Source organism: Vigna unguiculata, chromosome 7, assembly GCF_004118075.2.
Source record: "Vigna unguiculata cultivar IT97K-499-35 chromosome 7, ASM411807v1, whole genome shotgun sequence".
Taxonomy (NCBI): domain Eukaryota; kingdom Viridiplantae; phylum Streptophyta; class Magnoliopsida; order Fabales; family Fabaceae; genus Vigna; species Vigna unguiculata.
The window spans coordinates 19677670-19749758 of record NC_040285.1 but is presented as its reverse complement, the minus strand read 5'-3'; the positions used below and the strand labels follow the sequence as shown (position 1 = coordinate 19749758).

At 33.5% G+C, this 72089-nt stretch overlaps 5 protein-coding genes across 14 annotated transcripts; 2 read left to right on the top strand and 3 right to left on the bottom strand.

The window, feature by feature from the left end:
• The first annotated feature begins 8530 nt into the window (after positions 1-8530).
• LOC114192741 (serine/threonine-protein kinase Nek2-like) lies at positions 8531-14689 on the top strand. The gene is made up of 15 exons (XM_028082539.1): positions 8531-8629; positions 8748-8863; positions 8957-9023; positions 9289-9354; positions 9974-10020; positions 10131-10176; positions 10291-10371; positions 10477-10519; positions 10647-10696; positions 10771-10852; positions 10966-11015; positions 11471-11544; positions 12434-12485; positions 13063-13527; positions 13628-14689. Exons 2-15 carry the CDS (start codon positions 8778-8780, stop codon positions 14255-14257), a joined length of 1839 nt encoding a protein of 612 aa, XP_027938340.1. The 5' UTR covers positions 8531-8629; positions 8748-8777; the 3' UTR covers positions 14258-14689.
• Positions 14690-26727: 12038 nt separating this feature from the next.
• On the bottom strand, positions 26728-27273 carry LOC114191270. Its single transcript, XM_028080442.1, has one exon. The coding sequence runs from the start codon at positions 27271-27273 to the stop codon at positions 26728-26730; it is 546 nt and encodes a 181-aa protein (XP_027936243.1).
• A 741-nt stretch (positions 27274-28014) lies between these two features.
• Positions 28015-36564, top strand: LOC114192564 (VAN3-binding protein-like). Of its 5 annotated transcripts, none has more exons than XM_028082319.1 (7): positions 28015-28387; positions 33555-33680; positions 34936-35362; positions 35617-35847; positions 35946-35995; positions 36078-36135; positions 36227-36564. In XM_028082319.1, the coding sequence occupies exons 1-7, from the start codon at positions 28154-28156 to the stop codon at positions 36433-36435; spliced, it is 1335 nt and encodes a 444-aa protein (XP_027938120.1). In that variant the 5' UTR covers positions 28015-28153; the 3' UTR covers positions 36436-36564. The 5 variants fall into 5 exon arrangements, with proteins under 5 accessions (XP_027938120.1, XP_027938121.1, XP_027938122.1 ...); XM_028082318.1 differs by lacking the exon at positions 28015-28387 and adding an exon at positions 32732-33443; XM_028082320.1 differs by lacking the exons at positions 33555-33680; positions 34936-35362; positions 35617-35847; ... (1 more) ...; positions 36078-36135; positions 36227-36564 and adding an exon at positions 28541-29809 and having other exon boundaries at positions 28044-28387.
• Positions 36565-51198: 14634 nt separating this feature from the next.
• LOC114192501 (protein LIFEGUARD 2-like) lies at positions 51199-53310 on the bottom strand. Its single transcript, XM_028082242.1, has 4 exons — positions 52935-53310; positions 52724-52837; positions 51678-51835; positions 51199-51596 (listed from the first exon to the last, which is right to left on the bottom strand). The coding sequence occupies exons 1-4, from the start codon at positions 53182-53184 to the stop codon at positions 51390-51392; spliced, it is 729 nt and encodes a 242-aa protein (XP_027938043.1). The 5' UTR covers positions 53185-53310; the 3' UTR covers positions 51199-51389.
• A 2427-nt stretch (positions 53311-55737) lies between these two features.
• On the bottom strand, positions 55738-62571 carry LOC114191012 (probable prefoldin subunit 2). Of its 6 annotated transcripts, XM_028080140.1 has the most exons (5): positions 62372-62547; positions 59770-59847; positions 59339-59672; positions 58473-58577; positions 55738-56380 (listed from the first exon to the last, which is right to left on the bottom strand). In XM_028080140.1, exon 5 carries the CDS (start codon positions 56355-56357, stop codon positions 55917-55919), a length of 441 nt encoding a protein of 146 aa, XP_027935941.1. In that variant the 5' UTR covers positions 56358-56380; positions 58473-58577; positions 59339-59672; positions 59770-59847; positions 62372-62547; the 3' UTR covers positions 55738-55916. The 6 variants fall into 6 exon arrangements, with proteins under 6 accessions (XP_027935941.1, XP_027935942.1, XP_027935939.1 ...); XM_028080141.1 differs by having other exon boundaries at positions 55738-56366; positions 59339-59847; positions 62372-62548; XM_028080138.1 differs by lacking the exons at positions 59339-59672; positions 59770-59847 and having other exon boundaries at positions 55738-56383; positions 62372-62571.
• Between the last annotated feature and the right edge of the window lie 9518 nt (positions 62572-72089).

Sequence of the window (72089 nt, the reverse complement as noted above, 5' to 3'; positions counted from 1 at the left end):
ACCCAACCTGAAGCTTGAAGGATCCTTTATGTCCCACCAACCAATTTGTATCTGATATACTGACTCACTTTCCATATGCTCTCTATTACATCTTGTAGGTTTTTTTTTTTACCAAGATCTCATATAAACTCAAGTCTCGAACTAAAACATGTTAGTTGTCAATTCACATCACCTTATTCCATCCTTGAAGTTCAATCGACTTAATCACATGCGATACTTGGCCTACTGCCATACATCAATACCCTTGGTCACCTTTATTCATAGCTATCCACATACATAAGTTTGTTAACTTGTTACGAAAGAATCCGCTTCGAATTGATTTGGTTCACCCATTAACATTGAAAATAGTATCAAATCAAAATTATTGAGAAACAATATGATAATAAACCGAATCTTGATTGTATTTTAATGATTAATAATAGTTTGTCAAATTGAACATATTCTAAAAGACTTTGTATTAAACATGTTTCATGAGAAATTAGCATCCAATTAGAGACGACAAATAAACCTATCTCGTGAATATTGTTCGAACTCGTTCCCGTTTTGATGGAGAATCCCGCATTGATTGGATATGGGTATGGAGAATCCCCAACTTTTTTTAATTGAGTATGAGAATATACATATCCCCACAATAATATCCGTCCCCGCCACATCTCCTTCTCCATTTAAATTATTAAAATATTCACAATTAATTAAGTAACCCTATATATATATATATATATATATATATATATATATATATATATATATATATATATATATATATATATACTTTCTATTTTTTATTTTTTCTAATTATTTGGTTTGTCATGAAATTCATTCACATATCCAATATATTTTTCATCTTATTATAATCTTTATGTAATTATGTTAAAATGATTTATGTCAATTAAAAAAATTTTATGTCTCACATTTGAATATTTCTAGTATTTTTTAAAATTTTTATTTATTATATATTTTTCTTTCACATGAGAATGTTTAATACTCTCAATTTAAGTGTTTAATAGCATAAACCTTTCATTTACTAGTAATATAAAAAAAAATATTATTTACTTATTATTATTCATTTTTGTTTCATTTGAAGAATTCTTTTGTTTCGCTAAAAATATTTTCGTTATTTCTCAACCATTGAGTATATATGTTGATATTTGAAAAATTTTCTTAGATCTCTAAGTTATTTTTTATCTTATCATACCCTTAATTATACATTTGTTTTTCTTTGTGCGATTTCTCTTAATAGTCTCTCAAATTATTTATAAGACACACATTTGTTAATTTTTTTATATTTTTATTTGTTGTTTATTTTAATCTTGTAGAATACTATTTCGATATATTTTATCTAACTTCTTTTTTATTTTCTAACTCATGATCAATCATACTGTAATTTTTTCACTATAATTGTGTAAATAAATTTTATTTACTACAATATAAAAATTTAATGTAATTGTTATGAATATTTTTTTATCACCATCCAATTGGAGTTCAAAAGATACAAGATCTATGTCAAAATTTTATTATTATGTTTATTATTTATTCTTTGCGTCACTTTGATTAAGTAATGTATTATAACTTTTATTAGTGTATAAAAAAGAGATTTATTAGAATTTAAAAAATTGAAGTAAACAAACATTTAAAATATATTTTAATTTGAATATTTGTTTTCCTTTTATATTTTTTAAAAAGGTTTTTAAATTTTATCAATCAGGTTTCATTAATGTTTGCAAATTTAATAAATGTTTTGGTTTTCATAAAATTTATTTGGTATTCTAATCTAAAATGTAAACAATTATAATTTATTTCAAAGTATTTGATATTGAAGAAACAATCATCCTCCTAATATTGAATATTTGATAATATTATGTTTTCTTTACATAATTTTTATTATTTTATAAAAATTAATTAAAATTAATATTGAATTATAAGAAAATAGGTACGAGTATGGGTACGAGATTATACTTGTTACCTGATGAGGATGAGGATGAAACAAAAGTATGATACCCATTGGATTTGGGTATAAGGATGATGATGTACGGGAATGAATATGAGATAGCACAACCCGTCTTGCTTGCCCGCAGTGTTGTCATCCCTACATCTAACCTAATAAATGCATATATTGAAATCTTCTTAAACTTCCTATATGTTGGGATGGTTTCTTGCACTTACTTTGTAATGGTCTAGTATACATAACCTCTTTTGTCTTCTCATTATTTGATGTATTAATATGTGTGATTAGACCTTCACTCAAACATTTGATATCTCATTTTCTTATTAATTTCATATTTAATACTATGCTTCTTCATACCATAGTACAACTCCAAGTATGTCTCATCTCCAACAAGTTTCAACACTGTTTGTTCAACACATAGGTGGCCACATTGTCATGTGAGCGATATATCTTATGGTCGTTGGTCTCACGTATTAAAACTTCATGCATCAACATCACACATTAACACTTGGACAACCTTCATTGTTTTTTAGCATAATCACATAAAGGAGAGAAAATTGTCTCATTATCTCCACTCTCAAGCCTCTATCTTATCCCTCTGCCATCGCCTCCTCAGGTATACATAGTATGCTTATAAAAGATTATTTCAATTTTGTAAGTATAGAAAATGAAGTTCTAAATAGATATAATTTCTAATAAAATGAACTTTTCAATTTTTACAAATGTTTTTTTTTTCATTCTTTATCTATTTTAAAATTCATATTTTTAATAAAATTTCATATCTTACATGCAATTAAATATTTATTCAAATAATATAATATTGTTGTTTATTAATTTTGTTATAAATTTCAGCATAAAATTCATTTCAATAAATATTTTTCTTTTGTTTCTTTTATCTCTCTAACATTAAAATACATTTTTTACTCTTAATATTTGTGACAATAGTTAGATACTTATTCGTTGAAAAAAAAATCAAGCTATAATTTTGAGTGACACCTATTAGCATTGTGGTATAACATTAACATGGAAGATCTAAAAAAACTCCTCATATAAATGAATATTATTTGTTTTTTTTTTCAAATAAGCATTAAAGACTAAAAGTTATGTTTTAAAACTTTGAACGGGTAAAAATTGAAGAAAATAAATTAATAAGAATTAAAATCAAAATTTACTATAAGGATTAAGAACCATCTTTTGTAGGGTGAAAAACAAACAATCTTTTTAGAAATATACCAAAAACTCAACAATTGTACTGAACAAAAAACATATTTATATAAAAAATAAAAAAAATTAATTAACTATCCCAAAAATTATTAAAATACTATGAAAAAAAAAACTTATGCAAAACAAAAGTTATTTTTATGCGATCAAATCATTCTCTATTATAAGCTCTTTTAGACACCAGGTAGCGTTCAATTTTGTTTTATGTTTAAGTAGATCGTTCAATTTTGTTTTATGTTAAGTAGATTTATATAAGAATTTCCAGTTTTTTTTTTTTTTGCAAAAAAAAAAGCTATGTTATATATAAAATAATATAATATAAACATGTATTAGATTAATTCATTTTGAAGCAAAACATCCACTCCTAAATGAATTATCATAGACTTTTTTATTTTAAATGAATTATTTTAGAAACTATTTCCTTTATTGATGAATCACATGACGTATGTAGTGTTCAAATAACTATTTAATTCAAATTTTACGAATATACATACTCAAATTTAATTTTGATTCAAATTTGAAATTTAGGTAAGGTAAATAATATTTTATCGAGTCTTCTATTTTCCAACATTAAGTTAGATTTAAATTTATTATTTTAATATGATGAGAGTGTTGGAAAAATATCCGACAATCATTTTATTAATAAATAAAAAAATAAAATAAATACATAAACAATTCTCTTGGTCCTTTAACGAGTACTTACATTCTCAAAAATAATAAATTAACTCAAACCTCACAATCTTATAACAAGAGTATAAGAAATGAGAAAAATTAAATAGAAGTCCGGAGTGTCTTTCACTCGAGACAAAAAACATTATAAACTTAAAATCCATCGTATAGTCATTAACACCCACCTTCTTTATTGTCTTAAGCGATGTGAGACCTTTTAAGATATATTATTTTCATCCTCCAGCAAAAATAATAATTTAAAGTTTTTATAGTTGATATTTCATCTTATCGTATTACCACGTGGGATGTTTTTTAATGAATGTGATATCTTTTATATGATAAAATATGTTGAAGGTAATCCACATTAGAGTTGATTTAGTAAAAATAAAACAGGTTGAAATTTATTTTTTAATGACTTAAAAAAATATTGAAAATTCGGAATTATATTAAACAATAATAATCTATGAAGAAAAATTCTATAAGCCAACATTATTTATTAAAATAGATGATAAATACATTCAAGAAAAGTTTCTACACGTTAACATTATTTGTTAAAATAGGCATGTTTATTGTTCATATTTGATATTGAAATGATGTCACTAGTATTAGAAATTTGGATTGTTTTTTTTTTCAATTCTCTATTTTCTTTTTCATCGATTTTTGGGAGAAAAAGTAAAAGACGTTATCATAATTGTGTTCCTCGGGAACTAAACTTTGAGTGAGTTTTCAGTATTGGCCTTGGGCAACACCATTCACAATTAAGAATTTAGATTCTCATGTACTAAATTTCTAGTGGATTTTTAGTATCCAACGATATTGTTAGGTTTAACTAGTTTACTTAGTGTGTGAATTTGGTATTTATTTTTAAAATAGTGTCAATCGATATTAATTTTAATAAAAGTGTTTTAATTAATTTTTTTTAAAAATAATTATTAATAAATTAATTTTATTTCAAATTTTTTATTATTAAATTTTAATATAAATATTAATACTTAATTTTATAAATTATTTTAAATATTAATATCATTAATTATATTAACAACTTTTTTTCTAAAATAAATTTAATTATCTTTTTTTAAATTAGAACTCAATTAATTTTTTTTTTAAATTTAATATTAAATTATTATTATCAAAAAATAAATATTATTCGACTAATTAAATCATGTTTTATCTTAAAAATTTCACTTTTTTATACCAAAATTTTAGCGTGTTTTCTGACACTAGTGATACTGTTTCACAGTGCGAATTCAGGTTTTCAAAAATCAAATTCTAACATCAGTAATGAACATGTTTATTCCGATAAATAACATTGACACGTGTTGATTAAAAGGATAGATCGGAGTGAAGAAACTTGAGAATCATAAACTGAAAACAAATATATATATATATATATATATATATATATATATATATATAAACGTAAGAAACAAGTTTACTCATGTATTAAAATTATCAATAGTATGTGTTTAGTTTATTGTTAACTACATTATGATGTTATTTACAAATGATAATTAATAGAGTAATAAATGTATAAAAATTTTAGTAAAACTAAAAATCAATTCTCCCAACTTGAAACAGTCACATATTTATATTTAACTTTTATCTGTATCTACTTTTGGTAGCAGCCAAGTCTTGTCTAGTTATGATTTTACTGCTACTTACATAAACACCACATTTTCTATTTTACACTTAATCAACATTAATAACACAAATAATTTTATTTTAAAATATAAATTAAATAAAGAGAAATCAAGTAAAAAAGTTAAAATATTAATATTTTGTTACATATCAAAGATACATAAAAAAAATTAAAAAGTGTATATTATATCGATACGAGAGTAGGGATGGCAACGGGGCGGGGCGGGGACGGGTTTCGCTATCCCATACTCATCCCCGCATAAAAAATTCATCCCCATCCCCATACCCAAACCCAACGGGTATCAAACTTTTTTCCCATCCCCATCCCCACCGGGTAACGGGTATAATCTCGTACCCATACCCGTACCTGTGTTCTAACTACTTCAATATTAATTTTTATAAAAGAAAAAAAATTACGGTAAAGAAAACATAATATTATGAAATATTCAATATTAGGAGGATTTTCTTCGATGCCAAATACCTTAAAATAAATTATAATTGTTTACATTTTATATTAGAATACCAAATAAAATTTCATGTGAACCAAACATTTATTAAATTTGCAAACTACAACATTGATGAACTTAGTTGATAAAATTAAAAAATATTTCAAAAAAAATATAAAAGGAAAACAAATATTCAAATTAAAATATATTTTAAATGTTTGTTTACTTCAATTTTTTAAATTCTAATGAATCTCTTTTTTATACACTAATAAAAGTTATAATATATCACTTGATCAAAATGACACAAAGAACAAATAATAAACATAATAATAAAAGGAAAACAAATATTCAAATTAAAATATATTTTAAATATTTTTTTACTTCAATTATTTTAAATTATAATAAATATCTTTTTTATATACTAATAAAAGTAATAATACATCACTTGATCAAAATGACACAAAAAACAAATAATAAACATAATAATAAAATTTTGACATAGATTTTGTATATTTTGAACTTCAATATATGTTGGATAGTGACAAAAAAATATTCATAGCAATTACATTAAATTTTTATATTGTAGTAAATAAAAGTTATTTATACAATTAAAGTGAAAAAAATTACAGTATGATTAATAGTGAGTTATAAAATAACAAATAATTAGATAGAATATATCGAAATATTATTCTACATGATGAAAATAAACAATAAATAAAAATATTAAAAAACTAACAAATGTGTGTTTTAGAAATAATTTGAGAGACTATCGAAAGAAATCGCACAAAGGAAATCAATTGTATAATTAAGGTATGATAAAATGAAAAATACCTTAGAGAACTAATTATTAAATTACGTTTGAAGTGGTTAAAATTAAATAGAAATATCATTAGTGACCAAAAAATTTGTCATTAAATTACAAATAAATTAGTAATTAAATTGACCACTAAATCAAGTATCGATTCGATCATTGAATCAATCACTAATTTAGTCATTGATTCAGACAATAAATCAACTACTACCACCAATGACGAAAAATAGTGACTGATATAGGTTACTGACTAAATCAGTCACCATTTCATATTTTTCTTGTAGTGAATTATCATATACTATTCCTAAATATCATTATATATATATATATATATATATATATATATATATATATATATATATAATTTTAACCACTTCAAACAGAATTTAAAGTGAAAAAATTACATTATGATTAATAATGAGTTATAAAATAAAAAATAATTAGATAGAATTTATCGAAATATTATTCTACATGATAAAAATAAAAATAATAAATAAAAATATTAAAAAATTAATAAATGTGTGTTTTAGAAATAATTTGAGAGACTATCGAAAAAAATCACACAAAGGAAATCAAATGTATAACTAAGGTATGATAAGACGAAAAATATCTTAGAGAACTAAAAAAACTTTCAAATATCAACATATATACTTAATGGTTGAAAAATAATGAAAATTATTTTAATGAAACAAAAGAGTTCTTCAAATTAAATAAAAATTAATAATAATAATAATAAGTAAAGAATTTTTTTTATATTACCTTAAATTGAGAGTATAAACATTCTCATGTGAAAGGAAAATTTATAATAAATAAAAATATTAAAAAATAATATAAATATTCAAATGTGAGGCATAATATTTTTTTATTAACATACATCATTTTAACATAATTACATAAAGGTTATGATAAGATAAAAAATATATTGGAGATGAGAATGAGTTTCATGACAAATGAAATAATTAAAAGAAAAAAAAAATAGAAAAAAAAATATATATATATATAGGAGTTACTTGATTAATTGTGAATATTTTAATAATTTAAACGAGAATGGAGATATGGCGAGGACGGGTATTATGGCGGGTATATGTACATCCCCATACCCATACCCATACCCAACTGAAAAAGTCGGGGATTCCCCATACTCATACCCATACCCAGTCAATGCGGGGATTCCCCGTCAAAACGGAGACGGGTTCGGACAATACCTACGGGGACGGATTTATTTGCCATCTCTATACGAGAGCCATCCTCTTTAACCTCTGTAATTAATTCGAGGTAGTTTCGGTGTCCGTGTATTAAACAACATATTTGGTAATTAAAAATTTTGAAACAAAAATTGCTGATTCGTGAATGAATGAACATGAATACCCAGTTAAAGTTTTATTTTAATTCATGCTACAAATAGAAACCAGCAAAGGGCCTTTATAGTCCCAAACACCTTGCTTATCTGATTATATGTGGCATTAATTAAGCAAAAAACCTTTTGGGAAAGATAATTGTTTTCTGAAAAGAAAAACAGTCAAAGGTCCAAATAGAATGACAGGTACTACTGAATAGTTAATGAAACAAACAATGCTGGTACGGTGTTGCGTTGCGTTTGGTTTGGTTTGGATTTTGTAAGAGTAATGGCAAACTCTGATTCCTGACCCACCAACCCGAGTAAATATTATTCTATGCTTTTATTTAAAAAAAAAAATGGTTATGGGAGAGCGGCAAAAGAAAAGAAAAGAATTTGAAGTAAGAGAAACTGAAAAGGAAAGCTGAAAAGAAAATTAATTCAAACAGAAAAAAGAAGATGAAGAAGAAGATGAATTGGGTCAAAGTCTAAAAGCCTATTCTGGGAAAATGACTCAACAGGAAACATATGAGTAAAATAAATAAAATAAGAGCACGGGTAAGGTAAGGTTCCTTCCACGGTGGAATAACGCTCTCTTCACACTACACCACGCTTATATTCACTTTCTCTTTACTACTCTTACCATTTCTTCTTCTTCTTCTCTTTCTCTGTTTTCTATAGTCTCTATCTATGTGAAGTGAAGCTCTGAAAATGGAGCAGTATGAGGTTCTAGAACAGATTGGAAGAGGCTCCTTCGCTTCTGCTCTACTTGTCAGACACAGGCACGAAAACAAAAGGTGACCCTTTTGCTTATATTCACTCTCATGAATAACATCATTTTATTTTATATATATTTGTTTTTTATTTTTTAATTTTCTCTGTAAAATTAGGTATGTTCTTAAGAAGATCCGGCTTGCCCGCCAGACGGATAGAGTACGCAGATCCGCTCACCAGGAGGTTGTACTAACACCACCATTTTTAAAAGAAAATGTTTTTTTTTCCGGAGCTTCTGAAGTTGATGTTTGTCTAGGGTTTATGGTTTCTATTATTTACTGTTGCATTTGTTTTTTTTTTTTTATGGAATATGTAGTGTGTTTTTCTTTCTATTTGGTGATTTTTTTGTTTTTATAATGTGTAGCGGGATGCTTATTTTGTCTTGTTTTTTCTATGGCTGGAGATTCTTAGATGCTCTGCTTATTATTTCTTGTTTTTCAATTGGCAGATGGAGCTTATCTCTAAAGTTCGAAACCCATTTATCGTGGAGTATAAAGATTCCTGGGTAGAAAAGGTTAGCTTTAAAGGAAAAAAAAAACATAAAAAAATGAAAACTTTTTTAATGTTCTTGTCTTTTCTTATTCTGTAGTGTTTCTGCTTACTTGACTAAGAGTTCCAAGAGAATAAATGTGGTTTACGTTTAACAGACATGACTAATTTTGGACTCCAAATGTTTAATGATGATTATTCATTTATTTCTTCATAAATGCTGGATTTTTAACGTAGTATTGATGATCTTGAGGGTGGAACCTCCTTTTTGTAACACAAATTATGGGTTTTAATTCTTTGTCAATTTTGTAACGGAGAACTTGACTTAGTTCTACTTGTCACAAATTTATGTTTTTCTGTCCGAGGCACTTTGTTTTGCATTCAACATACAACCAAATGACTTACCTTTTTATTTTCCATTGCTATTCACTTCGCGCTTGTCAAAATTAACTTTTTTTTTTTGTTTAATGTCTCCCTTTACTTAAAAAGTGAATTCGGAAGCTAAAACATAAATTCAGGGTTGTTTGGAAACATAGCTTGCTCGAGAACAAACAAGACTTTTAAGTTTCCGGTTGGAAAAGTAAGATAAATTTAAATCAGTGGGTTAGCTGTGAACTAATTGAAATTGGTGCCTGCACTTTCAGGGTTGTTTTGTATGTATCGTCATTGGCTATTGTGAAGGAGGAGATATGTAAGTCATGATTTGCATTCAGTTTACGTATATGTGCAACTCAGAACATATATGAGCACATTTTATCTTTTAGCTGTGAAGTAAGTTGCCCTACTATAATTTCTTTGCAGGACTGAAGCTATTAAAAAGGCCAATGGCGTACATTTTCCTGAAGAGGTTGGTTGCCCTAACAATAAGCCCTTTTACTTTTTAGCCTGGGAATAATTTCAATTCCTTTGTGAAAGTGTATGGAATTAACTAGTTAATATCTATAAATCTTTTTTCGTACAGAAACTCTGTAAGTGGCTGGTTCAGCTGCTGATGGCACTTGATTACTTGCATGCAAATCATATTCTTCATCGTGATGTCAAGGTGAATGATTTCTCTTAGTTCATGTGTCGAAGATGTTATGTTGCCGAGTATCTGAAATCTTTGAGGATCCACTTTGTGTTGACCTTTTATCATTGTTGTTTTCAGTGTTCAAATATATTCTTGACAAAAGATCAAGATATTCGTCTAGGTAATGGCTTTCTTCATTTGGTTCTCAAACTGCACTTTCACTTCATGAATGTGTTTGAGCTGTGAACATTTCTAATTTGTGCTTTGTTTTAGTATCATATGTGCTTATTTTGAGTATGTGGATGCAGGTGACTTCGGCCTAGCTAAAATGTTGACATGCGATGATCTTGCATCCTCGGTTAGTTTTACAGCCAACATATTCTGTCGATTACTCTCATCCGATATCTTAGTGTGTTCTTGGTCTTTACTTAGGTTGTTGGCACTCCAAGTTATATGTGCCCTGAACTTCTTGCTGATATACCCTATGGCTCTAAATCAGATATCTGGTCTTTGGGTGAGATAGATTTATCTTTTACTCCTGAGATCACCTAGGATTAATTACTCTTTCTCATCTTCAAGTGTATTTTCATTTGCAATTGACGTTTGTTGCATTTTAAATAATTGTAGGATGCTGTGTGTATGAAATGGCTGCTCACAAACCAGCTTTCAAAGCTCTTGTAAGTTTCTCTCTTTGGCTGGCTGTTTTTCTTTCAAGAATACGTAACTGGCAAAACTTGTTATGTTAATGCCCTATTTCGTAGAGAGAAGAGAAGTAGGATGGCTGAAAATAAGTTGATAGAGTGGGGATAGGTGAGAAATAAAGTGAGAATTAAAGGTGTTTGGTTGAAGAGAAATAAAAAAAGTATAAAGAGAAAGATAGAGAGATAAGTATAAATATGTGAAAAGTAGACCCACCATATTTTTAAACTAATTTTCTTCACTTCATCCCCTACCAAACACCCCACCTCAATTCCATTTCATCGATCCTTTAAACCAAACAATACCTAAGGGAAATTTGACGAGAATACAAATATTATATTGCATCATCAGTGTTCACGGTGATGTATGAACTAGTACATTTTGGAAGACAACGTGAAATCATTTCTTTCGTTTCTTTCTTCTATTTGAGCAGGATATGCAAGCACTGATTAACAAAATAAACAAGTCATTAGTGGCTCCACTACCTACAGTGTATTCTGGTTCTTTGTAAGTCTTCTATTTCCTAGTATATTTCCTTAGTCTCTCTAACTGTTTACAGGGAAACAATAGCTAGTGTATTGACTGTTATATGAATAATGAAATATTAAGTATCATTCCCTTTAGGATTAGATCCAATCCAAGTGCCAACCCACAAGTTATCTCTATTTGAATTGATAGTCGAGAAAAAAGGAGAAAAGAGGATAGGAATACCAAAAACAGAACATAGAACATGGCAGGTCTCAGAGGTCATAATTCATGATCAATTTAACAACATTGATTACCATTGACGAGGGTTAGATTCCTCTCTATTCTTCTTTCAAGCAATTTGACTTGGCTCTCAATGTAAGTGATTATGATCTATCTATTGAAGATAAAATTCACTACTCTAGGCCAAATTCAATTCCTTGGCATTTACCCATTGTGCCCGCCGAGAACCTTAGTTCGTTAGATGTTCCTAACCCAAACAAACATGTAACATGTTTATGATATCACAATTATTAAGCCTTATTCCTGTTTTCTCAACCACCATGGTGAAATTCCTAAAGATCAAATGCAATAACCAATTTTCCATTTGAGGGGTTGAGTTTAATTTCAATTCCTAACCAGTCCAAGAATAGCATTAAGAACTGAAAAGAATAAACTCAATTGAATGATAAAATCACGAATTAAGATGTAGCAAAGCAAACCATGTAATAATGGTAGAGATTTCTCTTTCCTCAACCCAGGATTTAGTGAAAAATATTAAAAGATGTAAAGCATAGAGATTAGATAAAATGATCTCAATTAGCAGTTTGATTAGATTGACCCTTGATGCTCATTTTATTGGCCCCATGACCCCATTCAATAATGTGATCAATGTTACTTATTGTGATAATACGTTTGTTTCTTCTTTCAGTCGGGGTCTCGTTAAGAGTATGCTGCGGAAGAATCCAGAGCTTCGGCCCAGTGTATGCCTTTTGTACCTTATTTCTTTCTCTTTTGTCAAGATGAGTTTGCAAAATAATGGTGTGCCTACATAATTTACTCTACATGTAATTTTCCTTGAATTGTAAATACAAGCCAGATGTCATCACAGCTAAAAGTTCATACTAGATGTGGATTCTCTGGTCTCAATTTTTTAGTTTTTATTTTTTCAATTTTTTAGTTATGATTTTGATTTTAGCTTTTAACTTGTATTGTGTAACTGGAATAGATTCTTCCTGATTGATCTCTCAGTGGTTATCTCCTAGGCTCTGTACTTGTATCATAGTCCTTTTCAAGTATGTGTTGTGAACCATTTTTTAGTGAAGTTAGTTACCTGAGGATTAGCTTCTGGAAAATGTAAAAAAAATGCATGGCTTTCAGTTATGTTTATTTACACTTCTGCATAACATGTGTGCTAGAGGTTTCTTATAGAACCATTTCTTTGGTTTCCATTTTGAGCATAATTTTGGATGCAGTAATTATAGTTAGTTTATTTGTGTCCAATTAACGTCATTTTGGTGGGGATTTATTTAACACTAATTAAGTGCAATTTTTTGGCAGGCGGCAGAGTTACTAAATCATCCGCATCTTCAACCTTACATTCTTAAAATTCACTTGAAATTAAATAACCCTAGAAGAAGTACTTATCCATTCCAATGGTCTGATTCAAACTATGTAAGGAGGACTCGATTTGTCGAGACAGATTCTGTTTCTACTCTTTCTGGAAGAGGTAAAAGATTGTCATTCAGCAATGACAGGGCGTTGAATCCTAGTATCTCTGGAACTGAACTAGGTTCTGTGTGTTCTACTCAAAGAGGTCAAGGATTCTCTACGTGTTCAAAAGAGAAACACTGTGAGTTGTCTGTTGGTTGTGTCCGTGAAGAATGCAATTCGAACAAGTCAAGAGACACCAAGTCCTCCACTGTTGATAGGGTGCCAAGATTGAGAACAACTAAGGAATATGCCACTCCTCGAAAGCAGACAATACCATCAAAGACATCCCTTACAGGTTTCAAGCGTGAGCTAGTAAGTTCAAGTTCTTCCCTTTTCAACCTGAATTAGCATTTGAATCATGTCATATAATTTAGCCCGTGTCAATTTATTTGTTTGCTTGTTATGATTTCAGCTTCCAGCATCTTCTACTCCTGGTGTTAAATTTACCCCACCATCTCGCAGAGCTTCCCTTCCACTCCCTACCAAAACCATGTGCATGACCACCCCATATAGAGCTAATGTTGGTCTTCTTCGGGGCATGGACTCTCCTGATGTTTCTGTCAATGCACCACGAATTGACAAGATTGCTGAATTCCCTCTAGCCTCTTGTCAGGATTCTCTCTTTCCTGTTCATGGAACTTCATCAACCTCGGCTCAGTGTTCTTCTGGTTCCCCAAAGAGTGCTGAATGCTTAATCACCAAAGACAAGTGCACAATCCAAGTTGTGGACAAAGTGAGTGTCCCATCAAGTGTACAATCTCCAAAGAGTGCTGCTGCTCCAGTTTCACATGGCAATGAATGTTCTGAGCATGCTGTTTCAAGCCACTTCTCTGCCGAGTGTTGCCAACGCAGGTTTGACCCCTCGTCTTACCAGCAACGTGCAGAGGCATTGGAGGGTTTGCTTGAGTTCTCTGCTCGGCTCCTACAGCAACAGAGGTTTGAAGAACTTGGGGTGTTGTTAAAGCCATTCGGTCCTGAGAAGGTTTCCCCAAGAGAGACAGCTATCTGGTTGGCTAAGAGCTTCAAAGAAACTGTTGCCTGAGGTTTCCTGGTGCACTGTTAGATAGTTAACAATAGTGTAAATTTGATCAGTAGCTCAGCTTCTAATCTTATTGTTGTAGTTGACATCATCACCATTTTCTGATATGCTGCACTCTGCAGCACTGGCACAACTAGTTCGAAGTTAATTTTATCACTAGTAGATCAAAAGGAGTGTCAAAAGTTCAGTGCACTGCTCCTACAACAGCAGAGGTTTGAAGAGCCCTAGGTTGTTGTTGAAGCCATTCGGGCCTGAGATTTCTCCAAGGGAAACAGCTTGTTGACCAAGGTTTAAGGATACTGTAGTGGTTCAAGGATTTCTGACTCACTTTATGATCATTAACATTAGTATAATTTCATGTAGAACTATATGTTGTTATAAATTAAAGAGTAGCTTACTAGCTTAGCTTCTATATAATCGGACATTGTTCTTATTCTTATTGCTCTTCACGGCACCATTGGCATTCTGAGAAGTCTCCGAACCAAAACACTTCCTCATCCTACGTCAAAGCAAGATGTTCACCGGTTTCTTTGAAACAGTGTTTTAGAATTGTTTATAAAAAATAGGGACAAATAATCTTTTATTGTAAATGGTTTTCTAGAATTCAACATTCTCATTCGATGGTGCATATTCACCTCAATAACTTAAACATGCCTGAGAATATTATTCATATAAAAACTTATAATAGGAATAAACATATCTCTTAAAAGTCTGATTATTAGAAAAATAACAATTTATTTACCTTAAATATTCTTTGTTATTTGAATTGACTTCAAGATGAAAACAACCAAATAGTATACTCTTCTTTTCTTTTCGAGTTATAGGTAGCTGTAAATCCTCCTTTTTGTCATGTTTGCCATATCTTTCACAACCAAATAATACATAGTCTTCTTTCACACTTAAATGCTACCTCACGTACTCATTCAAGTAGGTCATCCAACGTACCTAACATATACTCAAATATATTACAACTTAATAACGACGGTCACATTCCAATTTTTAAGTAAAAGTAAGACTTAAGTATTATTTTTTGTCTCCATTTTGTTTAAAAGGTTTTAAGTAGGTTTCCACTTTTTTTTTTTTTTTCAATCAAGTCTTAATTTTTTAACAATTAATTCAATAAGTCCTTCTTGTTAATACCTTACAAAAAGGTAGAGACATGTTACGTGTCAATTCATATTTTTTTTTTTATTTTATTTTTGTTTTGCAAAATTTTTTTATGTCCACGTGTCAGATCTTATAGATGTGGCAAGCAGTTTCGCGTATTAGTGTTAAGTGTCATTGTCTTATATTCAATTTAGGTTTCTATATAAGTCGTTTCAATTCGGTTCCAACTTTTTCTTTTAAATGAAACAATGTTGTTCCTCTCTAAATTAAGACAAAATTTATAATTTTTATAAATATTATATTAATGTTTATATTAAATTTAACTTTTTAAAATATTGAATTAAAATAATTAAATTAATTGTTATAGCAATAATAATAATAATTTAATTTATAGATATTAACTAATATATTTTTATTTTTTTAATAATATAATAAAAAAAATGATTTCTTTAATTGTTTTCATTTTAAATTTTAATATTTTAAAGTCAGACAAATATTTATTCTATGTTTTATTTTATTTTAAGTCAAAAAATACTTTGTTATTTCTTATATAAATATTATTATATTTATTAAGTAAATTTAAGTTTCATTTATAAAAAGAGTAGTTTTTTAAAACTACTATATTATTAAACCATTTTTTAATAAGTTTAAAAGATATTAAATTAAATGGAATCCAATAATATTGTTAGAGTTGGTTTAAAAATAATTTCAAAAATATTTAATAAAAAAATATATTTTAATATAACTATCCATATAACATTTAACAAATAATAAATTTGGTTATAATGTGGAGATGGACAACATTGCTCCATTTGTAAAAAATATAGTGAATTGAATAAAACAAACTTATATAGGGTTTGAATTGAAAACAAGATATTTGACATTGACATGCAACATTGTCTTATCATGTGACATTGGCAGTGCCATATATCACACCATGATATCTGACACATGGGCAATACAAAATTTGCAAAAGAAAAATTAAAATTAAAATAATAATAATAATAAAAAGCTATGAACTAGCACGTAACATGTCTTTAACGTCGTTTGTAAGATACTAATGAAAAGGACATGACCGAGTCAACTTTTAAAAAATTGAGACTTGATTAAAACAAAAATAAAAGTGGGGATTTACTTGGAACTTTTCAATCAAAATGGGAACAAAATGAGTAATTAAGCTTAAAATAATGAAAAATTTTATTTACCTCATCCATTTTGAAAAATTTTATTTACCTCATCTAACATTTTAATCCAAAATTGATTATCCATTTTTGTCAAAGATGGTTAACATGCAAATTTCTAAATTATAATCATTGTACGAAAATAAATATTCTATCTTCCTTCCAAAACATATAATTTAGAAGTTAAAGAACATAACAATGAAACTTCTAGATTGATCAATTTGGAAGAAAAATAAATTTTAGATTGATCAATATGGAAGTATGTTACAATTTTTAAATCTATAAGTTAAAATTTGAACATGAAAGATTTTCAAATAGCGAAATCTAGAAACAACTTGAAAAATAGTGAAACATATTGATAATGTTAATTTTTACCATTATCCAAGCTATATTTCATTAGCAAAATCATCTCTTCCAAAGTTTTTAACCTACTTAATCCTCAATTTTACCTTACTTTTGTAAATAAATACATTGTGGGTTACATTGATCTAAATATACCACTAATCCCCATTTTTTGTGTCCTTTTTGTAGATTGGAAGCTTTGCTCCAAAAATTCAGACTAATGAGTGACCCCGAATAACAAGGAGAAGAAGAAAAATGTCAACAGGAAGCACCTGGCGACACGAAGCAAGCGCCAAGCGGAACAGACTGCCAGTCAAGCGCCAACAAAGCGCCAGCCAGGCGCCCCTGTTACGAACCGCCTGGCGGTAACTGGACATCACCGGGCGGTAGCTGATGGTTTTGCCCCCTGTTTGTTCGCTACCGCCTGGCGGTGAGACCCTTCCGCTAGGCGCCAGTATTCGCTGATGTGGCAAGTTGGCTCTTTTTCTTCTATTTTCGCGAGGGGAAAAGGATCTTGGACATTTTGGAGCTCGAGCAACGCGATTTGGAGAGCTTGGAGGAGTGCTAGGGCTTGTGGGAACAACTCCATCTTCCTCTTTGTATCTCTTTCTCTTCCATTTTCCATTTTGTAAGCTTGAACTCTCCATGACAATGGAGAGCTAAACCCATTTTTGTTGGGGTTAGATGTAGCCACTGAACTTTCATGTATTTTCGAATGGTTTGAATATATATATGCTTCTTCCATTGATTTCTAGTATCTTTGCTTATGCATTTAAAGCTTGCTTTGTTTTACCCATTCATTGCATGATATTTGGGTCATTAGGTATTGAAAAATATCTCTTAAAACCTTGAATTGGAACAAGATACCTAATGGAACTTGTATCTAGGAATGGAACTTGACCCATTAGTTGTCTTAAACCCTAATTTGTAAAGCAGGTTTGTTTATTTAGGGATTCAAGGAATTGACTCTAAATAAGGAAACCTAGGCTCATTCAACTTAAGGGATTAGAGTTTGAGTAAACTTGTGGGTTGACATTAGTAATTAATGGAGAAGAGTCTTATTGCTTAATATACATGAGAGTGAAGTAGGTGAAGTCTAACTCCAACAATATCAATCCATTGCATTTCTAGTCTTTACTATTTCCTAGAGTCTTCAAATATCCAAGTTCAATTTTAATTATTTAGGCAAAATTGAATTTCATACAAAAAACCAAATTATGAATTTATTCATTAGTTTAAATTAGTCACTAATTACGCAAATATTTAGTATACACGAGTCTCTTGGGAAACGATATCCCGGTCTTACCGGTTACTACTTGCGCGACTTGGTACACTTGCCAAAGTCTTAACACATATACTATTGCTTGAATCCATTGAAAGTAAAAGAATACAAAATGCTTACTTAAAGGAGATAGTTAACTTTAAACCATTCAAAACCTCGACCTTTTCAAATACAATATCCAAAGAAATATAAGACATAATGGAGTGTAGCAAAACAACGAAGCTTTTGAGAGGTTGATATGACCTAAAAGGAACGAACACTACTAATTTGGGCATATGGTGGATCATGGGAAAATGATGGGTTGAATAATGGATTAACATTTTACTCAAAGAAGCTTATTAACTTGGTGAACTCATCATTAGTAGGCGAAAATTCAAATATTGTGATTAGTGTTAAATGCTATAGATATGATGAAGAGAGAGTATTGGAGAGAAAACTTCACATTTATTAAGATGAATGAGAATGACTTATATAATCCTACATAAAGTAACTGAATGTGTTGTCGTGGTTTAATAATCCCACGTAGCAAGGTAATTGACATCGAAAATAAAGGATCCAACAAAGAAAAGAAATTGGTTCTAGATACCAGGACTTTATTCAACTACTGAAACGACTAAATATCAGGCAACATTCCCTCCTTTAAGCTAGATGTATGTGCAACTAGCTTATTTCAATAACATTTATTACTCCAAGCATGTCACGATGCTTTTCAAATCTCTCAAGTTTTAGTGGTTTTGTCATGATGTTTGCAACTTGGTCTTCAAATCTCCAACGACTTAGTGTCACAACTTCATCTTTCACCAAATATCTAAGAAAGTGGAATCTTACTACAATATGTTTGCTTCTCCCATAAGAGATTGGATTCTTGGATAATTGGATGGTAGAGTCATTGTCACACAATATTACTGTGTTGATGGCTTCCTTCTCTTCTTATCCAAGCTGATATAGAATTCTTCTAACCCAAATACATTGGCAAGCACAAAATGTTGCAACAATATAGTCTGCTTCAGTGGTAGATAAGCTTATAATAGGTTTTTCTTGGAGGCCCATGACACAGCTCCAAATCCAATTTTCAGCTGGGGCATAAATACTTTTGTGATCATCCACGTTCCCTGCATAGTTGTTGTCAGTATAGGCTATAAGGCTTTTGTTTCTATCTTTTGTTTTGTAAAGAATCTCATGCTATATTGTTCCCTTTATGTATCGTAGAAGCCTTTCTGCTTCCAAATGTGATTCTTTTGGATTTGCCATGAACTTTCTAATCAGACTTACTCTAAACATTAAGTCTGGGCGAGTGACATTTAGGTACATAACATAACTTCATAGTGTATACTCTTGTGCCCTCTTCATCCTTACACAGATTGGTTCCTAGGACAATTGGGTTTGTTATTGGATTGGATTGGATTACACCATGTCATGTTGAATTGTGCCAATATTTCTTGAGCATATATGCACTAACAAATGAAGTTCCTAGTACTATTTTGAATTACTTCTATGCTGAGGAAATATCTCATCCTTCCCAAGTCTGACATATCAAACTTCAACATCATTGAACCTTTAAATTGTTCACACATTCTTTTATAATTTCTAGTGAAGATTAAATCATCCACGTAAACACTGACTATTAAAATGCTACCTCCATTTTTCATGGTAAATAGAGTGTGTTCACTAGGACATTTCTCAATATTCTCTTTGGAAAAGTACGCCTCAATTCTGTTGTACCAAGCTCTTGGAGCTTGTTTAAGCCCATATAATGCCTTCCTCAATCTGTAGACTTTGTCTTCTTGGCCTTTATTAACAAACCCTTTAGGTTATTGTATGTACACTTCTTCTTTGAGCTCACCATGAAGAAAGACACTTTTTACGTCTAGTTGGAATACTTCCCATCTATGGTGAGTTGCTAAGGCTAATAGTATTTGCATTGTGTCAAGCCTAGCCACATGGACGAAGACTTCGGTATAATTTACTATATATTGTTATGCGTACCCTTATGCCACCAAACGAGCCTTGTGTTTCTCAATATTTCCATGTTCATTGTGGTTGGTTTTAAAGACCCACTTAACCCCAATAGGTGTGATTCCTTTTGGAGCATCAGTGAGTTCCAATGTTTTGTTCTTCCCAGTCTAACATGTCAGTTTTGTGATTTTTCTGTTCCTTGCCAATCCCAACTCTTCTCTTCTTCAAAGATGACATCAAGACTTATGATGACTATCTTTGGTATAGAATCAAACAACTTGTAAGCTTTGAATTCATCATTGACTCACAAAAATACACAACACTTGCTTTTATCATTGAGTTTTCCTCTCTTTTGGTTTGGTACATGAGTATAAGCTACACATCTGAAAACTCGAAAATAATCTACTCTTGGCTTTTCACCATGCCAAGCTTCCTTGGGATTTTTTTGTTCTACAACTGAAGTTAGACTTTGGTTCTGTACATGTACACACCATCTAGTTGCTTCATGATAGAAAGCTTTAGGAACTTGTCTTCCATTCACATTGCTTATATTATGTTCATGAGTATTTTGTTCTTCCATTCAACGACTCCATTTTGTTGAGGCATTAGTTGTCTAGAAATTCCATGAGTTCTACAGAAATATGCGAACTCTAGTGAGGTAAATTCACCTCATCGATCGGTCCTTGCAAAAAATAGATCAAGGTTTTATGAGAAAAATCATCAATAAAATTTAATATGTACCTCTTGTTGCTGTTTGATGATGGTGTGATGAGACCACAAATGTCAGCATGAATTAGTTGAAGCTGTTTTGGGGCCTTCCATAGACATTTCTTCGGTATTGGCTCTTTATTGTTTACCAATGAGATATGTTCCACAAATTTTGTGTTGGAATTTCAGTGGTGGAAGTCTAGTGACCATCTCCTTAAATGCGAGCGTGTTGAGGCCTTTGTAGTTAAGATGGTCGAAATGACAATGCCATATATGTGTTTCTTGGCTAAGGTGGTATTCACTTGCATGCACATTGTTTTTTTTTTTGTTTTTGTAGAGGCCGTCGCATAAAATATCCTATTACCTTTCATAATAGTGTGCATAATTAGGCCTTTCTTTGGATGGAATATCTTGTAGCTTTCGTGTTGAATTAAGATGGACATGCCCTATTCTTGGAGTTGGCCTAAGCTTAGTAAATTGTTCTTAAGCTCGGGAACAAAATAAACATCTGATATCACTTGAGTGAAGCCATTAACTTTTACTCGAATGCTTCCTTTGCCAACAATTGTCATTATGGTATTATGTCCAAGTTTCACAGTTTTTCACAGGTCCTCCTCAAATTCAAAAAACCACTCCTTGTTCCTTGTCATGTGATTGATGCAACCAAAATGTAAGAACCACACTTCTTCAAGTGTGGTGTGCTGCAGTTCTTCGTACGCCACTAATAGTAGCTCATCGTCATCCTCTTCAAGCTTTGCATAATGAGTCTATTTTTCCAAATCTAGACACTCATACTGAAAGTGACCCATCTTGTGACACTTAAAACACTTTATGATTGGTTTATTGAATGATTGTATACCCCTTCCACGTCCAACTTTGGTGTTGATGTTGCATCCTCCACTAAATGCACCTTTGCCTCCCTTACACCTAGTAGGTCTATCATCAATTGTTATCTTCAAAACTTGTTCTTCTGTTTGGAAACTTGCATGTGTTGCTCATGCACTAGAAGGTTGGCGTGTAGTTCATCAATGGTTAAGGTACCTAGATCATTTGACTCTTCTATCAAACACACAAGATAGTTGAATTTCAATATTAAAGTATTTAGTATTTTGCTAACAACCATACTTTCCTCAATTACTTCACCATTGGATTTCATTATGGAAAGCAAATGGAGAAGTCTACTCAGGTAGTTGTCAACTGTTTCCTCTTCCTTCATATTAAGAAACTCAAATTCTCTTTCGAGTGCTTGGAGTTGTGCTCTTTTTACTCTTGTGGACCCTCGATACTTTCTCTGCATGGAGCTCCATATCTCTTTTGAGGTCCCTTTATTAAGAATAGTTTCAATAATTTCTCTATCAATGGCTTGAAACAAGAAATTCTTGACTTTCAAGTCTTTGAGCTTGGCCTCTTTTATGATCTTCCATGTGCTTGTGTCAATGTGTTTCCAAGGGCAGAGGTTGTTATGTTGTCTTCTATAAGGTGCCACATTTCCTTACTCCTTAAGAAATTCGCCATTGTCGTTGACTAAAAATCGTAATGGCCATCAACCTTGGGAATGATTGGTTGAACAAAATTTTTCGATGACATATTGATCTTTTGGTTCTCATTCTCACCTACTTGCAAAGTGTTTCACTCCTCACTCTGTATTAGACCCCTCACGAGGTTGTGATACCAATTGTTAAATGTTATTGATATGATGAAGAGATAGTATTGGAGAGAAAACTTCACGTTTATTAAGATGAACGAGAGTGGCTTATATAAGCATTCATAAAATAACCAAATGTGTTGTTGTGGTTTAATAATCCCACGTAGTAAGGTAATTGACACCGAAATAAAGGACCCAACAAAGAAAAAAAACTAGTTCTAGAAACCAAGACTTTATTCAACTACTGAAATGAATAAATATCATGCAACAATTAGAAGATGAAATCACTTCTAACAATGATTTCCCTATGTTCATCACAATAGTAACACACAATCGTTTTCTCTTGGACTTTGCAAATTAATGGGGTAAGCTTACGAATTAGAGAGTTGGTGAGTATAGGCAACACCCCTTTGCATTTGTGGGTATGGGTAATAGTCCTATAATTCTTGACGTAGTAGAAGACTTGACTTTGAAGGGAGATGTGGTTATTGTAGTAACATAATTGAATTTATGTTTTGCAGCAAAAAATGCAACTTTGCAAGGTTGATGGCCTTAAAAAGTGAATTTGGTCAGAAAGGAATAACTTCATGTTGGATCTTTGGCTTGAGACCATATGAATATGATTGGTCATGTTCTTGAACTGAACTTTATATTCTGAAACTACATTTGTTTGGCTTAATTTGAAGAATGTGCCTTGAGGATCGTCAATTTGGATGGGTAAATTGTAATTCCATTGACTTGAGAAATGTATAACATAATATGAGTGGAGTATAATTGTGCATCCACCGGAGTTTTCTTCCCGCACCCCTAATTTTTCTTCCCGCACCTTTAACTTTTTCAAATTTCCCATATTAACATTACCTTTGACTGAAAGTTGACTAGGGTTAAAAGATAAAAAACCCTACATCTTTCTTACCTTCTTCCTTCTCCTCCTAGCAGCCGTCACACCCCTCTCTCATTTTCCTTTTTTTTTACTTTTCATTTCTTTGTTTTTGTTTCGCACCAGTCCTTTATTACTTCAGCCATTGGTAGTTCCATTTTAAATGGTAAGTTTTTTTAATGCTTTGTAGTATTATTATAAGTTTTGGATGTGTTGAGAAATGTTTAGAAATTGTTGCTGATGCATATTTTGTAATTTGAAATTGAAAATTGTTTTCACCGGCTTATAGGCAACGAAACCACCAATTTTTCGCAAATTTTTTTCCTCCCGGGTTTTATGAACCGGTGGTTCCGGGTTCTAGGAACCGATGGTGCCGACTTGTAGGAACCAGTTATTTTGGCTTTTAGGAACCACTTGTTATGGCTTTCGTAACCCGATGTGAATTTAGGGTGCATCATTACTGGCTTTCGTAAGTCGGTGTGATATTACAGTGCATCGTTACCGTCTTTCGTATGCCAGTACCTTGAATTCCGCTTTCTATAAGCCGGTTTTGTGCCAATGGGTTTTGAAATTGGTATGACCAGTTTCAAAACACGGTTTGGTTTTGGAAATTTCGAAAAAGATTTATTTATTTATTTTTATTTATCTTTTTTTGGTATATTTGAATTGATAATTTCTTTTAGATGGCAAGGACTCGTGGTGCTCACTTAGTTGGAGGAGAAAGCTCTCAACAAGGCTAGAGAATAAGACCTATTGCATGTTATGATAGTTGCAAGGTGTACTGAGACGAGTTGTAGCCATTTTACAGAGGATGGTTGATTGTAGGGAAGTTAGTGAGGGCACGATCGCGTGGAATAACACTCAAGAGGCCTTGCAAGTTACTCGTGAGGCATTTAAAGAACGTGTCGAGACGACCCGAGAAGACTGAAATGTTTGACATTGAAGTTTATTTTATTACACTATGTTATTTATGATATTATACTATGTTATTTGTGGACTTTATTTTATTAGACAATATTATTCATGGTATTAGTCACAATGCAGGTTTACATAACAAATATAATATATCAGTCACAATGTAGGTCTACATAACTACAACTAACACCAATCAATTCCACGAATTTTTGCATCCTACTAACATAAAAGGATGACCATTCTCTAACCTCGGGATAACAATAATGAGACCAAATCATGTCTACCATTGGTATAGGACAACCATCTTGTAGTTTAACCTGAAAATTATTAAGTGTAATAAACATAACCATATGTTACTATTAGCTAGAGAAAATGTAATAAATATGAGGCGTAAACATGAAATTATCGACCATACCTACACAAAATGTGAACCATTAACATGTCCTATACTGATCATTTGATGTTGCCTTATATTAACGGGTGGTGTAGAACGTAGTGGAAGTATTGTCATATTTTGAACCAATGACAAACACACTAATATGACATTGTATTTATTAGCAATAACATATTCCATGTCAAGTATAGTCATCCATTTTTCCATGTTACCCTGAATGTAATAAGATGTCAATGTTATAAAAATTACTAATAAAAATAAGATGTTAATTTCAATTCAAAGTTAAGTAAAAGAAAATACCCCAAAAGTTGAATCTACTAGCAAAGACTTTCTTAGTTCTTCGACTCGGTCATATCTACCTAAAAATTTCGCATAATCGTCACGATACTGGCTCAATTCTTTAAATAAATCATGTCGGATAAGTGGCCAAGAGTCTTCACCCATACCCAATAAAGCAACAATGCATCTGTATCCACAATGCCATCAACAATGACATCAACGACATCAAAAATATAAGGGTGACAAATGACATGAAATTGATCTATCATAAGTATTCATTTTTGTTGCATAGATTCATAAGTACCCTTTGCCCTTGCCTTTGCCTTAGATTGAGAATCTTTCTTTCCCAAATGACTGTCATGGAAGGCGTCCACGTGCTCAAAATACGAGGGGTCACGCTTAGTAGATCTTTCAAATCTATAAGCTCGAGTCTTTTGTGCACCCTTAGTTTTAACTTTATGCATCAGTGCAATCATTAATGTTTGTTCCGGACAAACAATTTCTCGCAACTTGTGCTTGATTGTGACTTTTCCTGTAATGTCAACTTCTTTGTATCGATTAATCAAGATATTAATTTTTTGTTGAATGCCCAACTATGGTATTGATTCATATGATAAAAGATCAGAGAAACTCAATCTACTCCACATAATGAGTAATTCACTTAGAGGTATCACACCAGGGTCATATCTAGCTAATACACATGCACAAGGTAAACCATATGTTTGCCTCAACACACAACCACAAAGTTCACTATCAAATCCAATGTTTTTAACCCGATCAACCTCATTAGCAATGAGTACCAGAGCAAATCTTGATACAACACCCACTAGTTTCTTGTACCTAATAATATTGAAATCATGAGTCTTGACATGTAGGCTTCTTTCAAATGACGCCCTGATTTCGTTATGTTGCAATATTATAACATTGTGTATTGCATCCCAACATAAACACAAGTCACCCATACTGTTTCCCAATCTTTAAACTCCAGTGGGCTGACTCAACCCTAAAATACATGAAATCAAGAAGAATAACATGTTAAACAAGAAAGTACAAAATAAAATTAAAATTTATTAATCATACCTATTTGTCATTGTTTGTCTCAAATGCATTACTTTGTCTGTCCATGCCTTCACAAATCTTTCTCTGTAAGGAATTATCCATGTGTCGTTAACATATTCAAAAAACAAAGGCCAAGCATTACAAACATAGTGAAATCGCACGACGTAATCCGCAAAAGTAGATATATCTCAACAATCCATCGCATTTTCCCATGCATCCAAGATAACGTCCCATGAGTCCATAAAATTAACTAACATTTTACACTTGGCTCTAACATTCTTCTGAATGTGGAAACGACAAAGAAGATGATAAGATTCAGGGAACACAATGCTTATGGAATTCATTAAAGCAAGGTCTCTATAAGTTACAACGACTTTAGGAAAACCATCACATGTGATAAACAACTCTTTTAGCCTTTGGAGACCCCAAATGAAGTTATTTTGTCGTTCACTTGATAAAAACACAAAGGCAGCAGAGAAAGCCAGGCCTGTCGATGTGACACCAACTATCTCAAGAAGAGGCAACCTATATCTGTTGGTTTTATAGGTGCTATCCATCAATAAAACAATATTAAATGCATTCAAAAATTTAATTGCATTAGGATGTGTCCAAAAAAGCTCATTGATCTCATCAGAATCCTCGACACATCTACTCCAATGAATGTATTTATCGTGTTTTAATAACATCATCAACTGCTGTAATTCAGTTTTGCACCCTCTTAAAGATCACTTATAAGTATATCTAGCATTATACAACTGTTTTATTGTTGTGACATTATCTTCATTATTTTCCTTAAGGGTAAGCAGAATGTTTGCAGGCTTAACTTGACTCTTAGTCATGCCGATAAACAATGATTGTTCATCTGACTTTAATTTACCAGCATAGGGATGACCAACTAAAGTTTTAGAGAGATCATGATTATGACACCCAAATATCACTTTCAATACCCAACCATCTCCATTAGATATTGGTTTACCTCTCAATTTAAAAGGACACTCACATTTCCTTGTCCGGGTTATACTAGGTTGAAGGTCAGATTTATATTTTCTATACTTCCCACCTCTTTCACATCCTAGCAACACATATGTCTTTTTACCAGGTTGATCATTAGCTGTATCAGATCTTATAATAACAATAACAAAACCAAGTTGAAAAGCAACACCTCGTACCCACTCAAGTAAATCATCACGTGTAGAAAATACTTCTTCAATAGTAAAATTTACAGTGTAATCACCATCTATCTCAGGAATAAAGATTGAAGAATCTTCCATATTTAAGCTATGGTTCACTCCTCGGAAGTTAGTCAATTCTTTAAAATAAACTCTTCCATCTCCAAATTAACCAATTATAACAGCCCAAGAAACACAATAACAAATAAGTTATGCAAAATACATATACAATTAATTAAAAATACAAACACCGAATTGCAGAAGCCGGTAACACCGATTTTCAGAAGCCGGTTCTTTCTCACCGCTTTCAAAAAGTTGCTTGTTATGTCTTTCACAAACTGGTTTTTACGGGTTTCATAAGCCAGTATATCCCAACGACTTTTACAATACGTAATTTTCAGCTTTCAAAAGCCGGTTTTCATTTAGTAAATTCTGGTCACCCTTATACTAGAGAAAGAAAAAGCGTGTTTTAATCAAATGAAAATGTTAACAAAACTTTTCGAATGGAATGAATCTTATCTGGATGAAGTTGAATAATGTGGAGGAAGAGCAAAACTAAAAGATGGCAAGATTCTTGGCTGGAAGAACGAAAGAGAAGGAAAATACTTCAGAAACAACTCCAACATTAAAAAAGAGCAACCATTCGTCGAGTGGTGGTGCACTGAGAGTACGAGTGAGGGAAAAATTGTTTTAGGAGTGCATATTTAAAAAAGATGAAGTTATTGAAGAGTAAATAAAGTTGGTAAGCAGTAATTACCACTTAACTATTCATATAATAATTTTTATTTATTTTTTCTAGGGACATTATGGTCTCTGCACATAAATTGGGGGTGCAGGAAGAAAAGTTGGGGTGTAGGAAGAAAACCCCGAGTTGAAATGGCTAAAACCCAAAACAAATTTACATCAGAGCCCAAGCCCATATTATCACTGTCGTCCTTGCAAACGTTCAAACTCTCTTGCTCTGTCTCTGCAACTGCAAGAGATGGAGATGGTGGAAGCTGAGACGATAGGTCTGTACGAGCTTGAATACTCAGACTTATGTGCGCCTTCAAATTCATCCACAGTGGATTCCATAATGGAAGCCCTAGGGCCTAGTGGGCCAGGCCTCCTCGCCATCAACGGCGTCCCCAACGCATCCAAACTCCGCTCACACCTTCTCCCCCTCGCTCGGACCCTCGCACTTCTTCCTCAAGACACCCGAAAACTCGTTCTCAAGGTAATTCTTCCTCTTGTCTACATTTGATTCTCACTGGAATGTTCTGATTTTGATTCATTCTTGCGCATAAACATCAACCTAGGGTTTAGGTTTAAAATCAATTCAGTTTTGTAGGGATGCTCATTGTGCTTGCATTGCGTGCTTTCTTCCTAGGAGCATAACTTAGGTGGTGACGTTCCTCTGAGAAATCCTGATAGGAGTGTGTCCTCCTTTGCCATGCAACTTAAGTATACCAAATCTCCACTTGTTGTAAAAACAGTTAGCGAGTGCCGTGGTAATGAATTCGAGAATCTTGGAAGTTGTTTCCAAGAGCTAGGGTTTTGCATGATGGAGCTTGGTCTTTGCCTTGCTCGAATATGTGACAAGGCTATTGGTGGCAATGATTTAGAGATGAGTTTGTTGGATTCATGTGGAGCTAAAGGTAGACTCATTCATTATCATTCACATCTAGATGCTCTTCTCCTTAAACAACATGAAAGGAGCAGAGCAACAAGCAAGAAACGTGCTGGTAATGTGAAACCATTGGAAGGGTCAGAGTTGAATTCAATTGCCTGTGATGTAAATCCAGGTGGAATTCATTCAAATTTGTGGCAGCAATGGCATTATGATTATGGTATATTCACTGTTCTAACGACTCCATTCTTTATTCTACCATCTTATTCAGAGGAAAGCAAAACGGAGAATCCATTTCCCTCATGTTGTTTTGATGAATGTCAATCGCCAACTGGGCATACATGCTTGCAGATATATGATCCTAATAGGAAAAGGGCCATCATGGTGAAGGCCCCTCCCGAAAGTTTTATCATTCAAGTTGGGGAAGCTGCTGATATAATCTCAAAGGGGAAGCTTCGTGCGACCCTGCACTCTGTTCATAGACCTTCCGAGTTTGAAAATTTGAGCAGAGAAACTTTTGTTGTATTTCTGCAGCCTGCTTGGACTAAAACATTCTCTATCTCGGATAGAGAATGTTTAGTGGAGCCACGGCAGTCTGAACAAGATAACGATAATTTAAGTCAAGAAATTAACAAAATAGTTCCCCCTCTTTCGTCACGGTTGAAGGAAGGGATGACTTTTGCAGAGTTCTCACGTGAAACAACCAAGCAGTATTATGGTGGTAGTGGTTTGCAATCAAATAATAGGTGACCAGACTCTGGTTAATCTTGTTTCAAATTATATCCCTGCGTCAAAGATTGAGATTGATATGCTAAACATCCACTGGTTATGTATTAAAGTACCTTCTCTTTAGAAAAATCATATATTTGCCAAAAGGATAGACTGTGTAGGACTACATTTCATTTGGTAGAAGGGTAATATGTTTGGGTAGCTGCTTAACAGTGAAGAACTGGCCTAGTAGTCTTGAGAAAATGTCTTTTTGTTTTTCATTTCTTATTTTTAATTTTATAAATTATAATTAGTTACTTCTATTTGTTTTATAAGATTTAAACAGGAAATGCTTTTACTGATTTCTAAACTGATATGCTAAAACTGAGAATAAAGCAGTGAAGATAGAAAAAATAAAGAGACTTAAAAGAAACAAATACTTCTGTACATTATTCTACCTTTTTGTCTATTTCTCTCCCCTTGTCCCTTTCATACTTAGATTATGTTGATTCAAGTGGTTACCTGCATGTGCCATGCTCAATTTTGTACCTAATCCTGGCTGGACTCAATATAGGAATTGTAAAAGAAAAAGAAAAGAAAACGGCCGAAAAAGATGACCTGATCATGCAACTGAAAGACTGCTTTATCTTGCAGCTGCTAGCCGATAAAGAATGGGCATGCATTTAATAAGCCTTCACTCTTTCGGCCTTATCACATTATGTCAGGAAATATCTGCCAGGGAAGGTTCTCTTCTCCGTCTTTAGCTTTCATTTATTCAATAACTTTGGCTTAAACCAAAAACCTGCACACATTCACTAGATTAACGTTACACGCACATATAATGATGATATATGGATGTATAATTGGCCTGGAAACAGATGAGTATGTGGCTATTGTACACATCAAGAGGTCCTCTTGTAAAGAAAAGAAAAAAAAAAAAAATCACACTTGTGATTTTCGTTTAAGACGAGGCGGAAAGAAAAAAAGAAAAGAAAAAGGGAGCCTATCTGTGCATCCGTTAGTACAACGAAGTAGCCACTTACGTAGGTCTTGCTTTTTCATTCGTAGTGGTGCTTAAGGGTACCCAAAGTTGACTTAAAAAAGCAAACGTGAATAGGAATAATTTTCTGAAAATAACCTGAAAACACATTTGAATGTAATTGGAATCAAGGGGGAACAATCGTGAATGAGAATTGGAGGCAAAAGGAACAATATTTCCAACTTTTGTCAGTTATGAAACAAAATTGCTACGAAACCAAAAAGCTAAGGCTGTTTCTCGGAGCCTTTTTCTTTTCTTCTTTGTTCAGAGAATTATGAGAGGGGGATTGAGATCGTGTTCATGCCCGTGTCCGAAAAGTAAAGAAAACAGCAGCTTATGAGTGATGACGTCTCTATGCACGCGCAATTTAACACAGGTCCTCTTCTAGAACACAGCTTTTGTGTCCAACTCAACGCTGCTAAAACTTGTTTGCACTTCTTGACCTGTCGGCCATGGACGTTACCAAATCCTACGACAGCAAGGAACAACATTATCCACTGTATATCCCCGACATTCCCCTCTCAAAATGGTCCTGTAATAAACATATCAGTTTAGCTAGTAAAGTGCATATTTGGTGCTTTAATACATAAACACGTATAATCTTATTTATACTTTTCGTACTAGAGTTGGAGATTTTTAATTTTGGGGGAACTGGATCTGGCTCCACTTATCTTCCCTATATTACTGAAATATAAAATTGATTTCACTGACCATATGAAATGTATGCATATCAATTCATGTGTACAGTACTGATTTGGGAATTCTCTTTGTTCTGGTCTTGCTAATAATTTTTTAATGCTGCAACAGTTCTTATTCTCTTAAGTGATACGATTTGTACGTAAACAAGATTACAAATTTAATTAATGCTATTAGCTTACCAGAACTTGCCCCTATTCGCGTTCTTTTTCTTTTTGTCTTGTTCATAATTAAGTTCCTTCTAGGCTCTAGCCCATTAGCCAATATTTTCATGTTTACTCTATCTATCCTTTGGGAAAAGGGATACATGCAGCATTCGACTGGATTCCTTGTCCTTAGTTTGTAATGATGTATTCATAATTTAATTTTATAAGCCTGGTCCACTACTATTGTCACGTGAATTGTTATACTTGAATCATGAATGATGGTGAACATTGTATGTAATTATTGCTTGGTAATGATAGGTGAATGAGTCACTAATTATAGCTCAACACTGGATGTTTAAAATTAAATGTTCTTCAATAGCTACTATTCGTGATATCAATTTAATAATGTTAGGATCTGCGAGAGGAGCTATAATGATCGTGTTTAAATGACAATTGTCACCCAATTCTCCCTACGCCATAGTCTCTGATATCGAACACAGAGCAGAAAACAGTACTTTATATTTCCAGTATGAATTTCACAGTAAACTACTTCACATGGTGTTTGACCAATCCTCACTGCCCTTAACCCAACTTTATCACCTGCATTGCCTCAGGACATTAGCATTTTCATCGTAAAATGTCTGAGTTGAGAAAATTTTTAATTTGAACTGAAGAAAAATAATGCTTAATTCTAAAATCAACGTTTTTTTGTCATTTTCTCTTCACGAAATAAACAAATATAGCTGATATTCTCTTCCACTTTGTTTCCTTGCAAAAAGAAGATAAATAAATAGAGATAGGGACACGAATTAGGAGGATAAAATGAGTCTATTTGCTACATGAAATAGAATGAAAAGAAATAGAAAAATAACAAGTCCTATCAGATTTATTTCTACTAAAAAATTACAAGAAATGAACAATACGTACTTTATGGGTTTTGTATGATTGCATAATTGTGTTATTAGATGACACTCATTTACATCTTGTTTTTGTAGGATTAACTTACAATTGGTGCATCTCTTATTTTTATCTAATATTTAATGCTTCATAAAAACACATCTACTCATTCACCTTATTAATTAACTATTTATATGAGATTCCCTCATCTCTATTTCTTTTTATTTATCTTAAATTAAATACCCCTAAACTTATCCTATATCTTATTTATTTTATTCACATGTTTTCCCTCTTTATCTTTTCCACTTAATAGAAAGATGATATTTTTTTCAATGTTAACAAACCATTAGAGCTATTGCAATAAAAAAAAAAATGCTCAAGTGGTTCGTAGAGGTAAAAACGAATTCTTCAATTTAAAATACCATTAGAGTGGGGTTGATTGAGAAACAATCGCATAAAAATGACTCTTGTACCAGGATGTGGACGGGTGAAATTATTTATTGTTGCTTTTAATATAAGGTGAATAGATGAATGTAGATACGTGAACCTCAACCAAACAGGGTACTGAAATAATATTACCTTTCTACCACAAAGTGTAAACATATACTTTTAAGTTCTTAAGCGATTTTACCATTAAAGCGTTACTGATTTTAAAATCTGCTGCGTATATTAAGCCCCACTGAAAATGACTTCAGCACAAAAAGAAAATGTACCATTGGACATGTTCTTACACACTCCTGCTTCTTCAAAGATTCCACTGTATATATAAATACCACCCCATAAGGAAACGAACCCACCTCTCTAAGCTTCAAACTTGTTAGACATGGAACCCAAGTTCACAGTGAATTGTGACCGAAACGAGTCGCTCAAAACCAGAACTGGTACTCATTTGCCAGAGAGCCCAAGAGTACCAATGGAGTTTCTGTCAAGATCATGGAGTGCCTCTGCTCTTGAGGTCTCCAAAGCCCTTGCACCACCACCACCACCTCCTTCTTATTACATACCTTCCAAGCCTCCCATTATACCCTCTTCTATCACCAACTCCATTTCCGAAGAAACTTCTTCTGCTAAGTCAGAGGAGTTCTCAGCCACCATGTGCGCCAACCAGTTCTCTTTTGCTTCCTCCGCCACTTCACAGCTCGTCCTTGACCGCATTATGTCACAGTCAACTAGAGAGGTGTTCCTTCACCATCTCACATTGTTTTTCTTTCATACAAAAGTTCTATAGTTTTGTTTTTTTCACCTCGTTTTGGTTTGGACATGACTGAATGTGTAATGTTTGAGACAGGAAGTGTCTCCATTAACGTCAGGGAGATTGTCCCACAGCAGTGAACCTTTGAACGGTGGTGCTTCTTTAACTGGAACGGACAGTCCACCAATCTCTCCTTCTGACGAGTTTGACGATGTTGTCAAGGTATCTCTCTGTTCCTTTCCTCTTTCTTTTCCACCTAGGTGGGACCCTCACAAGTACAATAATATTTTTGTAACTATTCTCTCACTTTTCTTCTTCTTTGTTCCTCTTCCCAATCTCACTTTTCAATGCTGCTGTATCTTTCTTGCTTCCTAAAACTATGCTAAGTGTGTAATAATAGTATATTTCAGCAGTTATTTTTGAAATGCTGGATGTGCTTTAAATTAGCCTTAAACATGTTTAACTGATTTCGATAATATCCATGTGGGGGCGTTGCTATTACTGTGTTGATTTATTATGGAAAAGATTGTTTGCTAGTGTCTGTACTTACAAAAAGCTTTGATTTTTTTCTTTTTTTATCTGTCTTTAGGTGTCAGATTACTGTTTTTTTAACTTTCTTTTTCTTGCTTATAAATAATTGTAGAAAAGACTTTCTTCATAAAACTTGAATTACATTAGGATTTTAGGAGGGTTACTATCATGTTCACCTGCACCCTAAAGAAAAAAACTGTAAAAATAATTTACTAAAGAAAGGAACTTGAGGGCCCCAACTGATTTTAGTTTCCATGGCTGCATGGAAGAAATATCTGTGTTCATGGCTATTCAACATTTTTCATGAGTTAGTAAAATCACCTCTACTTTATTTGACCCACTATCACACCTAAAGAAGGTGGTAGAGCCTAAAGTTGTGGAGGGGTTATGACTTTTCATTGAAAAGATGAAAATTTTGAAGTTTGAATGGGACCTGGTGAGTGTTGAACTGTTGAAGTGGGTAATGACGCACGCTGCTATTGTTACTGATACGGTTTCCAGTTAAGTTATCTTACCTGCCAGGTGATTGCCTCACAACAGGACAAAGGTTTTGACTGTTCAGTGTACCTTATCTTCGCATTCACGCAAACAAAACAATCTTCTTATTTTGGAAATTTTGCTAGCAGATACAAAAAGTTCAATTTGTCCTTTTTACTAGAAAGGAACCGAAGCTAGAGTTGGCACAGGAAAAGACTAGTAGGATTTTCTCTGCAAGTCCAAAATCTGTTTAATGTTCTTACCCATATCACAGGAACTATTAAATGAAAGATTGGTCGAATTAGATTCTTCTAAATCATGCTGAAATAGCAATTATGTTTCTTTTTAATCTGAATTTAAACAATTTTAGATATTTTTACACTTAAAGGAAATTTTATGTTAAAGCTTTAAAAATCAGTTTAGCCAACGATGGAGAACAATTTGATAATGTTGTATGAATCTACTGCAGTTTTTTCGGGCAAACAACTCCATTCATCCCTTATTCAATGGTGGACGAGCCATGAGTGGTGGTACAGGGAATGCCACTCCTTGTTCCGGACCTAAAACAGTAGGAAGATGGTTGAAAGAAAGAAGAGAAAAGAAGAAAGAAGAAAACAGAAGCCATAATGCTCAACTTCATGCTGCAGTTTCTGTTGCCGCCGTAGCAGCTGCAGTTGCAGCTGTCACTGCCGCAACGGCAGCCACTTCTGCAGCTAGCAAGGATGAGAAGATGGCCATGTCCGTTGCTTCTGCGGCCACTTTAGTCGCTGCTCAGTGTGTAGAGGCTGCTGAAGCCATGGGAGCTGAGAGAGATCACCTTGCTTCTGTCGTTAGCTCTGCCGTCAATGTCCGTTCTCATGATGATATTTCAACACTTACAGCTGCAGCTGCCACAGGTAAACTTTACCACTCTTATCATTACGAGTTCAATGATCCTGAACTAACACCTTTCAGAAACTCTTCTTAAGTGACTTGAATAAAGGTTTTGTTAGATTGAATTAGACAAAGTTCACTTTTTAACATGGTATAAGAGTTATTTAAAGCTTATCCTAATTAAGTTGCATTAACGGTAAAGAACCAAGTAGGATCTGTAGTTTCATTGTTGATTGATCCCTTAAGAAGGAGGTGAATGTGATCCTTGAATGTGCAGCTCTACGTGGGGCAGCAACCTTGAAAGCAAGAGCATTGAAGGAGGTGTGGAATATTAACGCAGTGACTCCATTAGAGAAAGGAGCAGGTATTGGAAAATGTGGTAAAAGCAAAAACAGTAATTCTAGCACCAGTGACAGTGGGGAGATTATGAATGGTGAAAATTTGTTGGGTGCATGCAACCAAGAGTTCCTTGCTAGGGGCACTGCATTACTCAAACGGACACGCAAAGGTAATTTCAGTGACTGACAAACACAGCTATAGATCAGCAAAATGGAATTTTTCTCTTATTTACAGAATTATTCAACTCAATTTTGGTGATTGCTGTAGGTGATCTTCACTGGAAAATAGTTTCGGTTTATATACATCGAACAGGCCAGGTATTTTTATTCTTCAAATATTGATATCAGATGGAATTGAATATGTGTCCATTATTCATCACAATGCAAGCAACAATTTCAGGTAATGCTGAAAATGAAGAGCAGACACGTTGCAGGAACTATCACGAAAAAGAAAAAGAGTAATCAATCACCTAATACTAGCCCAACAGCATATCCTTGGAAGCCATAAAAGCAGTTGATCATAACTTTTGGTTTAAATTGTATTTGCAGATGTGGTGTTGGATGTGTGCACAAATTTAGCAGCATGGCCAGGACGGGACCTGGTTGATGAAGGTGAAGAAAGAAGGTACTTTGGATTGAAAACAGAAGCAAGGGGAGTTGTGGAGTTTGAATGCAGAAATCAAAGAGAATATGATATTTGGACTCAAGGGGTTTCTAGACTTCTTTCCATAGTTGCACGCAGACAAAACCTAACCTAACACTGTTTCTACTGCTTCATTGTTCAATCTATATGTATGTATTTTGCTGTATCTTACTTTCTTTAACACAAACTCATGGATTTTGTAACTAAACAATGAACAAATTGCTTATTTTCAGTGTTATGCATTCATGGATAGTGTTTCATTTTCTCTAAATTGTTGTCTTTTTGGAGAGGACCCTGTCATGTTAACTGATAAGGATTATAGACTCTGTTGTGTTAGTCTGAGTGAAGAGTGCACTAATTTTGCAGAACAATAGAGCGAGCAGCAAGAGTGTGAAACACACAATTGTGAGGATGGAACGTGATAGCTTCGTTTAAATATATTTAATTGCTCTAAAATTAATTTTGCAGACTGTTTTTTTTTTCACTTTCACCCTTACAAAGTTTAAAATTGCCTTTTAGCTTTTATGAAATATTTAAATTTGGTTTTAGTATATGTAAAATATTTTCCTTTAATTTGTCTCTCTCTAAAATTTTAAATTTTAATATTCAATTTAAAATAAATCATTTATTGTACGAAACTTTGTTAATATATACACGTACGTATTCCTTGAACAAATCATTTGACATTAAAAGAATTAAATAATATCACATCATATCAAATTAAATGGTAAGACTAAATTTGGAATGAAATGAAAAAATTTTATATTGATTAAAATCAACACGCATTCACTCTTTAGAGAATTATTTTAGTCGTGAGGAATAAAGGATGGTCAAAAGAATAAATTTAAAATAGCTACAATGTGTAAAGTTCCAATAATTATAGTTATAAATTTGATAAAAACATACAACTATATATTATTTCTCAGTTACATATTTGATATATTTTGTATTACATTATATATATATATATATATATATATATATAATATTGATCGACAATTTATAATCTCTAACATAGATCATATCTGTGAGAACCCATTTTCTTTTTCCTTATACTCTCTTCTCTCTACTACCCACACCACAGAACAACACATTACCTCACCTTGTGTGAAAACCCACTATCCCTCCCCACTATACTCTCTCTTCTCTCTCTCCTACCCATATCACTGAACCACACTCCACCATCATTGTTTTTCCCTCCCACTGAATCAACTGCACTGCCTTCTTTCTAATAGAAGCTCAAAATTCCCCTTTCTAATCAATCCTCCCTTCTGTTACAGCAATTGGACCTGGAACCAGAAGAAGAATTCCTCCTCCAGCTGAGTCATCTTCTCCTCCAGTAAGTCAAATTCGGTTTCCTCAATTTTCTTCAATTTTGGAATTTCTGGAGTTCAATGCTTACCAAAACCGAATTAGGGTCGTGTACTCACTCTGAGTTTATGAATTTCAGCCCCTTAGGTTGTGGAATTGAGGTGCCCTCGTGGTTAGAGTTCTGCTTGTGGTGGTTTTAAAAAGGTAAGGGAAGCTAATTGTAATTTCTTCTTATTTAAACCCGTGAATCATGTTTGATGAGTTTGATTGAGGCTCTGAGTGCTAAATTGATGTTTGAAATTTATGTGTGGTTGCTTGATTGATTTCTGCCATGAATCCAGTGCTCTTGCATGTGGGAACAATGAGTAATATGGTATTTTAGCCTAGGTTGGTGTTCTCGCCCAAGCGAAAATACCAGAAAACCCATCCTTATTCCTGCGCGAAGTCTCGCCTAGGCGAGCTAAGGTCGCTTAAGTGAGAGACAATCTCGTCTAAGCGAACCAGTTTAGCCTGAGCGAGAGTTCGCCCAATTTTTAACTTTTGCCACTGTTAGAGCCTCACTCAGGTGAGACTGACTCGCCTAAGCGAGATGGCCTCTCGCCTGGGCTAGATTGTTTAGCTTGAGCGAGAGCCACTGCAGTGGGGTGCTTCAGTTTCTATTTTAAAGTGTGATATTATACGTTTTAAGGTAGTTTTGTGCAAATAGTATCTCATATGCTTGGAACGTCATTATTAATGTATTGTGTGATGAAATTGGATGAGTATGAATTATGAGGAGTTGTGACTGGAATAAAATTTTGAGGGAAATTCACGTGAACTTGTTAGTATGTGTAAGGACGTGTGGAATCCATATTGGTTGGTATCCTGAAACTCCAATAATCATTCACGCTCAAATAAAGCAGAATGGATTATGTCGTGAGGAGTAGCAGGAGGTCCTAGTCTTTGGACTTGATCAAGTCCTAGACGCGAAGGGGACTTACCCTGGGAACGTTAGGGTGATAACTCCTTGTGTCCAGACTTTGCAGAGTCTGGGAACCGTTACAGGTGCAAGCCACCAAGAGCTCCAATGTCGCTTACACAATCTGGATATCGTGTCTAGAATTATACAATTGAGCTGTGTGTTATGAATGATATTTATATTGTGAATTGTATCAATTTCTCTTATTTCAGTTAGCTTACCCTTTTGTTTTTGTTTGCCTGTCCTTGTGTGTTCTCCTTTGCAATGATCACCTATGGTTGGTGTGAGCAAAGCCGAATCCAGATGATGATACCTCTCTGCTGAGCAGGAGTTGATCCTTTGCTTGAGTGCTGTGTTAGTTTTTGCTTGGACCAGATTCTGCAAAGTCTTGAGACTTGTAGTTTAGGTCTTCTCCTTATATTTCCACACTTGTCACCAGGGATTTGTGTGGTGATTTTGGATGACTGTACCAGCTATATATATATATATACTTATATGTATATGACTTTTATTCCTACTATCTGCTATGTTTGATCATGATATAATGTTTTATTTGATAGCGTGAAAAACTATTAAATGAGATGTTACATTTTTTGTATCAGAGCAGTACTTCCTTTAGGGTTTGTAGGTGTGAGCTTGCCTAGTTTCTGTTGTGTGTTTCTCATAGTATTTTGGTGCGGTAATGGTAGTTGTTAGCTAGACTGATGATTCTCTTTGTGTGGTTAAAGCTATGGCACCTAGGCCCCCTCCTCCTCCTATTCCTAACCCGGATAGTTCTCACTTGGTGGGGACAATTGATGCGATGTTAGCAGCCATGCAACAGAATGCTAACATGGTGAATCAGCACAACCTAGCCTTGTAGCAGATGGAGTCTGTTAGGCTCGCAGCGGAGGCGACTCAGCAGAGGCATTTGGAAGCCCTGCATCAGTTAGGGGAGAATCGTTCTGCAGCTGGATCTTCCCAAGCTCCACCATCACGAGTACAAGAGTGGAGTTTGGAGGATTTTCTTCAACATCATCCATCCCGCTTCGATGGCAAGACCACCCTGGATGAGGCAGATCAGTGGATGAGGGATATGGAGTGGATTTATGATGCCAAGAGGTGCCCAGCAAAGAATAGGCTGGCATATTCTGAGTATCTGCTTGTCGGAGAGACTGTCCACTAGTGGTCTAGTATGAAGATGATGCTAGAAGACAGCAGGGAGCCTGTCACATGGGAGTTGTTCAAGAAGAAATTTTATGTTGAGTACTTCCCAGACAGTGTGAGGTACGCCAAAGAGGTGGAGTTCTTGCAACTGATGCAAGGAGAGATGTCAGTATCAGAGTATGCTGAAAATTTCAAGCACTTGGGTAGATTCCACACCTTGAGGATGGCTGAGGATTGGCAGTGTAGGAAGTTTGAGAATGGATTGAGAGGCGATCTCAAACTCATGGTGGCTCCGCTCTCTATCAAGGAATTCCCTGCTTTGGTGGAGAAAGCAAGGGTAATGGAGAAGCTAAAAGCTGAAGTTGAAGCTCAGCAGCGGCTTCAGCAGAAGGTGGGAGGACCATCTGGGTCCACGAGCCGATAGGATGATAGGAGGAAACCCTACTCTAGACCTCAGCCTTAGAGGTCCAGGAGATTCTCACCTCAGTCTCATCAGCATCAGTCTCAGCAACATCTGTCTCACAGGCTGCGGTGTTATCATTGTGGAGGGCCCCACATAAGGAGTGCTTGCCCTCAGCTTGGCGGCAAGCAAACATGTCACAAATGTGGCCGGGAAGGCCACTTCCTCAGAGATTGCCCCACTGGCAGGAGTGTAGTGCCGAGACCTCTGATGCAGTCTCAGCCACAGCAGACACGGGGGAGTGCTAGGCCCCAAGCAGCTGATCGAGTGTATGCCGTGATGGGTCCAGAGGCAGACAGATCAGGTAACCTCATCATCGGATCTTGTGTGATTGTCGGTAGGAGCTAGCATGTGTTATACGATTCGGAAGCGACACACTCTTTTGTGTTGGAGTCTATAGTGGTAGAGTTAGGTCTTCCGGTGAGGGAACTCTAGTACGACCTGGTGGTGTCCACACCTGCTTCTAGGTTGGTCAGAACCTCGACTTTGTGTGCTAGATGTTTGATCGAGGTTGAGGGACGCAAGTACAGGGTAATCCTTATCTGTTTACCTTTAGAAGAACTGGATGTGATCTTGGGAATGGGTTGGCTATCTGCTAATCACATTCTCATTGATTGTAATGAGAAGAAGGTGTTGTTTCCCAGCTCGGAGGATGAAAATATGTTGTTGTCCTCACAATAGGTGGATCAAGCCATCAAGGAGGGATCCCGGTGTTTTTTAATTCTAACTCAATTGTCTGTTGAGAATGGGGATGGCAGCTCTAGGCTTTGTGTGGACTATAGGCAACTCAACAAGCTAACCATGAAGAACAAATATCCTCTACCAAGGATAGATGACTTGATGGATAAGTTGCACGGCGCTGCGGTGTTTTCAAAAATTGACATGAGATCGGGATACCATCAGATTAGAATTAAGTCTGATGATGTGCAGAAGACCAATTTCAGATCCATATATGGACACTACGAGTACGTAGTGATGCCTTTCGGTGTGACTAACGCCCCTGCCTTGTTCATGGACTATATGAAAAAAATCTTCAGGCCGTTTTTATACAAGTTCGTGGTGGTTTTCATCAACGACATTCTGATATATTCCCGAACTCGTGAAGAACATGCGGAGCATCTGAGGACAGTTTTGAGCATCTTGAGAGAGAAGCAGTTGTATGCAAAACTGTCAAAGTGCGAGTTCTGGATGACCACGGTCCAATTCTTGGGGCATATGATCTCAGCTAATGGCATATCCGTGGACCCATCCAAAGTGGAGGTTGTGTTAAAGTGGGAGCGTCCTAAATCAGTGACTGAGATTAAGAGCTTTGTGGGACTGGCAATCTACTACAGGAGGTTCATCGAGGGGTTCTCTAAGATCGTGACACCCTTGACACAGCTGACTCGTAAGGATCAGCCTTTTGCTTGGACCGACCAGTGTAAAAACAGTTTCCAAGGGTTGAAACAGAAGCTGACTAGTGCTCCTGTGTTGGTGATTCCTGATACCAGTAGACCCTTTGAGGTTTACTGTGATGCCTCCCATCAGGGGTTAGGGTGTGTTCTGATGCAAGAACGAAGAGTGGTTGCCTACGCCTCAAGGCAGCTTAAAAGTCATGAGAAGAACTACCCCACACACGATCTTGAGTTAGCAGCTGTAGTGTTTGCACTGAAAATTTGGAGACATTATCTATATGATGCTCAGTTCCAACTTTTCAGTGACCACAAGAGCCTGAAGTACATGTTCGACCAGAAAAAGTTGAACATGAGGCAAAGGTGATGGATGGAGTTTTTAAAAGACTTTGACTTCGAGTTATTGTACCACCCGAGGAAAACGAATGTGGTGGCGGATGCCCTAAGCTGAAAAACAGTTCATGCATCTTATATGATGGCTAGGGAATTGGATCTGGTGGAGCAGTTCAGAGACATGCAGTTGTAGGTGACCTTAGGAGAGGACGTCATTAGATGCAACCATCTAACCGTGTCTAGTGATTTTCTCGTCCTAATAAAGGAGAGGCAATTATCGGACCCCAAGTTACAGAGAACAGTGGAGTTGCTTGGCACTGAGAAAGCCAAGGACTTTGTGATAGGAAGTGATGGGGTGTTAAGGTTCAGAGGCAGGGTCTGCATACCTGAAGATTTGGAGGCGAAAGGCAAGATTCTTGAAGAGGGGCACAAGAGTCGTTTTAGCATGCACCCAAGCATGACTAAAATGTACCATGATCTGAAATACTCATTTTGGTGGTCAGGAATGAAGTCAAATGTGGCTCGGTATGTGTCATCCTGCTTGACCTGTCAGAAGGCTAAAGCAGAACATCAGAGACCTGAAGGGATGCTGCAACAGTTAGAGATCCCGGAGTGGAAATGGGATAGCATTGTTATGGATTTTGTTACCCATTTACCACAGACGATGAGGAGCCATGATGTTATAGTAAACCGTCTGACCAAGAGCGCCCACTTCCTAGTCGTTAATCTGAGGATGTTCATGACGAAGCTGGCACAGTTGTATATCAGTGAGATTGTGAGATTGAATGGAGTGTCGTCGAGCATAGTCTCTGATAGGGATCCACGATTCACATCTCGATTCTGGAAAACGTTGTAGAGTGCCTTAAGCAGCAGGCTGACTATGAGCTCAGCTTATCACCCCCAAATGGATGGCCAGTCCGAGAGGACAATTCAGTCTCTTGAGGATCTCTTGCGGGCGTGCGTGCTTGATCATCTTGGTGCTTGGGACGAGGTCCTGCCTTTGGTGGAGTTTACCTATAATAACAGTTTCCACGCAAGCATTGGCATGACGCCATATGAAGCTCTCTATGGCAGGAGGTGCAGGACTCCTTTGTGCTGGTACCAAGATGGAGAATCAGTGGTAGTGGGACCAGAGTTACTAAGACAGACCACTGAGAATGTCAAGTTAGCACAAGAGAGGATGAAGGCGTCTCAGAGCAGACAAAAATCCTATGCGGATCAGAGGAGAAGACCTTTGGAGTTTGCAATTGGAGACCATGTTTTCTTGAGGATTACCCCAACCACTGGTGTTGGGAGGGCTATTCGCTCAAGGAAGCTATCTCCTAAGTTCATCGGTCCATATTAGATCCTGAGGAGGATTGGACCAGTGGCCTATGAGATTGCCCTACCTCCTCAGTTGTCCAACCTTCACTCAGTATTCCATGTCTCCTAGCTCAGAAAGTTTGTGTCTGATCCCTCTCATGTACTAGAGGCAGAAGATATGCAGATTAGAGGAGATCATTCAGTGGAGGTTCAACCGGTTGGTCTTGGTGATAGCCAGACAAGGCAGCATAGGGGGAAGTCCATCAGTCTAGTCCATGTCATCTGGGATAAGAGAACGAGGGATTCCACGTGGGAACTTGAAAAGGAAGTGAAGAAATCGTATCCACATCTGTTCTCTAGTGAGTCTTAATTTTCAGGTCAAAAATTTTTGTTATTGGGGAGATTGTGAGAACCCATTTTCTCTTCCCTTATACTCTCTTCTTTCTGCTACCCACACCACAGAACAACACATTACCTCACCTTGCACCTTTCTCCCTCTCTACTCTCCTTTGCCTTCTCTCTACCAGAAGATATTCTAAATTTTACAATCCAAAAATTTGAATCGTTCTCTCTATTGCAGAATTCAAACCTGAGGCTAGTTCAGGACCTCTCCCCTCAGCTACAATTCTTTTTCCTCCATGTAAGTTAATTCCAGCCTTCTCATCTCTCTTTAATTCTAATTTTTGAACTCCATTCTTGTTGAGCCAATTTGGGAACCATTCTCACTTTATGAACCTGCATTCCAGCTCAATAGGTTGTGCATTTGAAGTACTCTTGGTTGGAAGGGTTCTAGCTAGTTAGCAATCTCTAGAGGTGAGGGAAGCTATCTGTAATTCTTCTCATTTAAACCGTGAATCATGTTGATTGAAGCTCTGTATGCTGAATTGATGTTTGAAATGCATGTGTGGTTGTTTGATTGTTGTTGGCCATGGATTCAGTGCTCCTGCATGTAGGAACAGTGGAGTAACCTGGTATTTTCGCCTAGGCGGGTGGTTCTCGCCCAAGCGAAAACACCAGAAAACCCATTCTTGTTCCTGCGTGAAGTCTCGCCTAGGCGAGCTGGAGTCGCTTGAGCGAGAGATACTCTTCGTCTAAGCGAACCAGCTTAGCCTGAGCGAGAGTTCGCCCGGTTTTTAATTTTTGCCACTGTTAGAGCCTCGTTCAGGCGAAACTAACTCGCCTAAGCGAGATGGCCTTTCGCCTGGGCTAGAATGTCTAGCTTGAGCGAGAGCCACTGTAGTGGGATACTTCAGCTCTATTTTAAAGAGTGAGATTACATGTTCTAAATTGGTTTTGTGCAATTAGTCTCTTATATGCTTGGATTGTCTTTATCAATGTATTGCGTGATGATATTGAATGAATATGAATTATGAGGAGTTGTGGTTGGAATAGAATTTCAAGGGAAATTCAAGTGAACTTGTTAGTGTGTGTAAGGACGTGTGGAATCCATATTGGTTGGCATCCTAAAACTCCAATAATCATTCACGCTCAGATAGAGCAGAATGGATTATGTCGTGAGGAGTAGCAGGAGGTCCTAGTCTTTGGACTTGATCAAGTCCTAGGCGCGAAGGGGACTTACCCTGGGAACGGTCGGGTGATAACTCCTTGTGTCCAGACTCTGTAGTCTGGGAACCGTTACAGGTGCAAGCCACCAAGAGCTCCAATGTCGCTTACACAATCCGGATATCGAGTCTAGAATTATACAAGTGAGCTATGTGTTATGAATGATATTTGTATTGTAAATTGTATCATTTTCTCTTATTTCAGTTAGCTTACCATTTTGTTTATGTTTGCTTGTCCTTGTGTGTTCTCCTTTGCAATGATCACCTATGGTTGGTGTGAGCAGAGCTGAATCCAGATGATGATACCCCTCTGTTGAACAGGAGTTGAGCCCTTGCTTGAGTGTTGTGTTAGTTTTTGGACCAGATTCTGCAAAGTCTTGAGACTTGTAGTTTAGATCTTCTCCTTAAATTTCTACACTTGTCAGGAGGATTTTGTATGGTGATTTTGGATAATTGTACTAGCTATATATACTTATGACTGTTATCCCTACTATCTGTTATGTTTGTTCATGATATAATGTTTTATTTGATAGTGTAAAAAACTATTAAGTGGGATGTTAAAATATTCAACAAAATTCTTGTGATAATTTCTTACCCATCTTATGGATAACTCTTTATCCTGCATTTAACATTACATTTTGTATATTTTAATCATTGATACATTTGTCTATGTAACTCAAAGTATTAGTAGATTCTCTAATATTATCAAATCTCCTAACTTACCACTTATATCATACATCATCAGGAAAATATTTCCTTTTACTACTTACATAACACTTAATATCAATCTAGCAATACCATTATGATTATTAGTAAATAAAAACATCACATCATGTTCCATTGTCATATATTATTCATCATTCAATACATATTCAATTTCATGAATAATATTTTAATCACACTTTATGATTCCAAATCAATAAACTCTAACCGACTTGCATCAAATACAAGAAAATGGAACAATAAGTAAGCAAATTACTTCAACCAACCATGGATAAATTAGTTTTAAGTGATAAGTTTTTAAGAAAAACATAGTAATAATACTTTAAGTTATGAATATGTCTCTTGTTTGAATGGTACAATATATTCTTAATTGTTTTGTTATTAGTATAAAGAATTAATTTGTTTCGAGTTAAGATAATGATGATTGAGCATCAATATAGTCCCCTTAAGTGACAAGACTATTATTTAAGTGATATGCTCTAATGAATATAAAATCATTAATTGCAAACCACAAAATTTCAAAACTTTTCAAATCACTAGTTTATCCTCACTTGGTGACTTGATGCTTGAACAATGAAAATTTAAGCACAATAATTGGGAATGACAACTATTATTGGTATGATCTTGAAGAGTATGTTGAGTTTCCTTTTATAATTTTTATCTTTTAATTAAATATAGGAAGTAGTGATTCATATAATGGGAATGAAGTACAATATTAATGAGTATTAAATATTAGTTATTGAGAATTAATTTGGAATGTTGATGGTATTGTCTAATTTATCTTATAAAAGAATACACTTGTAATACAATTGATATATATATATATATATATATATATATATATATATATATATATTGTAATACAATTGATATATATATATATATATATATATATGAATTCTATCAAAAAATTGAGTTTTTTCTTTATGAGTGTTTGTGGAGTTCTAAGTTATAGGAATCTCAATTTTGATATTATCATGATAAACCTGTGGCGATCATCCCTAGACTTATTACTCACCTTTTCATCTTTTTTGAGTGTGATGTTAATATCCTTCCCCAAATTGAATGTTCCCCTTAGATTCTCATCAAGTATGCAGGATGGAAAGAATGGTATGGGAAACAACAAAAAGAACAAAAACTAATGCATACAATAACATGTAAATAATTCAAAACACGACATATAGGTATGGAAAAGTGGCAGGGAAGGTAATTTTTCTGTCAGATCAACATATTTCACACTACAATGCAATCTTAGTGGGAAAAATAATACTATGTTTAATGTTTATTGGAGTGTGAAAGCTCTCACAAATGCAAAACACTTTAGTTAGAGAGTATTGTTGGACAATATCCCAACAAAAGAAAACTTGTCAAAAACGGGGTAGAAGGTTATAAATTGTGTGCATTCTGTAGAGAAAAAGAGGAGAAAGCATCACACTTGTTCTTTTGTTGGAAATTTTCAAAATTGTATGGGAGATGTGTGACTAGTGGGTGGGAAATAGGGTCATATTTAGGCATGGATTTATAGATGCAGAACAATTTTTTTTTGTACGACACAAGTGAATGCATGGTTATGGATGAAATATAAATTAATAAATGTAACAATGTCATACTCAGAGTAGTATTTTTACCCAATTCAAAGCTTAAAAATATTGTGACATGTATAACATAAAACAGGTGAAGCAAAATGAATACCTGCAAAATGAGATAATTAGGTACTTTTGAGCTATTGAAAGTAGGGACCTACTCTAATAATATATAAATCCTTCTTAAATATGTGTTATTTTAAAAAGAATGTAGGGATACACATGGATAAAGTGATCAGGGCAAGAATAAAAGAGTGGAGAACAATCAAGGAACAACAACCAAAGAATATAAAGGCAAACTCTGTTCGAGGTCTTCCAGAAATTAATGTTTGCACCCAATGAGGCAACTATTACTTATGGTGCACCTATAACAACTTAGTCATTGTAGTGTGTTAAGGAGCCACATGGTAATATCTAAAATATGAACAAGGTGCAGAAAATTGATTATTGCATGACAATATTTAACACACTATGGATACTTATTTGTGGTGCACACAAATTATACATAAGGGTATTAGATATTTCAATTATATGTTGTAAGGTGAGATATGTAATGTGAGACTTTACCGTTAATAATTTTTCACATATTTAATGTATAAGGATTAGAACGCTCTAAGTGTTTCATTATAAATATATATATTTTTACAGATAAAAAATAAAAATTAAAAAAAAAAGAAAATTATTTTAGTATACATTCATTTTGATTACATAATTACAATTTATTTAAAAGATTAAAGTTGCATGCCTCAAATATCTTATTTGCGCCTCAGAACAACAATCATATATACTAATTATATATACTAATTAAAACACATAGTTACAAAACCTCAAACAAGTCAAAACAATGCAGTATGTTGCTTTGATTTCACATCCAAACTTCTAATTTAGTCATTCAATATTAACATTCAATTTCTAAATCACAAAAAACAATTTAAAATAATTTTAAAATATTAATCCAGTATTTCTTATTGTAACGTCTCATTCAAATAATAACATAATTAAATGAAACATCACACAAGGTAAAAATAAAGAGTAATGACGGGGAGTATAAATATTACTCCTTACAACAAAGTCCCAGATACTTAGAGAGAAGTCTAATGCACACCACGATGTCATAGCCTAAACAAGTTAAAAGTCGAACAATACATAAAATGAATTCTCAAGGAGCGAAGTAAAACATGGGCTACGGCCCTAATAGAGAACTCGAAGAAGCGAGATCCGACCCAAGACGAGTTAAGCAGCGGAATCTCCATTACCCTGTTGACCACGAGGAGTTCTCGCATCTGCTCACATCAATAAATTGATAATCATCGCAAAAAGAGAAAACCACACACAGAACATACAAACAAGCAGAAAGGGTAAGCTACAATAGAAAAACATTTTTATCATACAATCGCATACACTTTCATAGCCCAAGGTACATATATCAACAAATCATGTTATGACTCGCAAATAAGCCTCTATGACTTAAGACACAACTTATCCGGATACATATAATTAGTCGAATTCACCGTATGCTTGCACTTGTGGCGACCTCTATTGCTCTACCGAGCTAATTGTCAAAGGGTCTCATGCTACCACTTACAAGGTTAGCCTTAAAGTGTCCCAGGCCTCCTGCTACTCTCACCATTTGAGTCAGTATGCTCTACGTGAGACTAACTGACTCTTTAGAGTGTCAGGATGCAATCCTTATCTTGAATCCTTACTAAATTATATAATGAGGCACCACCACGAAACTCCCACGCAGGTCATGAAATTACGTCTTGACCATGAGGCACCACCACGCAACCAACATGGAATTACGCTGTGACTAATGAGGCACCACCATGAAATCTCACCTAGAGATTCATGGAATTGCGCCCTGACCAATGAGGCACTACCACGAAACTATCATGGAATTACATCCTGACCAATGAGGCACCACCATAAGATCTCACCTAGAGATTCATGAAATTACATCCTGACCAATGAGGCACCACCATAAGATCTCACCTAGAGATTCATGGAATTACGTCCTCATCAATGAAGACACTACCAATTAAATCAAATAGGATCTCCCCCATGGAATTCCTATATTCTCACACAAGCATTTGAAGACACATATTAAAATCATACAACATATTTCTCTCTTGAAAAATAACTAATTCTTATAATTTTTATCCAATCCAACTTAACAATACATTATGCAAACGATGTGAAATTTTAGAAATAAAATTGCAGCTTGTGTAAACTCCAAAATTTTTGTATTTATATTCAAATTAAACATTATTGAATTAAGAACCAACTTAATTGGATAACTATAAAGAAAGTTATGCACCAAACAAGTAACAAAGGTCAATGCTATCAACAACCAAACTATAGTTATCTTGCGATAAAAACTTCTCTCACTACATAGCTCCGATACATAGTTTTGATTCAAGATCTGACCGCTCAAAGTTAAGAATTATGTGTTAAGAATCAGTTGTTACGATATTATCTCGATCCAACGGTTAACAAAGTAGGAACCTTCATTTTACGAAAAGTGTGCATTGTTGTCAACAACCAAACTACAGTGACCTTGCGATAAAAATTGCTTTCACTACAGAGCTCTGATTCAAGATCCGACTGGTCAAAGTCAAGAATTATGTGTTAAGGATCCGCTGTTAAAATTTCAGCTCAATCCAACGGTTAACGAAGTAGGAACCTTCATTTTACAAAAAGTGTACAATGTAGAAAAAAGAAGTAACGCCACATCAATCAAGCACACTCATTCCAAAACGAAAATAAGTACACTATATTTCAAAGAAAATGAGTTCTAGCTTACCTGGAGTGAGCTAACAAAAGACTTCGACACCAAATAATAGAGTACAACAACTCTAGGGGCAGATTCAAGAGGTGGACAGGAAAATGGGTGAACTAACGTGAAGAGAGCTAAAGTCCAAACCCAAACAAAAGGTGGTTGCAGCTCTAAAAGAGGGAGAAAAAATTGTTTTTCTAAAAAATGAGTGGAATGAGATGGTTATGACAGTTTAGAATTTTGGACACCCTATGGACCAATTCTTTGACTCAACAGATAGGAATAGACCCTAAAATATTAGGATTGAAAAATAAGTGAACCTTACATAGTTGCTTATTCACCGAATAATGTCAACTCTTAAAATGAAAGAAAAGAAGTTAAATTATACAAAACATTTAGAACATTCAAAAACTTAACATTTAACCAACCAAAACACTAATACAAAGTTAAACCAATTTAAATGACAACTTTCTCTCATAATTAAAATAGTAAAACTCTAAGACACTCACATGTATAACTGATAAGAAAAAAATATAAAAAAAAAATCAAAATTAAAGATAACTTTTACTTAATCAAATTTTAATTAATTACAAGTAGAAATAGCTAAGATGTAGTAACTAGATAAAGTGTGTGAAAAGTTTAGAAAAAAAAACTTAAAGAATATTTAAAAATAAACAATAGAATAATTGAAGTTTTAATTTATTCATAAAATATAAATTGAAATTTTAGCATTGATAATGATAAATTAATGATCTAAAGGAAAATTATAGTTATTTGAAAGAAAAGGTAAATTAAATATATATATATATATATATATATATATATATATATATATATATATATATATATATATATCACGTTTCTTTAACTGCCCTGCCCATACGTCATCTTACTCATATCATAAAATATTATCTTAAATGAATTATATCAAATTTAACGGTATCAATTCTTAATTACCATAATTAATAAAAGGTATTTTATAGCTTGAACACAAGTATTAATATACTGATTATATAACTAATGTAAAAATTGGATTGAGCTTAACTTCGGGTTTTTACCATATACAACAGTAATTACAAAAATATATAATTAACTTATTGATGTCCTTTTGTGAATTACTCTTATATACCTACTTGTTGAATAAAAAATATCTTATGCTTACTGAACGAGTATAGATACGAGGCAAGTGTGGGTAGATGATATTTATTGAACTTAAATAAAATGGGTACGAGGTTGTGTGCACATTTATTGCCATAAATTCGTGTATGATGGGTGCAGTCGGTTGACAACTATTAACAGGAAGAAAAGTAGCACATGTAACAAAAAGGAACAGTTACAAAATGCAAAAAATTTCATTGAAACTATTTATGAACAACTTTGACATTGACAATAATCCATTGTACACACTATGCCCTTGTAAAAGAGTGAGCCCCAAAGATTTATTACTCATATGAATTTGTTTTCTCAGAACCCACCCTCATCCCGCAGAGAGAACAAATAATAAGCAGCATATGATACAATAATCTAATTATCAGCGGCTCTAAAAATAGTGAGCAGAGAGAGGAAGAGATTGATGATGTCCAGATACAAGGAGACCGAAGCCCAAATGAATTCATCATACGAATATCTCTTAATCAGGTTGTCTGTATCATATACGATGTACCCACAAAATATAAGGGCCGCCAAGCACCCATAGATCATCACAGACAACTTACCCAATGGGAACAGAACCTGAAATGCAAGGAAAACAAGGTGTTATGCATTGATTAAGCCAAAACGATTCCAATCAACTATGTTCGAAGATTAAAATACCTGAATCAGAGCGAAGACCATAAGAACTAGCACAGCACCAAACAAGAAGGGGCCAAGAAAGTTGAAATCTTGGCCTCTCCTTGCAGCCCAAAATGTGTAGAGAGTCAGAGCAATAACCACCACGGCGGTCAGTATTACAGCTTCCAGAATAACTTTCTCTGTATCAAAAATCCAGTGTCATTGGGGGAAAAAAATCCGGACTACAACACACAAATAGGCAATTTTCACTGAGAATGCAACTTAAGCAAAAACCAGAAATAGAAGGGAGAAAGTTCTAATGCGAGACAACCAAGATCCCAAATAGGGTCTCAAGAGCTGCTGTATTTCATATTGCAGAGATACTAGTACATCAGTAGTTTCTGTACAAGTGAATTATCCGTTCTTGTGACTCCATGTCTTTCTCGGTTAGAAGGAAAGAAAAGAGAAGGCCTTAAACTTAAGAGATTAGAACTCAAAATCCTAATGAGACCACGAAAATAAGGTTTTACAAGGGCTTAATATGTTTGATTGTACACACGCAATGGTATTGAGTCACACAACCCACGATGATGGACTTGTACCAAAAACACTCCAATTTATATAAGCAATTCACTTTTGTACATTGTACCAAATTAGAGTCCCGCACATCAAATATTAACCAAGCAGACCAAACTCAAATGTGTTTGATTCAAAGGAGATACGGAGAAAATGCAAAAATTAACCGAAGTTAGGTGGGAATTCTGAACTATTATATCTTATTTACCAATTTTTATAACTTCGAAGTATTCCCCGTTGTTGCTCACTAATCTCTACTAGAAAATCAGCTGGCTAACTTCAATAAAAAAATTTATTTTAGTCGCATGTTTTCCATCCACAAGGCTATATATAACTTCAGACCTGGCGTAAAGGCATTTTGTTATCACTTCCAAAAATAAGCACATTGTCAAATAAATCCCAAATTTAAACCACCCGCACTACGGAAACGCAAGTATTATCTAGATAAAAAACAACGAAAATAATATTAAAATTAAAAAAAAAAAAAGGAGAGACGAGACTATGAATCGTACCGCTAGTAAAGGCGCAACTCAATCCAACGACAAAGGAAAGAGATATAGTGAAAACCCCTAGGAGTAGGTAGTTGACGGGATGCTTCTGGTAATAGTAGTAAAGTGGACACAACGCTGCAATTGCAAGCAAAAACAACACAACAAAGGCGTGAGAGAGAAATCAGAGGAAAAGCAAGAGGGGAATTGAAAGCAATTAGGTCAGGAGACGCACTGATGAAGGGGACAAAGATGAGAACGATGTAAAGAGCCAATCCGGCGCCGGTGGTGGCGAAGAAGACGCCGATGGGGCGGACGCTGACGACGACGGCGCCGATGACGATGGTGACGAGCAACTGGATGGCGATGATGGAGTAGACTTTCCGGATGAAGGACCAGCGCAGTTCGGGGCTCTCCAGCATCATCGGATACAGAGGCCGCGCCCCGCTCTCCAAATCAGTTTTCCCGTATGGCTGGTTCCACATCTTCTTTCTTGTCGCGACTGAGAAACTCAGAGAAAATGTAGGGAAACGGAGAGAAAATTGCTTAGGGCTTTTTGGATCTTGCGTGCGTGGAATAAATTAGGATCAGAGTGGTAGTTCATTTTGCGGGAGTTATTAATAAATATAAACCACCGTGGTGCGCGTGCGTGAAAGAAAGTTCGTGAGACTTCGCTAATCTTGTTACCGAGAAAGTTAAACGCAGCCGTTGTGATACGCATAGGACACGTGGAATTTTCTTTACTTGACGCGTGTAGGACGTGAACGTTCCAGATTCATCAACGGTAATTGCACAGTCAGAGTAACCAAGTAATTTGACAGTGTTTAACGAAGAAGAATGTACGAATATTCTTTTCTCAATTTCCTCCTTTATTTTTGGTATGTCAATAGCTTAATAAAATAAAATTGGAACGATAACTTCAAAACAACGATGTCTTACTAATAAAAGAAGTTCGTGAATGTTCTTTTCTCGGTTTCTTCGTTTATTTATGGTCAGTCAATAACTTAATTAAATAAAATGAACATGACATGGGAATGAAAACTTCAAAACAATGATGTTGTACTTATAGAAGTTCTTTAGTATTGTGAGTTTTTTAATGATAAAACGGGATCGAAGAAGAAAAAAGAATTGTAAATTTCCTATGTTCAATTCTGACTAATAGAAAAACAAAGCTTATTTTTTGCGATATTTGTTTGAAGTTGAGTTTGATTATTGCAATTATGGAATTATGGAAGTTATCTATAGCAGAATAAGAGAGGATAATAAAAATTGAAAGTAATTAGGTGGTTACCAAACAAAACATTTGGTGCATGGTTTCACTTTGAAAATCCCATAATTAATTTCTAAAATCAATTCATGCTAATTTGGTTTAAAAAAAACTTATAATCAAATAATTGATGACTTTGTTGTTACATCCTAATAAGATCGTATACATATCTAATAACTGGAAAAAATTTGACGGACAAAAAGGTATTTTAACTTAATACTTAAAGTAATAAGAAATTTTGTTTTACCACAGAAGCTATATAGCAAGTTATTCTGTCAATCTGTCAACTTGTAACCGTTTTTCCACACAATTCCTATAGCAACATTGTTTTGTTGATGGAGCTGAAACTTAATCCTAGTTTTCATCTTCATCAACCTTAGGATCTTTCTTCCTACACCTCCAAAATTTCTTTTACATCTTGAAAAGAATTTTAAAGTCAAGCACATTTCCAAAATTATTTATAGATGTCGACTTCCGACGAAGAATATTTCCAAAAATCGAAAGATATAACTAGAAATCGACTTTCGAAATATATTACCAGAAGTTTACTTCTGAAAGTCAAAATATATAGCTGGAATTCGACTTTCGAAAGTCAAAATATATTACCAGAAGTCAACTTCCGAAAATCAAAATATATGGTTTTTTTTTTATTTATATTTTTTAATTTAAAGTTTTGTTTTTAAATTTTATTTTTTATTTTATTTTTTTAAATACATTATATAAAAAATTATATATACATATATATAATTTTTATTTTTTAAATATATATATATATTAAAAATACTTAAGAAATAAATTAAATTAAAAATACTTAAGAAATAAATTAAATTAAAAATATTTAAACTTTATATTAAAACAAATATTAATTTTGTTTTAACTATTTTTAATTTTATTTAAAGTTTATGTTTTCTAAGTTTTAAATGTTTTTTAGTTTATTATTTTTATTTTATTTATATTTTATGTTTTCATACTTCTTAATATAATATTTTCAAATAAATTAAATTAAAAACATTAACTTTTTAACAAAATACTTTAAAAAATTAAAAAAATGGAGAAATATATATATATATATATATATATATATATATATATATATTAAAAATTTATTTTATTTTTAAATTATGTTTTAAAAAAATAAAAAATAAAAATAATATATTATCGAAGTCAATTTTCGAAAGTCAAAATATATTACCGAAAGTCGACTTCCAAAAGTCAAAAATATATTATCGAAAGTCAACTTTCGAAAGTCAAAATATAGTACCGAATATCAACTTTCGAAAGTCAAAATATATTACCAAAAGTTTAAATATAATTTGAAAAGCACAAAAACAGGACAATTTTTATGGAAACATAGAAAGAAAATTGTGGAGGTACATAAGAAACTACCTTACCTTTTATAAATATGTAAAAATTGAATATGAATATAAACAAGTTACTTCGACCATGGAAACTCACACGGCCCAACACAATTATAACTATTAATTAAATTGGATCATTGAGTTAAATTAAACTTTTTAAACACCACTAATTTGATATGGATGAAATAACAAGTTCTTACATCTCAAATCCAATAAATTTAATTTAATTATAGAAAAACGAATTATCGAATCATTCTCCCAATACCTCTTTCCTGCATTTGGGGTCAAAATACATATTAAACAAAAGGCAATTACATGGAAGAAGCATTTTAACCCTGATGAAACATGACAAAATAGCTTTGACCACTAGAGTATATGCCCTAGTCTTGCACACACAAAAAATCTACAAGAACTACACGCAATAAAGAACAGTTTTTTTCAGCCAAAGCAATTAAACTGAAGGTCATATCAAGTTATAAATAATTTAGTCAATACTCTGTAAAGCAAAGCATAATACTTCCTCCACCCAATTGTAAAGAAAGGCAGAAAATTTTGGCAAATAGTTTGAGAAAACACAATAAAATTTGACAAATCATTCACTTCCACCAGCAGGACCCACAAGAACTCCTTGAGCAGACCCTTCCTTCCTACCAGATTCATCCTTCACCTCAGCATCAGCCTTCCTTATCCTGATTTTATATTTAGCCTCAAACTCAGTAATTTCCTTTTTCTTCTTTTCCAGTGCCTCATTAAGCCTTGCAACAACCTCTTCAAGACCGTCTTTATTTCGCTGCACGGCAGGCAAGACCTCTTTGATGGTTCTCTCCACAAGCACCCCTCCAATCATTCGGTAGCAACGTCTAGTTTGGTCAAGAGGCTGAATGGCATTGATGACTAATGTGTGCTCACTGACTTCCATCTCCAGTTCAGTTATTTTGGAGTAAATTTGGTTGAGCTCAGACCTCATAGAAGCATACATATTTGCAACTGCTTGTTCATTTATTGGTTCCTTGCCACCTTCAGCTTTGGCCATGATTCTACACTAATGAAAATCAACTGCTTTCGAGGTAAAGAAATAGAAGTGTAATTGGAATAAACACAAGTATACCAGCAAAATATTTGAAATGTTGTTAGCTTCATCTTTCTTTCAATTAAATACAATTCCTTTCTTTCAGTGCTATCCAATCTATAGAGATAATACACTAAGATGCAATAACATCAACATTCATAATTCAATAAAGCAGATCCAAAAGTGTTAAACATCACATTTTTTGCCTATACTTTATTGTAAAAATCCATATAGGATGAATCTCTCTTGTAAAAACGACATTGAATTTGTTTGTTTCTTTGTCACGATTTATGCACAACACACCGAGGTAACAATTTTGTGGTTCAGGGGTTCTCAGTTCCGCTCTCAGTTGATTGTCCTGGACAGCCTCTGAGATCTCTCTACTTTCCCATTTTCTTTCTCTTGTTCATTTCATAGATAGGGCAGTGAAAGTTAGAAACTAGTGGGTTAGGTCATGATGACACCCTAACCCCTACCAAGGATGGAGGAACATGCTTGGGGAAAATAAGCTTGTTTAGGAAGAAATTTTCTTCACCTTCTTTCTTTTATTTGGTTTAGGTTTTCTTCTTCTTCTTGGAATAAATTATAGACTCATGCTCCTTTGTTTTTGTAGGATGGCTCTTGGACACCATTAGTTTGGTAAGGGGCACACCTAGATGGATCAAGAAGGGCCTTGAAGGTTGGCCCAACATGTGGGGGCTGCATTTGAAGAGGAGAGGAGTTTGGTTGAGCTTCTAGATAGCTTGGGCACTCTTGGAGAGCAAGGAAGAGAGCATGGGTTGCCCTAGTTTCTAGAACATAACAGTTTGTATTTGCTAAGAGGTCCCTACCCATGCCTATTTAAGGGAGCCTCTATGTAAAAGGTTAATTAATATTGAATTTGAGACACCTTAGTGTGCTTTTGTGAGCTTTGCTCTAGTGAGAGTGTTTACTCTTGGTCTTAGTGAATTTTCAAATTTAGGTAGTGAATTTTTTAAGCTTTTTTAGGAATTAGTTTTTGACTCAGGTTTTGGTTATCTTAGCCATTTAAAACTTGAATAGGTAGTTTCAATATGGTTTCTTTTAGTCTTTTAGTGCAGCATTTAGTTTTAGCTTACTTTTATCATAATTTTGTAGGTCTTAAGTAGTGAAATTTTGATTTTTTTTCTGTTATTTTCGAATTGTGACTTGGTTTTTATTTTCCTTTTATCATTCAAAAGTTGTCTAGATAGTTACTTTACAGTTCCAAATAGTAGTCCAGTACAGTTCTTAGTTTTAGCACTTTTAGCCCATCAGTTACTAGTTTTAGGTCTTAGGTAGTTATATTTTGAATTTTAGGTAGATTTGGTAAGTTGAGTTGTTTCTTAGCTAGATTTTATCATTTTAAACTTGTTAGGACAGTTGCTTTACTTCCTTCTAGGACAGTTTAGTGCACTCTTGTGTAAATAGGTTAGTTACTGTTTTAGGTGTCTTATAGCATTTAGAATGTGTCTAGGTAGTTTTTATTAATTTTAGTTTATTTTTTACCTTCTTTATGTCATTTAGAATGTGTCTGGGTAGTTGTTTAGCATTTCCAAATACTAGTTTAGTTCAATTCTCAGATTTTGCAGTTTTAGCCTATTGTAGTCTAGTTTAGGTCTTAGATAGTCAAATTTTAAGTTTTATGCAGATTTTGGTGTTTGAGCTATTCCTTATCTTCTTTTTACCAATTAAAACGTGTCTAGATGTTTTCTTTAATTTTTCCTAGGTTGATTTAGTGCAGTTTTACATTTTTGACTAGTTTAGTAGGCTATCTCAGTTTTAGGAAGTGAATTTTTGAAGTCTTCTCATAACTTAAAGTTTTAGGTAGTTTTACATTTTCTGCTACATCTCTTGCAATTTCCGAAGTTCGTAATAGGAGGAACAGGGAAGATAGTTGCCTAAGGGTGACCAAGGACTTAAGAAGTACCAATGATTGCCTATAGTTTTCTTAATACATTCTAGTTATTGTTTTCTCTAATTAATGGAATGACAATATATATAGATTTAGATTGTAAAAGATAGTTTTAAAAACAGTAACATGAGCTTCTATGTGTGGTAGTAGAAGGCCTAGACATTTACCAAGTTGACCAAGCAGATGCAGAATGCAAGTTTGTAGGAATGTGAGGTCTAGAACTGCTTCTAGCTGGTCTAAAAGGATTGTTGTTCTCTGATTGAGACTGGAAGCTGAAAAAAAAATGATCAACAAGTTAAAACTTAATAACATCTACTTGAATCAAGCACAAAACCTTATCCCATTAGGTAGAGTCAGTCAGCACCATGAACCAAATAATGTCATTATTTCTATTGTGAACCATTGTGTCGACAGACAAACTCGCAGAAACTGTCAAATTATTTCATAAATAAGAAAGTTAGATGATTCAAGTTTCTCCTATAAACCAAAATCAACTCGTGCACTTCAATTTTTTGGAGTAGTTAGATATAGAAGTTCAGGGACAAAGTGTGTTTTAGCTTATGGAAAAAACTCAAATTATTTTACCTTCTTACTTTCTTCTTATAAGTACTAATGCAGTGACTGCAGTCATAATAATTAAAGTGTAATGAGTCACAACTCATGATCAAGCAATAACGGCTAGAATGTATTCATAACTGCATCATAATACCATTGATATTAAGCAAATATTGAATGGCAACAAGTTAGTGTATGTTTGGAATTCCGTTGAAGATGGTCAGTTTAATTGAATAATGAAAACGTAAAAGCAATAATGTTGTTGCTTCGAATGTAACGGCCGTTTTAGGCATTTTAACATTCAATGAATAAGATCGCAGTCTCGTACGCGATTTTGACTACCATGATTGAATCCATTGTTTCCCCTCAAAAGGGGCGTGAGAAATGTATTTTGGCCACCAATCAAGCAGAATACCAACACTCAACAAAAATCAGAAAAAGAAAACCAACACTCAGCAAAAAAAAAAAAAAGACTTACTGGAAGGGAAATTAGGAGGCAGAATCGGAAGTGGTTTTGTTCTATGAAGAATGTAATGTATTTAGCGAGGTCTCAATGGAGGAGAGCACAGAAGTGACAAGGTTTGGGGCGGGTGCGGCAGGTGCATAGAGGTTCGTGGCAAGGTTTGTAGAGGGGTGTGTTGAGGTTCGTGGGTGAGAAAAAGAAGTTTCGTGTACCATTCAATTTCGTGGAGAACTTTCAATTGACAGAGAAAAAGTTATTTTATCAAAAAGAAATTAGCCAACAAAAGAGTTCTTCTCTATGAACGCTCTACCTTCTCCCACCACACAGCTTACGACGTCGTACAGTAACACTAAAATGAAAACAAGGATGAAGAGGTTCAGTGGCTAACTCAAGCTATGGATGGAAGGAGGTGCACAACGAAAATATGAGTACAAAAGGGAAGGGACCTGGAGCAAACTATGGAGGTGCACAAAGTCACTAGCACCATGGCACACGACAAAGGAGACTACTGGGAGGGGCTGCAGCTGCGGCGCAGAGAAGATGAGATGTGAAATTAGGGTAAAGAGATTTTAGTATTTACCAAGGACAGAAAAGGTATTTCACATGAGGGTACATTGGGTATTTTGAAATGGGTAGGGAGGTGCAGGAGAAAACACTTTGGTGCAGGAAATAGGACCCAAAAAAAGTGACTAAAGTTACTACACCAAAAAAAAAAAAAAAAAACTCTAGAAATTGTCATTCCATCCAAAAAATTAAAAAAAAAAATGACTTTCAAAATGTTTATGAATCATATAATTCACAATTGATATGATAAATCACCTCTCCAATACATGATAAGATTCACTATTCAATTACCATGATTTTAACATTCAATGAAACATAAATATTCTTATACCAAACAAATGGGTTCAACTTTCAAGACTTTCTAACGTTTCATATCTCAAACGTGAATCCAAACACATCCTTAATGGTTCAAAATCCCTTAATGCAGATGGATCAATGAGGGTATTAAGAGGCCCCAAACATAAAAGAAATTCAACCAACAACAAAAACTCAAAGAAGTTGAAAACATTTTAGAATTTAGCTGAGAATCCAACCGATTTCTCATCAAAGGTAGAACCCTATAGTCTTAACTCACCATTCTCTTTGCCCCCTATATGAATCACTGGCTCCAATCCCAGAGCCAGAAAACAACCCTCCATTTTGTGTGTTCCCACCACCAGGCACTCCTCCATCCACCACCATGCCAATCCCCACAGGCTTTCAACCCACAACATCATCACCACCTGACTTTTATACTTGACCAGTTATCCCAACCCAAAACCCCCATTGAAACCCCTTTGTTAAACCTTTTTAGTCACCTTTAAGGTCAACAAAAATTCCAAGTTGTCCCCCTAAAGCATAATGTAGTTAGGGAAATGACTCGGGATCAATCCAAAGAGACAGTAGCTGTTATGTTTTAATTTTTAAATTATCCTTGCTAAAATGGAATGAAAATGCAAGGGGGGAAATTAAATGAAAAGTAAAATGAGACTATCTATCAACTAGACTCAATGCACGGGATGCAAATGTAAAATGTTATAAATGATGCAGAATGGTTTATACAATATGAATGCAGATTTTCATGCAAGGGAATGAATCTAAAGAAGTCTAATTGGTAAAGAGAATATAAAGAATGCAAAACCCTAAATGGGTACTAACTATATGCATGAAATTTAAATTTAGAAGAATGCAGTGCAAGAATGCTTAAAACAGCGAACACAATGAAGATGCAGAACCAATGCAATGTACGAAATTAATCCAATTTATATTGCTAAAATGAGTTATGTTAGCTAAAATGCAGAAACTAGTGCAGAGGATTAAAATTCTATGTGCAGGCCTAAGCTAATAGCTTTAGCTCTGATGCAGAAAATATTCATATAAATGCCTAAACAAGTCTAAAATAATGAATATGAATGAACTATGATGCCCAGTTACAGAGAACAAATGCAGAAATTAAAATCATGTTTGAAACTCAATGCCGACAGTTTCAAAGCATATTTTCTGGTTCACTTGCAGACTATGGAATCTTAAGATGCTGATGCATATGCAATGGCTTAGGCAAATTTAAAATGCTCAATATGAATGGGAAATGCAAGGTGAACAAGTAAAAAAATGGTAGGAATGAAATTCAACTAGTTGAACCTATTATTAACAGCAAAAAAAAAAAAAAAAAAAAAAAAAACCTATGACAGCATTGTGACTAAATGCAGTTTTTATGCAGATTTCAAAATGATATCAGAAACTACCAATGCAGACCTGAACAAATCTCAAACAACTATGATGCATGGTTAAAAACCTACTATGAACCTATTTAGACAGTTTCAAGATCAGTAATGTGGATGCAGATTTCAATGATTGAGCTATGATACACTCGTGTTATATGCAAAGCGAAATGAGTCTACTACTTCTAATCGATGCAACAGATGTAAAGACTGCATGAAATTCAAACTAAGCCAAGTTGAATCAGAAACTACAATTATGATTCTAACGCAAATGCAAGTGCAGCGTTACCTACTCTGTAAATGCAAGTTATGAGTGATATGTAAATTCAGCTCTTAAACAGATGATGATATCTAATTATGTGCATCATGAAATGAATCAAAGACAACTACCTAGACCAGAAAATGCACAGGAATTAATATCATCAAATTGGGTATCAAGACGTACACAAAAACTAGAAATTAAAATAGATGCAAGAAGCCCTAATATCAATATTATCAAGGTTAACCCTACTACACGATTTAAACCACAAAAACAAGGCATCCTGTTCTGATTGTCTGACTCAAGAAGACCTCTTGGGAAATAAGAAAGAGAGAAGAATACAATACGACAGAGAGAGGGGAAGAAGAAGTGACGATACCCTATACTACACTACTCTACAAAGAAGAAACTACAGAATGAGGAAAGAAGATGTGTCGAAGAGAGTAGTCTCTTTATCTTTTCCACACAAAAAAACCTTTTTATTCAAACAGAGAACCCTACGAATCGAAGAAGAAAAACCCAAACCTAGGTCTTATCCACGCCTCAGCCTGAGCGACTTCGAGTGGCACTGAATTCGCTTAGCAGCAGCCTCGATTCGAACTCAGCTCCCCAGATTCAAACCCAGCACCTCTGATTCAACGTTAGGTCTTGTGTGCACTCGTCCTTTTGTTCAGCTAAGCGTTCTGGGCTCAAAAGCAAATGCGTCCCAAGCCTTTAGTCAGTCTTCTTGACTAGGGGTTGGTCTGCAAAATCAGAAAAAAATAGTAAGGGGTTAAAATCGAAAAATCTCATACATAAACCTATGTGAGCAAAACTAAACTTAATATATATTTCTATTTTGGTATAATTAGTGATTTAGTTCCTTATTTTTTTTTAATCTGTACAAGATACGTATCAAGTCGTAAGATTTTTTATTTTTTAAAATTTTTAAAATTTTTAAAATTTTTATTTTTTTTCTATAAATTTATAAACTGCCATGTGTCAGGTTACCCGTTTTGTCATATGACAGTTTCCAGGTTTTGCCACGTGACAATGGTAATAGTTGTTTTCAATTTAGTTCTTTATTTAAATTTTTGGTTCAATTTAGTACTCATATCTTTTACAACGATCCAATTTTGTTCTCTCCAATTTGAGACCAAATTATTAAATAAGCTTAATTACAACTTATATATACATGTTTCAATCATTTCTTTTTTTACAATCACTCCACCTAAATACTAAAATTACTTTATTTTTTACATTTTTAACTTTGTAATTTTTTACACAGAAAATTGTTTGTTATTATGACCAATTCCTTATATTGTTCATAAAAATTAAGACTGGAATTGCGTTGGTATTTCAATGTATGTATATAAATACAAAGTCTATCATAGAAAATGGAGATCGAAAAGGAAAATATTTTCTACACTTTTCTCTATCTTTCTTATCACCACTCTCATAGACACACGTGCTTTTTACCTCCTTTGGGAGAAAAATAAAATAACAAATCTTAGAAAAGGAGGCAAGAAAAAGAAGAAGAGAAAATGTATTTATAATATAGAGGACGAGAGAGTGAGATTGATAGAGAAAAAGAGATATTAAAAATTTTTGAAGATACGTAACTGTTAGTTTAATTTTCTTTTGATTTATTTTTCCCAATTTTCATTATATTTTGTTTTAATCATAAAAAATATTTTTTCCCATTTCTTTAGTGTATGTCCGGCCGCTCGCGTCACGTGATACCCATCTTAAAATTTTGCTTTTTTTTTCAAAAATATATAAAGACCTAAAAATAAAAAATAGTTTTCTTTGTTTACTCTTTCATGTCTATCCGGCGGTTGGCATTGCAATGACATCCACATCCAATTTCCAATAAATTTTAAAAAATATATGAAAGATTTTAAAAGATTGGAAAATAAAAGATTAAAAAGAAGAATTTATTTTCACTGTATGTCTGGTCGCTCATGACATAACACAAATTTTCAAATAATTTAAAATACTAAAAAATTAATTAAAAAGGTTTTCAAAATTATTAGAAAAATCAAATCATTTTCCTAATAGTTTTTCAAATAGTTTTTTCATAAAGAACCATGTAACCTTCATTCTCTATTGTGAACATGGAGATACGTAGGAGTGAGGATTAATCTTTGTTGGTCCCAAAAAACCAAAAAAATGTTTGTTTCTTTTGTTCTTTCTTTAATTATTATTTTTGGGGAAAATAAACATTTTGAAAAACCGCATCCTTTTTGCACGTTGAATTAAAGATACCGTTTTAGAACGGGATCTGTGAGGTGCTAATACATTCCCTACGCGTAATTGACTCTTGGACCAAAAAAATCTCATTTTTTGCATATCTTATCTCATCTTTTTGGTTTTTCTATAGTTTTTCAGAATAAACTATGGTAGCGACTCCAAACCCTGTTTTTTCAAATTTTATTTTTTGGTTCGTCGTCCCATCATAATTTTAGTTGCGACAACTTGACAACTCTTGCAAATCATAACTCAATTAAACAACAAATTTCACAAGAGACAAAAATAAAACTCTTTTTGTTTTTTTATCAAACATATGGTGTGCAACAATATATGATAAAGACTTCACTGGGATTGACGTTCATGATTTAATTCATAGCAAAAAACACTAAACAATATACTTCTAATTCCTTTTCTAGCATTCACACATCTTGTAACAAGTCGTAATGTCTTACCGATCAGTCTAAACTTGAATAATAAAAATTGTATGTCTAACAACATTTATTATAAGTTCGCATTAATGATCAAGATTATGATGTTATGAATAACTAAATGTTTCACATTTATGTCTAGCATGTGAAATTTATTAATTGTTCTATCCTAATTAGATTTTCCAAACTATCTTTCAATCAGCCGATACTCCCATATATGTAATCAATCTAGAATATGTAGTTAAAACAAGAATAGAACACAAGAGTGATGAAAAAGAGTTAAGTATACATTACACTCAACTCTCGTGAATAAGGGAGGTAGCTACTTCTTAACATTTTGAATACTAGAATAAGAATGAATGCCTTTAACCTTCAAAATGCGGATCTACCTTCTCTCCTTTTAGGTCAAGTGTCATTCTCCCCAAAAGAATTTTTTTTTCCTCTCTCCCCCCAAAGGGGATTTCCCCCAAAATAGTTGTTTATTTCCGAGAAGGATTTTTTATTTCGATCTTTGCTAAGCCCCTTATTTATAGATTTTTCAAATTGAATTGGGTGCTTTATATTTGATATTGTACTAGAGTAACCAACCTTATAAATATCTCCTCTTGCTGATAACTTTGATACTCAAATTCTATTGTGTCACAACCGAAATCGTGGCAGGACGACGAAAATAATTTAAAAAATACAGAGGAGTCGCCACCATAGTTTATTATGGAAATCTATAGAAAAACCTTTAAAAAAAGAATAGTCTATGAATCAAATTTGGGTTAAGAAGTCACTTATATGTGGGAAAGGTATTATCATCACACAATGTATGTCTTAATACGGTTCCATTTAATTAAGTATGCAAAATAAAAGTATATTTTTAAAATATTTGTTGTTCCCCAAAAATCAAACAAAATAAATACATATTCAAAATAATAAAGATAAAAAAATATTTTTTATTTTTTTTTTCCCAATAAAGATTGTACCTCACTCCTACGTATTTTTATTTGGAAAATCAAATCAAGGATAACATAGTTTTTTGTAAAATTATTTTTTGTTTGATATTATTATTATTTTTTATTTTAGATTTTAATATTTTTATTATGAAGAGAATCTGAGATTGGACATGATTAAATTATCAAGCAAATCCAAGACTTGACATGATATCCAAAAGCGATAGAAAAAGAAGTATAGTTTACAATTTAATTTTTTTTATTTTAGATTTTGATATTTTTTTTATTATCAAAAGAGTCAAAGATTTAACATGATAAAAGACTTAGTTATCAAGCAAATCCGAGAATTGACATGATATTCAATAATTATATAAAAGAAATAATTTATAATTTTTAGTTTTTTAAAATAAGAAAATTAAAAGCCTTTATTTTAATTGTCAAGCAAATTCAAGACTTGACATGATATTCAATAAAGAAATATAATTTATAATTTTATTTTTATTTCTTAAAATAAGATAATTAAAAGCCTACACATGAGTGTTTTACTTATCAAGCAAATCCAAGACTTGACATGATATTCAATAATTATATAAAAGAAATAATATAATTGATAATTGATAATTTTTATTTTTTTTAATAAGAGAATTAAAAGCCTACGAAAGATATTTCTAATTACCAGAATAAAAATAATGGCATCCAAAATAGAAGAAAAGAGAAAGGTCATACATATAAAATAAGTTTCACGTGAATTAATCACTCAAATAGAGACGTTCTTTCACAACCAGAGTTGTTGCCACAATCGAACATTAAACTTCAATTGACATATATCAATCATGAATCCAAACCAAAGTCACCTAACATTTGAACCCCAATTGCGTTTAGCTATATAACGAGTCAATCAATCATGCACTTGATATTATAACAGAGTAATAGTGTCAAGATTCACAACCCATTAATTTTATTATTCTCACACTTATGTAAACAACATTAGGAGCAAAAAAATAACTTACCTTTCAAGGCAACGAATAGAGCAAATCCCGACTAAGAGGATAATAAGCTGACCCCCTTTACGCGTGTGCTTTAGTAATAAAAAGAAGAAGAAGAAAAGTGTCGAACTTTTTTTCTTTTTGCATTTGAGAGATTATGTGCTTATATAGACACATTGGGATACCACTGAAATCCTAGTCTTTAATTATAATGAACTATATAAGGAAAGAATTGGTCCCGATGAAACATATTATAGAAATTAAATCGTCGCATAATACCCAGGGTATTGATTATAAATTATTTAAAACTATTGTCTGTAATTATTAGAATCATATATTATCCTGTACATGAAGATCCTGATCAAATCATAACATAATATTCATATAATTGATTCTAATTATTACCAGAAATATTTTCTTCTAATTATTAAAATCGTACCATTCTCTAAAAAGCATTATTACCTAGAATATTTGCTTCTAATTATTAAAGTCGTATCATTTCTCTAAAAAACATTATTATTAGGAATATTTGCTTCTTATCACTAGAATAATATCTTCTCTTACCGAAAAACTCAATGAGACAATCACATAAGCATAAATTCAAGATATTTATTCTAATTATTATGAAGAATATTACTTCTAACAATTAAAATTATACCCTCCTCTAAAAACATATTATAAAATATCCTTTTCAAACATGTTACGTGAGGAGTGTAAATAGCAAACAGTGGGGTAAAAATATGTATACAACATTTGGGATCATGAAAAAGGTGTGATAATTAAAAAAAATTAGATTCTTCCTTCTTTTTCTTTTTTTCTTCTTTTTTTTCCATGGTAGAATTAAAGTTTGAAAATTTAAAAAAATTTCTTTCACCTCTTTTTTCTTACCTACCATCAATCAAAAACATATTTTTTATTTTTTTTAACAAATGCATTCACCCGGACGAAATTGGGTGTTGATAGTTGTCCCTTTTTACTTAGATTTTACTATATAATATAAAATTGAAATTTTCTTATTATTATAGTAAAAGATAAGTAAAGATAAAAACACTAATTTCGTTTGGGTTTCAAAAAGAAATATAAAAGTAAATAAAATAAGTGAAAAAGAATCAAACATATTTAAAGATACACATGACCACACCCAAGAAGAGGATCTCTATCCAAAAGAGAGGAACTTAGTGACCATTACCATGTAGATGGTCTTGATGTGACATAAGAAATCAATGACCATTGTCTCGTAGAGGGTCTTGATGTGACATAAGAAATCAATGACCATTGCCTCACAGAGGGTCTTGATTTAAAGAGATCGATGACCATTGCCTCATAGAGGGCCTCGATGTGACATAAGAAATCAATAACCATTTTCTCGTAGAGGATCTTGATGTGACATAAGAAATCAATGACGATTGTCTCGTAGAGGGTCTTGATTTAAGGAGATCGATGACCATTGCATCGTAGAGGGTTTTGATTTAAAGAGATCGATGACCATTGCCTCACAAAGGGTTTTGATTTAAAGAGATCGATGACCATTGCCTCATAGATGGTCTTGATGTGATATAAGAAATCAATGACCATTTCCTCACAGAAAGTATTGATGTGACATAAGAAATCAATGACCATTGCCTCGCAAAGGGTCTTGATTTAAAGAGATCGATGACCATTATCTCGCAAAGGGCCTCAATGTGACATAAGAAATCAATGACCATTGCCTCGTAGAGGGTATTGATGTGACATAAGAAATCATTGACCATTGCCTCGTAGAGGGTCTTGATGTGACATAAGAAATCAATGACCATTGGCTCGTAGAGGGTCTTCATTTAAAGAGATCGATGACCATTGTCTCGTAGAGGGCCTCAATGTGACATAAGAAATCAATGACCATTGCCTCGCAAATGGTCTTGATCTAAAGAGATTGATGATCATTGCCTCGTAGAAGGCCTCAATGTACCAAAAGAAAAGTTAAACTCGATCATTGCCTAGCAAAAGGCCGATATACCAAAAGTAAACCTAAATTCAACCATTGTCTAGCAGAGGGCCGATATACCAAAAGTAAACCTGAACTCAACCATTGCCTAGTAGAGGGCCGATATATCAAAAGAAAACTTGAACTCGACCATTGCCTAGCTGAGGGCTAATATACGAAAAGAAACTTGAACTTGACCATTGTCGAGCAAAGGATCGATATTTAAATGAAAGTTTGTAACCTTTCGATAAAAAAGGTCCTAATATGAAATTTACATGTGAAAGTCAAATTGAATTTTGTGAATACATGAATGAAAGAGACTCATATTTGTTCTTGACAAATCATATGATCAGTGTATGCTGAAATCTCTAGATAAAAAAAAATGAAACCTAAAAAGTTGCCTCGGGTTATATACATGAAGCAAAAGAGATGACTCAGATGAATTGGTGTAGGAACCTTGATTAACGTAAAAAACAAAGTGCAAAAAACGATGGTAATGTGTGAAAACTTTGACTAACATAGAAACAATGTGCAGAAACCTTAGCAAGGTGTGAAAACCCTAACTGACACAAAAACAAGGTGTAGAAATCTTGACTAATATAGAAACAAGATTTAAAAACCTTGGCAAGTTGTGGAAACCTTGACTGACTTAGAAACAAGGTGTAGAAACCTTGGCAAGGTGTGGAAACCTTGACTCACATAGAAACAAGGTGTAGAAACCTTGACTCACACAGAAACAAGGTGTATAAACCTTGACTCACATAGAAACAAGGTGTGGAAACCTTGACTCATATAGAAACAAGGCGTAAAAACCTTGACAAGGTGTGGAAAACTTGACTCACATAGAAACAAGGTCTGGAAACAAGGTGTAGAAACCTTGGCAAGGTGTAGAAACCTTGATTGACACAAGAGAACCAAGATTATTAAAATTAGATATATTATTATTTTTTTCATTTTGTTTTTTGAAAAAGAAAGATTCGACAACCACTCATATGAAGGAAGAAGGTTTTGATCCCAAAAGGTAGAAAGACTTTTCTTTTTAAAAGAGGATTCAACAACCATTCATATGAATGGAGAGGGTTTCGATCCAAGAGTGACAAGAATTTTTTTCATTTTGAAAAGAAAAAAAAAAGAACTGTGATGCATGTACATTATGCATTATTATTTAGACATATGTTATGAATTTTTATTTTTTAGCATTTAAATGATTGTGCATGCATGAATATGCTAACATAATGTGATATGTGCATGAATATGCTAACATATATATGATTTTTTTCTTTTTGACCCAGATATTACATAGAGCCTAATTTTGCTAACACGTGTTTGAATATTTTATGTTTCATAATTGATGTGATATCTGTATGAATGCATGCAGATGCTAACACATGTTATGAATTTTCTTTTCATTAATGCATGAATATGTTGATGCTCATTATGAATCTCTATTGTAGTGTAATTTTTTTTCAAGATGTCTTGATACATGTTATGTGTTATGCAAAGTGACATGAAAATGTAAGATGCTACGAATCTGGGAGCTACCTATATACATATATATATACTAACAACATATGGATGCATGTTATACCTTATGCAAAAGCGACATAAGGATGAAAATATGAAACATGTTATGTTAAATTTGGAAACTACCTAGATGCACGTGAAATGTGAGTGTATGTATGGTATGTACCATGCAAGGTGGCATGAAAAAGTAAGGGGATGAATATTATTCATTATAAATTGTGACATAAATCCAAAATAGATCCATGCTACGTGTCATGTGAATGTCAAAATGCTATTTCCCTTAAAATTATATGCATGGTACCATACATGAATGAAGACAAGATGTGATGTAATGCATTCTCATGGCTCAAGAGGCATTTACATGATATGTTGATGCAATTGTGATGTAATTATGATGCACTTATTAAAAAAAAAAGCATGCATGATATGCATTTAACTGAGTTGCCTAATGAGATGTAATGCATGTATGCGCCTCAAAATGCCCTTATTTACATTATATGTTGATGCAAATGTGACACAATTGAAAACTAACTACTTAATTTTGTAAAAAATGAAAAGATTAAAAAAATATATAAAGAAACATGCATTCTCCCTTTGTGTCCTAAAAGGTGTAGAGAAAACCTATTTTATGGTCTATAGACTTTTACATTATAATTCCAAGGATATTTCTAAATAATCTCATAGGCCTCTGGAGCTGAAGTCAACCTCATGACATAATCCACAACGATAGACGACCTAACAAATGTTGCATGTCAAGAGGAAGCAAACTCTAGATGAAGTCTTCCCAATAGTCAAGTAGATCTGAGATCTAGCATAACAATTATTGGACCTCCACTCCTGATGGCTAACTCAGGTCCAGGTATGGGACCCCAATATAAAATGAATGCACTAGCCTAACATGTGTAGTGTGTGAAGGAAGCAACCTAAGACTACCCAAATCCACACCTGCAACCGAAATCGTGGCAGAACAACATAAATAATTTAAAAAATATAGAGGAGTCGTCACCATAGTTTATTATTGAAAACTATAGAAAAACCTTAAAAAAAGAATAGTTTTTGAAACCAAATTTAGGTTCGGGAGTCGATTACGTATGAGGGAAGGTATTGCTTGTAACTATTAGAATCATATATTGTCCAATACATGAAGATCCTAATCAAATCATAACATAATATTCATATAATTGATTCTGCTTATTACCAGAAATATTTTCTTCTAATTATTAAAATCCTACCATTCTGTAAAAAGCATTATTATTGGGAATATTTGCTTCTAATTATTAAAATTGTACCGTTTCTCTAAAACTCATTATTACCAGGAATATTTTCTTCTAATTACTAGAATAATATTTTCTCTAACGGAAAAACTCAATGAGACAATCACATAAGCATAAATTCAAAATATTTATTCTAATTATTATGAAGAATATTGCTTCTAATAATTAAAATTATACTCTTCTCTACAAAGAGAGATTATAAAATATCCTTCTCTAACATGTCATATAAGGAGTGTAAATAGCAAACAGTGAAGATAAAAATATATATAAAACATTTGGGCTCATGAAAAGTGTGATAATTAAAAACAAATTAGATTCTTCCTTCTTCTTTTTCCTTTTTTTCCATGGTAGAATTAAAGTTTGAAAATTTTTTAAAAAAATATTTTACCTCTTTTTTCTTACCTACCATCAATCAAAAACATATTTTTTATTTGTTTTAACAAATGCATTTACCTGGACGAAATTGGGTGTTGACATATTGATATTCTTTTTAATTTCTTTGATATTTCCACCTATCTGCAAAATATTAAATATGTAAACTAAATACTTATCTTTTCCAATTTTATTAAATAAAACTTAAAATATCTAAAAAGATAATAATGAAATAAAAATAAACAAAAAATAAAACATGATAATACAAATTATCAAATACATAGTCCTAAAATACAGCCGAAAGAAAACTTTGCTAATTACACATAGAAGTGTGACGAAACTTATATAAAAATATACTATGCCTATTTTTTATTACAAGCAAAGAAATTAAGTGTTTATTTCCTCCTAGATGAAAGATCTTTCTACTATAATCATAAAAAAAATTGAAATAAATTTCTTTACCACAAATAAAATATATCTAAATGAAAGACTAGAATAAGGCCTTTGAAAGATTTTTCTTGAAAGC

Excerpts from the sequence above, each read along its gene's own strand:
- LOC114192501 (XM_028082242.1), bottom strand. The coding sequence starts at position 53,184 with ATGTGGAACCAGCCATACGGGAAAACTGATTTGGAGAGCGGGGCGCGG. Across the intron at positions 51,836-52,723 it reads GAGTTGCGCCTTTACTAGCG|AGAAAGTTATTCTGGAAGCT; the intron begins GTACGATTCATA and ends TTTTTGATACAG. Across the intron at positions 51,597-51,677 it reads TGGTCTTCGCTCTGATTCAG|GTTCTGTTCCCATTGGGTAA; the intron begins GTATTTTAATCT and ends CTTGCATTTCAG.
- LOC114191270 (XM_028080442.1), bottom strand. The coding sequence starts at position 27,273 with ATGGAAGATTCTTCAATCTTTATTCCTGAGATAGATGGTGATTACACT.
- LOC114192741 (XM_028082539.1), top strand. The coding sequence starts at position 8,778 with ATGGAGCAGTATGAGGTTCTAGAACAGATTGGAAGAGGCTCCTTCGCT. Across the intron at positions 11,016-11,470 it reads AACCAGCTTTCAAAGCTCTT|GATATGCAAGCACTGATTAA; the intron begins GTAAGTTTCTCT and ends CTATTTGAGCAG. Across the intron at positions 11,545-12,433 it reads ACAGTGTATTCTGGTTCTTT|TCGGGGTCTCGTTAAGAGTA; the intron begins GTAAGTCTTCTA and ends TTCTTCTTTCAG.
- LOC114192564 (XM_028082318.1), top strand. The coding sequence starts at position 33,090 with ATGGAACCCAAGTTCACAGTGAATTGTGACCGAAACGAGTCGCTCAAA. Across the intron at positions 35,363-35,616 it reads TACAGCTGCAGCTGCCACAG|CTCTACGTGGGGCAGCAACC; the intron begins GTAAACTTTACC and ends TTGAATGTGCAG. Across the intron at positions 35,848-35,945 it reads ACTCAAACGGACACGCAAAG|GTGATCTTCACTGGAAAATA; the intron begins GTAATTTCAGTG and ends TGATTGCTGTAG.
- LOC114191012 (XM_028080138.1), bottom strand. The coding sequence starts at position 56,357 with ATGGCCAAAGCTGAAGGTGGCAAGGAACCAATAAATGAACAAGCAGTT.